Source organism: Rosa chinensis, chromosome 2 (genome assembly GCF_002994745.2).
Source record: "Rosa chinensis cultivar Old Blush chromosome 2, RchiOBHm-V2, whole genome shotgun sequence".
Taxonomy (NCBI): domain Eukaryota; kingdom Viridiplantae; phylum Streptophyta; class Magnoliopsida; order Rosales; family Rosaceae; genus Rosa; species Rosa chinensis.
In genome coordinates, this window is record NC_037089.1 from 34,246,763 (window position 1) to 34,318,198 (window position 71,436).

Here is a 71,436-nt window from a genome sequence, read left to right on the forward strand (position 1 = left end):
AAACTAGAGAATGGAAAAGAAATATGGAGAGGAAATGGAGAGACAAGGAGATGGAATGGATGAAGGAATCTGTGTAGAAAAATGGAAAGGAAATGGAGAGACAAAGAAGATGAGATGGATGAAGGAATGTGTTTTAGAGTGAGAGGAGAAGGTGTTTATATAGGGAAGAAAAAGAAGAGTGAAATGATGAGTGGAAGAAAAATAATGAAAGTGGAGTATGAAAGTGATTTGTAAAATATCGAAAAGAAAGAGAAATGATGAAATGAAAGCAAAGCATGAAGGTGCAGCAACATGGAAGTGATGATGATCTATTAAAGAGATTGTAGAAAAAATATATCCAAGGAAAAAGAGAAAAGCATCTAGCTTTCTTCATGTGGGTGGGAAACATGAATATGTGGTGTTGAGCTGTTTTCAGGTCAGTTTCTTCCCCTTTATTCCTTCAATTATTTCTCCAACAAGACTTCATTATATGCCTTCGACTTCTTCATATTAAATGTTCCACTATGAGTGTAGATCATCCTGACAAATTTTCAGAGCTTCAATCCATGTGGTTGGGCCGGAAATGCTGCTGGACCTCTTACAGGTCCAGTTTTCCGGTTTTGCTTCTGTAGAAAATTGGGTTGATTGTTTGAAGGCCTTCCACTCATATTTTTCTCTGGCACTCTTCATAAGAAATGATCCTTTGGGTGTCTAGAATGGATCTGGAAGGTTTCAGCTCATTTGAAGTTCATTTGGTCAGGCGGCCGCTCCTTCTTCTTTGCTTGGCTTGGTTTCTCCTAGTCGGAGTAGGAATATGTGTAAAATTGATCTTTTAGTACATTTCCATTTTTCTCCATCATTTCCAGGTAATTATGGACCTAACGCTCATTTCACCTTCATTTACTCCAATGTACCTAAAAATAGAAATTGAATTAAAAATCGATTCAGTTAAGGAATTAACTAAGCAAAATGTGAGGAATTAACTATTAAAATATCACATTAAAATGCTCCTATCACCTAGCAGAGCATATAAGGACCACCTTATGTCATCATTTTTGTAGACCAAATATCATTGTTTTGGGCCAAACCTTCACTCTAACCAACATGGGAATTGACAAAGGCATAATTTTCAACTTTGAGCCTTCTACAAATTTGCAAGTCCAAAACCACACTTCAACATTTTCCCAAGAGTTTTCTTCTCTTTTGCCGCTTTTCTTTCTTTCTTTCTTTTTTTTTTTTTTTTTTTTCAAGGCAAAATTTTTTCTTTTTTTCTTCTTTTTTTTTCTTGGATTTTCCCCACCCCACACTTGTCTTTCATCGTCACCCCTACATACTATGTCATGCTCTACTAAGTCCTTAAGACAAGGGTAGAGATATCCTGTACTAAGCTCATGGTAGGGTAGTGAGGGTGATGAAACAAAGGTTTTCAACGTAGGCTCAAAGGGGTTCATTCTAAGGAGTCCCACGACGGGCACAATTGGGGATACATGCTTGTTTGGCTATGGTGGTTACCCTAATGCCTTCTATCCTATCCAGGATTAGTGCATATTATGGCATACAAGTTTTGACAGTCACAACAGCCGAGTTCTAGTACTCTCTAGTCCATTAAAATCTATGGCACATGATCATTAGATTTCCAAAGAATGATGAGGTTTTGCAAATACAGCCACGAAATTCTAGAATTATCAATAAGCACTCGAAAAGAAAGTATTTTAGCACAAAAACTCACTTTGGGTCAAATGAATCAGACTTAATCCTAGCATGCTTAATGAACCAAGTTACAATCCTATCTCAAATTTTCATACAAGCATCACAATGTCGATTAACCACAGAATTCAATTAAGTCCTTTTTCGATTGTGAAAACCTTCAGCCATGAATTCGGAGACATGTTCATCCTAGACGTTAGGAGCATCCTAAGACTCAAACACACAAAAACACTCTAAAACCAACATTTTTTTTTTTTTTACAATTTAATTTAATTTCAACACTTAGGTACGGGAACAGGGAGTCTCGATGTGCAATGGGACTGAAACAGCTACCATTTTTCAAGACTATGTTTAATCCAATATACCTTAGTGTATCACAACATTAATTAAAAACACAATAAAAACACAATCCAACATCAACTATTTTTCATTTTTTTTTTATATACTAACTACTAAAAACACAATAAAACAATAATCCTTCCCCCATACTTAATTCATGCATTGTCCTCATGTATAACAAATATAAAGCATGCAAAGCATAAATCAAGCATAGAAGAGAAAGTTAACACAACGAAACCTAAAACAACTTAAAATTCATGAAAATAAAATAGAAGGAAGAGTTCAAGAAAGCAAATCTGCGTTTGATGACTCCTCCACAGATACAGTTGAAATGGGTTGCCTCCCATGCAGCGCTTAATGTTTAAAGTCTTTCAGCCTAGACTTGTACCTCCATTTACTCCTTTGGAGGAGCGGTATGTGGGCGAGTGGCAGCCCTTTTCCTGGTTTCAGCCTCCGGAGGAGAGTTCTCATGGTGTGATGCAGTAGTGTCCTTGCGAGGAAACCCAGGAGGATAACTCTGCAAGTTATTGACTTCCTGAGCAAGCTTGTTTATTGCAGTGTGACAGCGGATCAAAGAGCAGTTCATCTCAGAGATGTAATCGATCATGCAATTGACTCTCCAATCTGTCACCATAATACCATCGCGGAGAGAGGAGCGCAAATCATCAATCGAATCCGACAAGCTTTCCAGGGTGGCCATAGGGCGAGGAGCACGAGCAGCTGGTGAGGAAGAAGACTCTCCGGGATGCTATCTGGGAGAGCGACGAGGCAGAGGAGGGGGACTGCGGGTACGCTCACGGATAGGACGATGGTCCCATGGACGAGTAAGCCCAGCTCTAGTGGCCGCTTGACGACCTTCTTCTTCCAAAGAGAGAACACGGCGTTGATTGACGCCCCTGCGAGGGGTAACCTTGGTTCGAGCCATGAGGAAGTAGAAGGAATTTGAAACTGCACGCTTAGACAAACCTTAGTAAAATCTGGAGGAGACAAAAAAGGATGTATATGTAAAGCACAAAATAGGGTAGAAATCTCAACAGGCACACGGTTTTAACAAAGCTTCTCCGGGAAGGAGAAGAGTTATGACAGTTCACGGCCCAAGAAGCTCCCCCACATGTAAATATTCCTTTCTTTTCCTGGATTTATGGCATGCTTTCGGCTATAGCTTGTCTGTCACGGCTCCTCGAGATTCGTTTGATTCCCCCACTAGTCCTTTCTTTTCCTTGATTCACGGCAATTAAACCTGCTTTCGGCTGTAGCTTGTCTGTCACAGCTCCTCGAGATTCGTTTGGTTCCTCCACGTGTCCTCCACGCGCCAACATCTTTTCCGTGTTTTCGGGTGACTTTAATCCAACGCGTAGATTTAATCTTAGAGATCGTCCATCCAACGGTGGATATCTGCTCACTCATTCTATAAATAGGTGCATTCTGAGGGAGCGACTATTCACTCCAAAAGAAAATTCTTCCGAGTTCCAGCCTTTCTCTCTCAACCCTTCAGCCTTTCTTTCGAAACTCAAATCCTTTCTTCATCAACATGGAACCACGAACTCTGCAACTAATGGAGTTACAAACCCAGCAACAAATGGAATTACAAGCCCAGCAACCAACCGAGGAGGGAGGAAGCATCCAAGCAGCCGGGAGTAGTGCCAACACGCCTATCAGGCCGACCAATAACCGGTGGACTCCCACACCAGATCAACTAAGAATCCTCCAGGTGCTTTACTATGACAAGGTGCTTAAATGCCCAACTCCAGAGCAGATTCAAGAGATCTGCCTTAATCTGCAACAATATGGGCAGATCGAGGACAAGAACGTCTTCTTTTGGTTCCAGAACCTCAAGGCTCGTGAGAGGCAGAAGTTGAAGGAATTTCGGAACGTTCCGGTTGGTGGATCTCTCGATCTCAATTTTGGGTCCACTAGTTCTACTGATGATGGTAGATCCATTGATCTAAACTTTGGGTCACGTGTCGGCTATGGTGTTGATGGATCGATCATGGAACAACGAGGAGAATATCACCAGGAGATTGAAACCCTTCCACTATTCCCCATGCATGGTGAGGACATCTTTGGCAACATGAAGACTACTTCCGAGGGAGGTAGCGGTTATGGCGGTGGCTCTCGCATTTCCCTTGAGCTCAGCCTCAACTCCTACGGACATGCAGACATGGCTTAGTATAGAGTATTATTATTATTATTATTATTATTATTTTTTTTTTGTAAATAGTTTAATTTAATAAGGCTGAATGAATGCAGTTTTTTTTTTATTAATTTTTTTTTAAATTTTTTTTTATATAAAGGACTCAAAAATAAAAGACAAATATAAATATATATTGGACTCAAAATGAAAGACAAAAATATAAATCTCTTCCCCCACACTTAAATATTGCATTATCTTCAATGTAATCAATTAAAAGCATGCAATGAAATAAGTAAGCATAGATAGAAGACATTTACGAAAACAAATCCTAAAATAAAAACAATAGAGAAAAAAATGAAAAATAAAATGAAATAGGGAAAGAGAAAGCAAATCTGATTATATTCTGAATTGGGTTGCCTCCCAAGTAGCGCTTGTATTTTACGTCTTGCAGCCAGACGGTACCTACATTAAATAAAGTTAGTAACTAAAATTAACAAAGAAATACAAAATAAAAACAAGTATAACTATTAATTACAAACTACAAGTATTATTAACAAGTATATTGTACATAGGACACAAGTTAAGTAGACAAGTGAGTATAAAACGTGAAAAGTATTTTTACAAGTTTAAAGTGTGAAACAACAAAATAATTTACACGTATAGAGTATTCACAAGTATTTCTTTTGTTATAAACATTATTGATATCGAATCAAATTCCAAGCGGTAAATCAAGTGAACGTGCGGCCCAAGTATAGTCGCCTAGACACAAACTCCCTTTCAAATCGTTTGGGCAACCTTACTGAAATGGCCAGGTGGGGGAGGACGAACACGAGAGGAAAAATCCATTTTGGCATGAGCTACTCCCACATAGTGGTTTAGGCCCATTTGCAAGCACTTCTGGATTCAAAAACCCGTCATGAACGTTGTCCCCTTCCTAGACACCATTCCACATAGGCTATACTTACTAAGATGAAAAAGTTCATAAGTGTGAAGACAGTTCAACAAGTGTTAATAAAGGCCGCCCTCAACCTTAAGGGACCTGAGCTAGGTACCAATAAGGGGTTTAGGCCAATATTAATAAAAGAGACTTCACCTATTCCTCTCAATTTACAACCTACAATTAAAATTCGTGTTCAATAATATAAATAATATCCTAGTTAATTTAAACTAAGTTTCAAACAATTTATATACAATAAATGACACAATTTAGCAAGTGATTTTTCAATCCCGGCAACGGCGTCAAAAATTGATGCGCCTAAAGCAAGCGCATAATTTAACCCTGAAATATCGTTAGTAGTATAAGCAAATAGGGATCGTTCTATTCCGGGGATTGAGGGTACACCTGTCATTGTTAAACAATTAAACAATTAAAATTAAAACAAAGTATAATATTCACAAATATATTCACAACTATAAACATTATTTACGAAAAAAGGGGGGATTTTGTTTTTGGATTTTCGAAAATAAAACTAAGTTAACAAAATAATTAAAATGCAAAAACATAAAAATACAAATGGAGTGAGAGAACAAAGATCAAAAACCGAAACATATGATTAAAATTGATTCAAACCCTAATATTTTTCATCTAAGTCATGAGAGAGGAGTTGATCATGTGAAACATTCGAAAGCAAATGAATTCCCATTTTTTACTTTTCAATGCTAATTAACCTAAGCGAAAGCACCTAGATTAATCCTATCAAACATGCAATCAAGCCCTAGAAAGCTAGTCAATCATGACATGTTCAACGCATTAGACATAGAGAAAGGCTATCAACTCAAGTGTACAACTTAGTATGGAAAAGTCCACCTAATTGCAATCCTCTTTAATTAAATTCGGTCTTTGCACAAAACCTTTACTACTTTGATTCAAGTTTACACAAAACGAAAAGTCGATTTCATGTTCTTAAACCTAGCACCATTCATATCAAAACCTTAAGTGTTTGCAACCACATAAGATTAAAATACAAAAGTTATCTATAACGCAAATTTAATTAAACAAACCCACATAAGCAACCTTCGAATCACAATAATATGAATCTGAAAATTCTCAATTAATCATAAAATTCCAGAAATTAATATTCATTCAAACACATATGCCAACTAGAACAAAACCAACGAAATCAAAGCAAAGGTTACAAAGGAGAATCGGATTACACCGTGAGATGGAGATGAGATGAACGAATTGAGGATGTGGTCTCTTGAATCTCGAAAGCAAGCTTCAAGGATGGTGATGGAGGATGATGCTCACGACAATTCTTCTTCTCCCTTGGCCTTGCTTGAAATGTTGAATGCACTAGAGGATGGAGAGAAAATGGAAAGGAAATGGAGAGACAAAGAAGATGGAATGGATGAAGGAATTGGTTTAGGAAAATGGGAAGGAAATGGAGAGACAAAGAAGATGGAATGGATGAAGGAATTATGTGTAGAAATATGGAAAGGAAATGGAGAGACAAAGAAGATGGAATGGATGAAGGAATATGTTTTAGAATGAGAGGAGAAGGTGTTTATATAGGGAAGAAAAAGAAGAGTGAAATGATGAGTGGAAGAAAAATAATGAAAGTGGAGTATGAAAGTGATTTGTAGAATATGGAAAAGAAAGAGAAATGATGATTACACCCTAAAACATGGAATGTTTTTGGGTGATATTGATGGTGGATTAGTGTGAGAAATGATGGACAAAACATGATGATTACACCCTAAAACATGGAATGTTTTTGGGTGATGATGATGGTGGATGATAGGAGCATTTTAATGCAACGTTTTACTTGCTTTTCCCTACATTTCTTGCGTTAATTCCTTATTAAAACCCTGTTTAGGAAAGTTTTCATTCTTTGATTGGGAAAGTTCCTATTTGTAGAAAGTTTCTATTTTTATAGTTTCTATTTATCATTTTTAGTAAGTTTCCATTTTCGGTAGTTTCTATTTTTCAGTTTAGGAAAGTTTCTATTTTTCTTATTAGTTTCTATTTTCAGGACCTCCGAGCTAAAATATGGAAATGAACTCATAAATGGAAAGAGGAGCTTGCGAACACCAAGGGGAGCAAAGATGAAGGTACATTGGAGTAGAAAAATGGAAATGTACTAAAAGATCAATTTTACACATATTCCTACTCCGGCTAGGAGAAACCAAGCCAAGCAAAGAAGAAGGAGCGGCCGCCTGACCAAATGAACTTCAAATGAGCTGAAACCTTCCAGATACATTCTAGACACCCAAAGGATCATTTCTTATGAAGAGTGCCAGAGAAAAATATGAGTGGAAGACCTTCAAACAATCAGCCCAATTTTCTACAGAAGCAAAACCGGAAAACTGGACCTGTAAGAGGTCCAGCAGCATTTCCGGCCCAACCACATGGCAATAAATTCTGAAATTTTACCACAGTAATCTACACTCATGGTGGATAATTTCATATGAAGATGTCGAAGGCTAAAACTAAGTTCTTAGTGGAGATAAAAATTAAAGGAATAAAGGAGCAGAAAGTGCTCTCACCTAACAAATCCACCAAGTGTTTAAGTGCTCTCACCTAACAAATCCACCAAGTGTTTAAGTGCTCTCACCTAACAAATCCACCAAGTGTTTAAGTGCTCTCACCTAACAAATCCACCAAGTTTTTAAGTGCTCAAACCTAACCCATTATGATTTGTTTAAAGGCCAAATAGTGTTGCTTGGAAGCCTATAAATAGAGGCAAAAACAAAGACACAGACATTCCTTCATCCATTTCATCTTCTTTGTCTCTCCATTTCCTTTCCATTTTCCTTCTCCATTCTCTAGTTGCAAAGTTCTGCATTTTCAAGCAAGGAGAGGAAGAAGAAGAAGGAGCCGTGAAGATCATATCCTCCATCATCCACCTTGAAGGCTTGCTTCCAAGATTCAAGATCCAACCATCTAGCTCTCCATCTCCATCTCCACTCACGGTGTAATTCGTTCCTTTTCCTTGTAACCTTTTTGGTTTCCTTGTTTGATTTCGTATGAACTTGTTTCTAGTTAACAATAATGTTTAGGGCAAAGTTTAAGCCCAATTTCTATGTTTAAATAAAGTTTTCGAATTCTATAATTGTGATTCTAAGTCCCTTATGTGAGTTTGTTCGATTAAATTTGCTTTACAGAAAACTTTTATATGTTTATCTTATTTGGGTCGACACTTATAGGATTTGCATGTAATTGGTGCTAGGTTTAAGAACATGAAATCGACTTTTCGTTTTGTGTAACTTGAATCAAAAGTAGTAAAAGTTCTGGACAAGAATCGAATTTAATTGAAGAGGATTGCAATTAGGTGGACTTTTCCATAACTAAGTTGTACACTTGAGTTGATAGCCTTTCTCTATATCTAATGCGTTGAACATGTCATGATTGACTAGCTTTCACTATGCCAAAAAACGTATCAGACGACAGACAGAAACTGTTGTCTGATTTGGAGTGCCACCGTTGTAGACCGAGCCGTTGTCTGTTGAAAATTCAGACAACGGTGGAACACAGTTGTCTGAGAAACATACAGACAACGTTTATGTGTTAAATCTGTTGTGTGATACTCGGCAGATGGCTCGGCAGGTGGCTCGGCAGATGTCAGGCGCACCTGCGCGGCAGTTGTGGCGCTGCCTTCAGACAACAGTGCTAGTTTTGAAGCTGTTGTATGTTGAGCTTTTCAGACAACAGACTTTTATTTTATGTGTTGTCTGACTGATATTCAAACTTCAGTTTTTGGACTATATCTGTTGTCTGATTAACTTTGGGACAACATAATTCAATTTCTTCTGTTGTCTGATTAACTTTGCGACAACAGAGTTTAATTGCTTCTGTTGTGTGAGTGTAGATTAGAAGACAGTGATTTGTTAAAATCCGATGTATGATACAAATGATTGCAGTGTGACATGTCCCCATTTTTGGTCATTCAGACAACAGGCAGTTATCATTATATTTGTTCTGTTGTCTGATTATTTGAACATATCCCATTCCTGAATTAAATTGTGCATTTGATCCATTTACATACCAAATATAAACATTGCAAACCATCAAATATAAACATTGCAAACCACTAATCATTGAACCCAACATTTTAAACAAAAAAAGCATTCTAGTGCATGCCCATCTACTTGGGCCATCAAAAAGCTAATACATATATATCCATTGTTCCAAAACATGCAACACATGATGCATGACAATGAGCACAAAAAAAGATTCTTTCCTTAGCAAAAATGGACCAGCAACAAGCGCGCTACTTCATGGCTCATGCACATATGTGTTGACAACAAACTTCCCCCACTCATTTCGCACTTGATCAATATCCGCTTGGGTGCATTGGTTGCTGCCTCTCCTCTCCCACTGAAATCAGTTTATTATATCAAAAGGATTAGTTAATCATTTTGCGAATAACAAGGGGCATGATCAGGGAATAAAATTTGATCTCAAGTAAATAATCCATATAAAATTTAATGAAAAGCCAAATCAGTAAACATATATATAAACCTTGTACATTGAAGTAATGCTTGGTTTTCATAGGCATAGCTAGACTTTCGACAACATACAAATTCAAGTTCACAAACCATGAGTAAAAGGGTAATCAGATAAAAGAATTAGACTTAAAACAAATGAAAAGTTTACCCATACTTTGATTCGAAAGTATGAGAGATCAGCTTTTTCATTAGCAAAAACTGAAATTGGCATCAACTTAACATGTAAAGTCTCTTTACTGTAAGCAAACTCTTGTAGGAAAAAAAAGGGAAAATGACCAACTATGCACAGCTAACGACTTGGGTGTTGAGATCCGCCTATACACTTTTAACCCCTACAGGAAAACCCCATTAAGCATAAGATAATTGCTACTGATGAGAGGCAAAACAGCATAAAATTCTAGTATAATTTAGTAGCTCAAAAGTCTCACCATCAACTTGTAGCATTTTCTTGAAAGCCTTAACACAACCCTCACATTTCATATCTACCATGTACTCTGTCTGTTACCAACCAAAACCAACAGTTCAGATTTTCAGCAAGATCAGCAGACCCCCTTAATTTTCATAACTAAAAAACGCCAGCATAGATAACTGTTTCCTCTGAAATAAACATCAAATCTACTCCAGCCCAGGAAACTCATATCCTAATCAAAATTTCTCAATAGAAACAGATGCACTTTGATATAGTTAAACCAAAAGAAAGTAAATTCTTGAAGGTTGGAAGTTACCAATAGCTCTGGCAATACAACATCATTCTGCAGTTGAAAAACAATCAAATTTGCAGAATCAGTAAAGAAAAGTTGAGTACTTGAAGATTTACATTAAAAACCATCAATGAAATTTAAGTAAATTGACGAATCAGATTAAACCCATCAAAGAATGAATAGAAAACAAAGAAGGGTGTGAGAATTGCAGTGAGACCTGAAAGGAGGGCTTCCGTTCTGATGTGGGAGCGTTCATGTGGAGAGCTGAGGGAGAGTGGGTAAGGCTTGTAGCGAGGAACAGAAGATTTGGGTTTGGGGAGGAGGAGAGAAAGGAAAGCTTTGGAGTTTAGGGAATCGGAAATATTGAGAGGAAGAAGAGGCATGGGCAGCCAGTAATAGAGAGGCAGCTATGGCACTAGCCACGGACCTCAGAAATGCCATTTTACTTTGTTTTGTATTTGGTTTTCGAAACTGGAAAGATCGAAATAGTGATAGCAGTTTTAGAGAATCAATTATACTAACTCCATGCCAGCTCAAGTGGACCAGGCATGAGTGACATTATAACATATAAAGGTTAAGGATTCTATGAGAAGATAGTGAAAGTTTATTCAAGTAGCTGTGGCATGATAGAACAAAAAAACAAAATGTATATGTAAGAAGAATTACCGCTCCCAAACGTGCTTTGCCCTTCACAATGCAATAGGGGATCTCCATCTTTTTGCATAAAGCAGGGAGCCATACAACCAACTCAATTGGATCGACATCATGAGCGATAACCACAAGCTGGGCCTTGTTCTGCAAATAAATGCATTATAGAAAATGTCACTCAAACAGAATCAATAATAAGGAAATACAACATTAGGAGATAGCCACTATTCAGATTTGAGAGGACGAAAAACAAAGTCCAAAATGCCATGCGGAAATCTAAATATACCAAGATCTAAGAGATAAACAAGCAAAGCAGCATTTCTTAATTGAAAAGAAGCATCGATGCTTAAACTTGCCTGTATAAGATCTCCATGGTTAACCACTAAGGCACCTAGTACATAGGGTACGTCAATCCAGTTGTTCTGATGAAGGACTTGAAGACCACCAATATTATCTTGCTTGTGCCTATTGTTAATTCTGGTTGTGGACAAGCAGGATAGTAATGGCCTAAAACCAGAAGCCCCTCACTGCAATCTATATCATTCAAGTGAGTTAGTTTTAACCCAAGAGCCTCAGACAACAACTCAAACAATAGCTTCCCCAACTTCATTACTTGATTCGAGTATTCAACAAGGATTTCTCTGCAAATTGGAAACCCATAAAAGCATATGAGGCAGTCATATATACCATCTTGTTTTTCCTAAAACAATAGTACATAATATGTGTGTAGGGTATACACACGCTTGTTACTATTACATGTCTGCAATTATATTTTTCTAATTACCAATTCCTTTTGGTATATCGAATTGTAAATGGCTTGAAACTTGTTAAACAGAAGGTTTCTTTAAGCAGAATGGTAATTTCTTCAATACAACCTATTGGTAGGGACAAGGTTTTTGCAATTCAAGCCAACCGACTAGCTAGCCTATAGTAAAGTTGCTCACTCATTCATAGAAGAAACCAAGAGATTCTCTCTCTATTATTCGAAACATGATTCTTCATGTCCATGGCATTTTACCCTAAAACCCCTCCGATATCAGATAAGCAACTGAGCCAGTTCTGACACAGGTTAAGTACTAGCATCTACAAGGCCTTTAACACCTTCCTTTTTATCATCAAAAGCTTTTAGTTCAGGTTTTCTATCATCAGGCCACGGAGTACATGTATCACACTAGCAAAAGATTTATGACACCAGTAAAAATCCAAATAGCCACAGCCCCTCGCAACTAGTAATAATCTGCCAAACTCACCATCATCATATCATACATGTTCTCAACCTAAATAGCAATTGGATAAACATCCATACACAAAAATCTAAAAACAAAAGCAATGAAATGAATTGTATCTAACTTGCATCTTAATTTTTGATTGCAAAGCTTAGAATACCAGCACTACACCGCAAAGCCCAAAAGCCTAAACAGGTTCTGATTGTTCTGCATGCACAAAATAAAGAGTAAAAATCACAAGCAAATGAATCTCTGATATTGAACTAGTTCAAAGCTGAGCTGAAAGTTGAAATGAAGAATAATAATATTGAGAATTTCGATAGAAAATTCTATATCACCTCAAACATCCAAACCTTTAGCAATGGAATTGATATAAATCAAACTTTTCGTCTCCGAAAATTTGATAGCGGATGGTCAATGGAAACTCTGAATTGAAGATAGGAATCGTACCCTTTCCAGTGAGAGATGAGAGGGAGGGAGGGAGAGGGAGAGAGAGAGAGAGAGAGAGTAGCTTGGTCCGAATCGAACATAGATTGTGGGAGCAGATCTGAATTTCTATCTTCAACTAACAATATTCGATCTAAACCTTCAATCTTAAATTCGAACCATCCAGCACCAACATTTAAATCACCAACAAACACCATAAATCGAGAATCAAATTAAGGTTTGGATGGTACATACAAATGAAGGGAAGGAAGGCGAAGAACATGAGAAGGCCAGGGCGGCCCTTGAGGAGATCGTTGAGCGGAGCGTAGAGAACAGTGAAGAAGGAGATGGCGGTGGCGAGGAGGAGCTGATTCTCGCCTTTGCTGAGGCCGGGGTACAAGACCTCGCTGGACTCGATGTCGACCTCTTCAGGCCTGCCGGGGTACAAGGAGAAGTAGCCGGCTGTGGCGCCGACGAGAGGGAGGAGACGAGGTCAGGTCGGCTTGGGTCGGAGAATGGAGTCGGTGACTTGGAGCATGTCAGGTTGGAGAAGGAGGTTGGGGACTCGACACAGGTCAGCTTGAAGAACGATGAGCTCGACAAGATGAATGGGCTGCTGAAGTCAAATTGAGAGTTGTTATTAGCTAGGGTTCGAAAATTTTAGCGAAAGCGGAAAAAATAGTAAGTGTGGGGTGGGGGAGATGAAATAATTGGTCCCGCGCTTCTCAAACTTTAAAACTTAATCCCTCCGCGATTTTAAAAATTTTTCGAACGAAACTTTTCTCATCATTTAATTTGGTGACTGATGTCTATAATAACAATAGAAATCGGTTTTTTCACAAACTGATGTTAACATGTTTTTTAACATCAGGTGCAATCCTGACCGATTTAATAGTGGTGATGTCTAATGACATTATTCTAGTAGTGACACAAACCAACTCTAACCAGAACACAATATTTTAATCCCAGTTTCTACAGAAACCCAACTTTCAATTCTAGATATGTTTCAAGTCTAGAAACCCAACTTTCAATTTCTACAAAATTGCTAATGTAAGGAAATTTCGTTACCGAAATTGAATCTGAATGCAGAGAGTAAGCGGACGAAATAGGTGGAGGACCTTACGCGGGTGGAGGACCTTACGCAGTCGTTTCGCTCCTCCTTTTCCCAAACCCAAATCTTGTTGCTTGAGCGCCGCTGTTTTGATCTCATCGTCTTAGATGTCTCGGCCACGAACTCACTAGATTTGTTGGAGTTTTGAAGACCCAGCCTTCATTTCCATTGATGAGCTTCTTCTTCCCACTACGGAGAACCTGTAGAGCAAATAATCTCCTCTTTCAGTACACAAAACCCTCCTCTTACAGATCGAACCTGAAATCCTCCTTTACGAATGGAACCCCAATCTCAAGTCGAGAGAGTAGAGACAAGAGAATCTCCCGCATCTTAAAAACCGAAAATCGAAGATCGAAGAAAAGAGAGGTTAGGGTTTGCGACTCAGAGAATCGCAGAGAGAGAAGTGCAATGAGAGAGGGGAAGTGTGAATTTTTTTTTCTTTGTCCGAGTAGATCTAACCTAGTCGAGTGTTTTCAGAAGATGGTGTTTTGAGAAGATGGGCTTCCAGAAGAAGATGGATTCGATTCTTTAAGAGAAGAAGATGGATACGATTTTTTACATTGTATAATCAATCAGACAACGCATAAATGAATTTTGGTTGTCTGATAGTCTACACCTGAAATTTAGAGACCCAACAAGCAAGTCTCCCGCCTAGCTAGTGCGAATTACAAACTCAATTCTCCCGCCTAGGATTGCCATCTCACATTCACACAACAGAAATAGCACATTCTGTTGTAGGAGCTTACAAGCATTTCACCCAAAAATTGACCATTTTGGGGGTAATGACTCTCATTTTAAGGGACATCTATTTTTCTTCCAAACTTGCACAACACAAATAAAAAATGTGTTGTATGATAGTTTGTAATTTACTCTCATACAACGGATGCAACTATACTGTTGTACAAGTTGAGTCAAAATTTTGAACCAAATTTGAGCAAGGTGGGAGAGAATTTCTTTTTTCATTCAGACAACAGACAAATCCTTAAAACTGTTGTACAATAATCTTGGACCCAAAAAAATTGATGTACGACCTCCTTATACAACGCCAATCTCATTAAACCTGTTGTGTGAAGCAGTTTCAGTGATCACACAACGGAAATTTTTTTTCGTTGTCTAAAAAGTGTAGTGTGATACAGTTTTTGGCATAGTGTTTCTAGGGCTTGATTGCATGTTTGATAGGATTAATCTAGGTGCTTTCGCTTAGGTTAATTAGCATTGAAAAGTAAAATATGGGAAATCATTTGCTTTCGAATGTTTCACATGATCAACTCCTCTCTCATGACTTGGAAGAACAATTATAGGGTTTGAATCGAATTTGATTACATGGAATTGATTTTGATCTTTGTTCCTTGCGTTCCACCCTTGTATATATGTTTTTACGTTTTCTTTATTTTATTTATTTTAATTTTAATTTTAAGAATCCTAATCCCCCCCTTATTTGTGTTTACTTGTATATATTTATTCTTTATTTTATTTTTGTAAATAATACTTTATTATTTTAATTCTTTATTTGTTTATACAATTGTATATATTTATATTCTTTATTTTATTTTTGTAAATAATACTTTTCTTTATTTGTTTCACAATTACAAGTGTACCCTCAATCCCCGGAATAGAATGATCCCTATTTGCTTATACTACTAACGATATTTCAGGGTTAAATTATGCGCTTGCTTTTAGCGACATCAGTGGATTAGTGTGAGAAATGATGGAGAAAACATGATGATTACACCCTAAAACATGGAATGTTTTTGGGTGATGATGATGATGGATTTCCTACTCATTTACTTCAATTTTATCTCCACCGAAAGTTTAGATTCTGCCCAAGACTTCTTCATAACAAATATTCCCCCATGAATGTAGATTACCCTGGTAAAATTTCAGATCTTTTAGAAAGGTATTTTGGCCGGAAATGCTTCCAGAATACGTTCAGGTCCGACTTTCAGTTTTCGTCTTTTAGTCAGAACTTTGGACCGATCTTTTGAAGGCCTTCCACTTCTATCTGGATCTTGCACTCTTCATATGAAATGTTCCTTTGGGTGTCTAGAATGGATCTGGAAAGTTTCAGCTCATTTGAAGTTCATTTGGTCAGGCGGCCGCTCCTTCTTCCTTGCTTGGCTTGGTTTCTCCTAGCCGGAGTAGGAAAATGTGTAAAATTGACATTTTAGTACATTTCCATTTTTCTCCACCATTTATAGGTAAGTGTGGACCTAATGCTCATTTCACCATCATTTACTCCAATGTACCTAAGAAAATAGAAATTGAGTTAAAAATCGATTCGTTAAGGAATTAACTAAGCAAAATGTGAGGAATTAACTATTAAAATATCACATTAAAATGCTCCTATCAATTACCAAGCGTAATCAGCACCAACTAGGATCTGCTTCTTATTGTCGGAATGGCCAAAGCTAGTGTGACCTCCGGGGACACCGCAGGCCAGGATTTTGCCCAGGCAAAGCCTCAGGCCGAAACATGTCTTGACGCACCTTGCAAATACGATTTGTCAGGGAGGTCGAAAGCAGAGAACTGAAGTACATCAGTCTCACATCGGAAACAAAATGGTCTCTCTCTCTCTCTCTCTCTCTCTCTCTCTCTCTCTCTCTCTCTCTCTCCATTTATTACATATTTACTACTTACTTACTGCAACTCTATCAACATAAATACATTGAATTACTTAGGCATTAGAGGAGCAGAGATCGCCAACTGCGGTATCCCTCTTGATGCTAGTGTATTTTATTTGACAGGTTGTGGCATCGCTATCAACATAAATACATTGAAAGAGTCAAACTTCGAACCCATGTCCGTGATAACGAGATCAAACTCCCTCTAAATCCTGAGCATCAATTAACAGATTTTTACATGATTCCTTCTCCATATCACGTAACATGGAGAGTTTCATGATGAGTTCGTCAGTGAGCTGTGACCTGTTGGTAAGTTATAATTCGATCATGGTCCTTTCTTGATCCTCTTACACACACACAGCGACGACATTATGTATGTTTGGTGAATGCAAAAGTAGAATTTGAAAAATGAGAACAGCTAGAGTGGTTAAGACGTGATGCGATTATAGAAGAAATCGTTGGAGGACTTGTATATCTTCATGAAAATTCAAGGCTTAGACTATACATCGTGATTTGAAAGCTAGCAATATCTTGCTAGATGCCAATATGGATGCAAAAATTTCGATTTTGGAATGACAAGAATGTTTGGAGTTGATGATCAAACTCAAGGATTCACCAAAACAATTGTTGGTACGTACTTAGTAAGTCTTGATCTCTTTCAATACATACCAATTAATTGTTAGTCAATTATAAATCAATTATTAGTCTTGACTCTTTGAAATTCATATGTTGTTGGAACTATCTTGCACATGTAATTAGTGGCTACATGTCTCCAGAATATATAATGGAGGATTATATTCTGTAAAGTTTGACATTTTCAGCTTTGAAATACTCTTGCTAGAGATTTCTAACAAGAAGAAATAACTTTCTAGCGTTTCATTAGACAAATTGTCCACCGATGCTCCTCAATTATGTAAGCTGATAGGAGCATTTTAATGCGACGTTTTAACTGCATTTCCCTACATTTCTTACGTTATTTCCTTATTAAAACCCTGTTTAGGAAAGTTTCCATTCTTTGATTGGGAAAGTTCCTATTTGTAGAAAGTTTATATTTTTGTAGTTTCTATTTATCATTTTTAGTAAGTTTCCATTTTCAGTTTAGGAAAGTTGCCATTTTTCATTTTAGGAAAGTTTCTATTTTTCTTATTAGTTTCTATTTTAGGACCTTCAAGCAAGTGGAAAATCTTGAGGAGGAAAATCAAAGTTGCAACCAAGTGGAAAATCTTGAGGAGGAAAATCAAAGTTGCAACCAAGTGGAAAATCTTGAGGAGGAAAATCAAAGTTGCAAGCAAGTGGAAAATCTTGAGGAGGAAAATCAAAGTTGCAATCAAGTGGAAAATCTTGAGGAGGAAAATCAAAGTTGCAAGCAAGTGGAAAATCTTGAGGAGGAAAATCAAAGTTGCAACCAAGTTGAACAAGTGATAAACAAGTGGGAAGATATTTTTTACAAATTTGTCTAACATATCTAGCCTTTCATTTATGTTCATCTCCACCCTCCATTCATCATTTTTTGGGCTATAAATACACTTCTCCTCTCACTCTCAAAACACATTCCTTCATCCATTTCATCTTCTTGTCTCACCATTTCCTCTCCATTTTCCTTAGTCACCAATTCCTTCATCCATTTCATCTTCTTGTCTCACCATTTCCTCTCCATTTTCCTTAGTCACCAATTCCTTGATCCATCTCATCTTCTTTGTCTCTCCATTTCCTTTCCATTTTCCTTCTCCATTCTCTAGTTGCAAAGTTCTGCATTTTCAAGCAAGGAGAGGAAGAAGAAGAAGGAGCCGTGAAGATCATATCCTCCATCATCCACCTTGAAGGCTTGCTTCCAAGATTCAAGATCCAACTATCTAGCTCTCCATCTCCATCTCCACTCACGGTGTAATTCGTTCCTTTTCCTTGTAACCTTTTTGGTTTCCTTGTTTGATTTCGTATGAACTTGTTTCTAGTTAACAATAATGTTTAGGGCAAAGTTTAAGCCCAATTTCTATGTTTAAATAAAGTTTTCGAATTCCATAATTGTGATTCTAAGTTGCTTATGTGAGTTTGTTCGATTGAATTTGCTTGATAGAAAACTTTTATATGTTTATCTTATTTGGGTCGACACTCATAGGATTTGCATGTAATTGGTGCTAGGTTTAAGAACATGAAATCGACTTTTCGTTTTGTGTGAACTTGAATCAAAGTAGTAAAGGTTTTGCACAAAAATCGAATTCAATTGAAGAGGATTGCAATTAGGTGGACTTTTCCATAACTAAGTTGTACACTTGAGTTGATAACCTTTCTCTATGTCTAATGCGTTGAACATGTCATGATTGACTAGCTTTCTAGGGCTTGATTGCATGTTTGATAGGATTAATCTAGGTGCTTTCGCTTAGGTTAATTAGCATTGAAAAGTAAAATATGGGAAATCATTTGCTTTCGAATGTTTCACATGATCAACTCCTCTCTCATGACTTGGAAGAACAATTATAGGGTTTGAATCGAATTTGATTACATGGAATTGATTTTGATCTTTGTTCCTTGCATTCCAACCTTGTATATATGTTTTTACGTTTTCTTTATTTTATTTATTTTAATTTTAATTTTAAGAATCCTAAACCCCCCCTTATTTTTGTTCACTTGTATATATTTATTCTTTATTTTATTTTTGTAAATAATACTTTATTATTTTAATTCTTTATTTGTTTATACAATTGTATATATTTATATTCTTTATTTTATTTTTGTAAATAATACTTTTCTTTATTTGTTTCACAATTACAAGTGTACCCTCAATCCCCGGATAGAACGATCCCTACTTGCTTATACTACTATGATATTTTTAGGGTTAAATTATGCGCTCGCTTTGAGCGCGTCAATTTTTGGCGCCGTTGCCGGGGATTGAAAAATCACTTGCTAAATTGTGTCATTTATTGTATATATTTTTTGTATATAAATTGTTTAAAACTTAGTTTAAATTAACTAGAATATTATTTATATTATTGAACACGAATTTTAATTGTAGGTTGTAAATTGAGAGGAATAGGTGAAGTCTCTTTTGTTAATATTGGCCTAAACCCCTTATTGGTACCTAGCTCAGGTCCATTAAGGTTGAGGGCGGCTTTTATTAACACTTGTTGAACTGTCTTCACACTTATGAACTTTTTCATCTTAGTAAGTATAGCCTATGTGGAATGGTGTCTAGGAAGGGGACAACGTTCATGACGGGTTTTTGAATCCAGAAGTGCTTGCAAATGGGCATAAAGCACAATGTGGGAGTAGCTCATGCCAAAATGGATTTTTCCTCTCGTGTTCGTCCTCCCCCACCTGGCCATTTCAGTAAGGTTGCCCAAACGATTTGAAAGGGAGTTTGAGTCTAGGCGACTATACTTGGGCCGCACGTCCACTTGATTTACCGCTTGGAATTTGATTCGATATCAATAATGTTTATAACAAAAGAAATACTTGTGAATACTCTATACTTGTAAATTATTTTGTTGTTTCACACTTTAAACTTGTAAAAATACTTTTCACGTTTTATACTCACTTGAGTACTTAACTTGTGTCTTATGTACAATATACTTGTTAATTATACTTGTAGTTTGTAATTAATAGTTATACTTGTTTTTATTTTGTATTTCTTTATTAATTATAGTTACTAACTTTATTTAATGTAGGTACTGTCTGGCTGCAAGACGTAAAATACAAGCGCTACTTGAGAGGCAACCCAATTCAGAATATAATCAGATTTGCTTTCTCTTTCCCTATTTCTTTTTATTTTTCAATTTTTCTCTATTGTTTTTATTTTAGGATTTGTTTTCGTAAATGTCTTCTATCTATGCTTACTTATTTCATTGCATGCTTTTAATTGATTACATTGAAGATAATGCAATATTTAAGTGTGGGGGAAGAGATTTATATTTTTGTCTTTCATTTTGAGTCCTATATTTATATTTGCCTTTTATTTTTGAGTCCTTTATAAAAATAAAAAATAAAAAATAAAAAAAATAAAAACTGCATTCATTCAGTCTTATTAAATTCAGCTTTTTACAAACAAAAAAATTAAAAAAAAAATTAATAATAAATATAAAATAAAAATTTTTTTATACACTATACTAAACCATGTCTGCATCTCCGTAGGAGTTGAGGCTGAGCTCAAGGGAAATGCGAGAGCCACCGCCATAGCCGCTACCTCCCTCGGAAGTAGTCTTCATGTTGCCAAAGATGTCCTCACCATGCATGGGGAATAGTGGAAGGGTTTCAATCTCCTGGTGATCTCCTCCTCGTTGTTCCATGAAAGATTGTCCTCCTGTTGTGCCAAAGGAGGTAGTACTGGTATTAGTGTTGAATGGTGAGGAGGAATATGGGTCAACACCATAGCTGACACGTGACCCAAAGTTTAGATCAATGGATCTACCATCATCAGTAGAACTAGTGGATCCAAAATTGAGATCGAGAGATCCACCAATCGGAACGTTCCGAAATTCCTTCAACTTCTGCCTCTCACGAGCCTTGAGGTTCTGGAACCAAAAGAAGACGTTTTTGTCCTCGATCTGCCCATACTGTTTCAGATGAAGGCAGATCTCTTGAATCTGCTCTGGAGTTGGGTACTTAAAACCCTTATCATAGTAAAGGCCCTTGAGGATTCTTAGTTGAGGCGGTGTGGGAGCCCACCGGTTACTACTCTCGGCTGCTTGGATGCTTCCTCCCTCCTCGGTTGGTTGCTGGGCTTGTAATTCCATTTGTTGCTGGGTTTGTAACTCCATTAGTTGCAGAGTTCGTGGTTCCATGTTGATGAAGAAAGGATTTGAGTTTCGAAAGAAAGGCTAAAGGGTAGAGAGAGAAAGGCTGGAACTCAGAAGAATTTTCTTTTGGAGTGAACAGTCGCTCAGAATGCACCTATTTATAGAACGAGTGAGCAGATCTCCACCGTTGGATCGACGATCTCTGAGATTAAATCTACGCGTTGGATTAAAGTCACCCGCAAACACGGAAAAGCTGTTGCCGCGTGGAAGACACGTGGGGGAACCAAACGAATCTCGAGGAGCTGTGACAGACAAGCTACAGCAGAAAGCAGGTTTAATTGCCGTGAATCAAGGAAAAGAAGGACGCGTGGGGGAATCAAACGAATCTCGAGGAGCTATAGCCGAAAGTATGCCATAAATCCAGGAAAAGAAAGGAATATTTACACGTGGGGGAGTTTCTTGGGCCGTGAACTGTCATAACTCTTCTCCTTCCCGGAGAAGCTTTGTTAAAACTGTGTGCCTGTTGAGATTTCTACCCTATTTTGTGCTTCATATATACATCCTTTTTTGTCTCCTCCAGATTTTACTAAGGTTTGTCTAAACGTGCAGTTTCAAATTCCTTCTACTTCCTCATGCCTCGAACCAAGGTTACCCCTCGCAGGGGCGTCAATCAACGCCGTGTTCTCTCTTTGGAAGAAGAAGGTCGTCAAGCGGCCACTAGAGCTGGGCTTGCTCGTCCATGGGACCATCGTCCTATCCGTGAGCGTACCCGCAGTCCCCCTCCTCTGCCTCGTCGCTCTCCCAGACTGCATCCCGGAGAGTCTTCTTCCTCACCAGCTGCTCGTGCTCCTCGCCCTATGGCCACCCTGGAAAGCTTGTCGGATTCGATTGATGATTTGCGTTCCTCTCTCCGCGATGGTATTATAGTGACAGATTGGAGAGTCAATTGCATGATCGATTACATCTCTGAGATGAACTGCTCTTTGATCCGCTGTCACACTGCAATAAACAAGCTTGCTCAGGAAGTCAATAACTTGCAGAGTTATCCTCCTGGGTTTCCTCGCAAGGACACTACTGCATCACAACATGAGGACCCGCCTCCGAAGGCTGAAACCAGCAAGAGGGCTGCCACTCGCCCGCATACCGCTCCTCCAAAGGAGTAAATGGAAGTACAAGTCTAGGCTGAAAGACTTTAAACATTAAGCGCTGCATGGGAGGCAACCCATTTCAACTGTAGCTGTGGAGGAGCCATCAAACGCAGATTTGCTTTCTTGAACTCTTCCTTCTATTTTATTTTCATGAATTTTAGGTTGTTTTAGGTTTCGTTGTGTTAATTTTCTCTTCTATGCTTGATTTATGCTTTGCATGATTTATATTTGTTTATACATTGAGGACAATGCATGAGTTAAGTATTGGGGAAGGGTTATTGCTTTATTGTGTTTTTAGTAGTTAGTATATAAAAAAAAAAAAAAATAGTTGATGTTGGATTGTGTTTTTTGTGTTTTTAATTGATGTTGTGATACACTAAGGTATATTGGATTAAACATAGTCTTGAAAAAGGGTAGCTGTTTCAGTCCCATTGCACATCGAGACTCCCTGTTCCCGTACCTAAGTGTTGAAATTAAATTAAATTGTTGAAAAAGAAAAAAAAATTTACTTTTGTTTTTGTTTTTGAGTCTTAGGATGCCCTTTCAACTGTCTAAGATGATTCTATATCTCTGAAATCATGATTAAAAGAGGATCACAAAATTGAGATGATTTTTAAAATGGTATTCTTTGGTTAATTGAGATATATGAAAAATGCATGCATGTGTAGTGGATATGGATTTCGTAACCTTGGTACAGAATATGAGCATGTTAGGATGAATTTTGATTCATAAAAGCCCATGTGAGATATTTGAGCCATGTCCCTTTTTCTTGGAGTGATAATTGAAAAATATATTCTTAATTTCTTGGCGATGTTTTGATGATCTCATTACTCTTTCATTTGATTGATTGCTTGCCATAGATTAAGTTTGATGGACTAGAGAATGCTAGAATTCACTCTTGTGCTTGTTGAAACGTTATATCAATACATGGCCCTGATTCTGGAAGGGATAGAGGCAACCTAGGAATTATCACCATTGCCAAATAAGCATGTGTCCCTATTTGTGCCCGTCATGGGACTCCCTTAGATAAACCCCTTTGAGCTTACATTAAGCCTTTTCTTTCATCACCCTTAAATCCTTAACCCTGAACCTTAGTATAGCTACACTCCTACCCTTTGTTCTAAAAACTTAGTGGAGCTATATTTTGGGACTTTACACTATGCCAAAAAAGCCTTCAGACGACACACCTCAGACGACATAAGTTTTGTTTTATGTCGTCTGAGTTTTTCAGACGACATAATTTTTTTTTCTGTTGTCTGAATATACACTTAAACCATACTGGTTTAATTTGGAAAAATGGTGAGCATTCAGACGACACATTTGTGTAGTTGTAGAAGGTGGTGATTTCCTATCTCAAATTTGGAGAAATGGTGAGCATTCAGACGACACATTTGTGTAGTTGTAGAAAGTGGTGATTTCCTATCTCAAATTTGGAGGGAATATCAAAAGTTGACCGAGTCTTTTCCCTCTCAAATAGCCACGCCCTATTTGACTAGATTGTGACATTCAGACAACATTTAAATGTTGTCTAAATGTGGGGATTGTTTTAAAATTTCCCAAGTTATTTTGACTTGTGCTATTTGACATATATCCCTCGCAATTAAGTCACTTTCGATCTGTCCTTGCCTTGTCATCACATACTAGATCTCTCAGCTCGACCTAGAACGTTAACCCGGCCGCAAAAGCCCAAACACCAACCTCGCTCTCTCCGACCTGACCTCGTCCTTCAACGACCCGAGCCACCTTCAGCTCCTTCACCGACCCAGAACTGCCTCGATCGACGACGACCACGATCTCCTTCAGCGAGCTCCCCGACCTCGTCCTCCCCGACCTCATCCTTCAACGATCCGAGCCACCTTCAGCTCCTTCACAGACCCAGAACTGCCTCGATCGACGACGACCACGATCTCCTTCTTCGAGCTCCTCCGACCTCTTTGTACGACCTGAGCTCGTTCTCCGACCCGACCTCGTCCTTCAACGATCCGAGCCACCTTCAGCTCCTTCATCGACCCAGAACAGCGAACTCCTTCAGCGAGCTCATTCAATGACCTGACCACGAACTCATTCTCCTACCTGAGCTCCTCATTGTCCGACTTGAGCCGGCCCGAGGTCGTTCTCCGACCTGAGCTCCTTCTCTGACCATCGCCTCCTCCAGCTCATTCTCCAACCATCGCCTCCTCCAGCTCGTTCTCCAACCATCGCCTCCTCCAGCTCATTCTTCGACCTGAGCCGTATCGAGCTTGTTCTCCAACCCGAGCCGCCTCGAGGTCATTCTCTCTCTTCTCTTCACCAATACAATCACTAATTAATCTTTTCACCACGGAGGTAACATTTAAACTTAGTATCTTACGAATTTCAGATTGAATTGATCCTTTTTTGAGTTATTGGGTTATAAAAAGATTATTTAGGTTGTTGTTTGGTCTCTGGGGCTGGTTTTTTTAGATCCGAGATAAACAAATGATTCCAACGTTTGATTTGTGTTAATGGGTTTGTGATTGATCCACCAGAGCATTGTTGGAATCGAATTAATTGTTGGTGGGCTTGGTTGGGTTGGCTGTATATCTTTGGATGTATCTAGTTATCACCTTAGAGCAGGATCGGCTTGTGAGCTGTAGCCAACTTGTTTCTGGGTTTTCTCAGAATTCGATTTGCTTCCACTTGGTTGTTTGGTTAGCATGGTTTAATATAGCTTGAGAAATTTGATTTGGGTTTGTGAATTCTGATTTGTTTTTAGAATCCAAATGAATTTTGATTGCAGGAAATAAGCTAATACATGAATTTTGGGGTCAGTTCCGGGCTTAACTTTTGTTCTTTAAGCTGATGCTGTTTTTGAAGATTATGATTTCCGGGCTTAACTTTTGTTCTTTAAGCTGATGCTGTTTTTGAAGATTATGATTTCCGGTGCACTGGCTTCTGGCAAAGGAACTCAGTGTGAATTGATTGTCAAGAAGGTAACCATTTTCATAGGGATTGTAATTGGAGACTAGGGAACTAAGTAGTTTACATTTTCATTGCTAGGATTGATATATGCATCATTTATCTCTATCATATCTCGATTCTCACTCTCTCCATCATCTTCTGACTTTCTTCATCAACCTTAGTCTCTACTTCGGCTTTCACATCCAGATTAATGGAGCTCTGCAGCGACTAGTAGAGCTATTTTCGATTCGGATATTGGTAAGCAACTTAGGGTTTCAATCGTTTTTTAGTTTTGGGTTTCAACTGGGTTCAATCGATTTTAGTGTTTGATTTCGATTCGGTTTTTTTTGTTTCTATTTGGGGATGGGGCGATTGAATATCATTTTTCCTTTTATCCTCGATTCGGTGTTCCGATTACTGAAAACCCAAATCTCTCTCTCTCTCTCTCACTCATTCTCTCTCTCTGTGTCACCCTCCTTGACAGTAGACGGCGGCGGAACGGTGAAGGTTCATTGAATCTTGTCTTGGTGTTAGTTTTCTTTGGAATTTTGTTGAAACAGACGAAAAGAAAAGAAGAAGAAGAGGAGGAAGAAGAGAAGAAGAATAGGGAGACGGGAAGAAATTGATGCTCAATTCCAACAGAAATTGAGTAAACTGATCATCCTAGGTATTCTTTGATGGGTTTGAATTTGTTTGATTTATTTTTTTGTCTGTCTCTCATCTTTTCCATTATTATACATAACCGTTTTGGTTTTTCAACTCTTTCATTTCATTGTTATGTGCATTTCTGTTCGGTTAAGCACTTATTTGTTGGGTTTTTGTGAGAGAGTGTTGGGTTTGTGTCTGATTTGGTGTTTTTGTGAGAGAGTGTTGGGTTTGTGTCTGATTTGGGCGAGAAGGTGGAGGGTGATTTTGGAAGAAATGGAAGAGAAATTCACAGCTAAAGACTAAGGGGTGGGTAAGCTATTGATTCTGGACTCAAGTATTGGCTTTGATTTTGTATGTTGGATCCCTCCAACTTACTTATGAATGATCGTATTGTATGATTTGGTTTGTAAATAATCCGATTGATTTGTGGGGTAATCGTTTAGGTTGCATCGTTCTTTTTTGGGGGGAGGGATTGGTACTGGAGAAATTGTAACTTGAAGGGAAGAGTTGTCTTCTTTTGGTTCAATCTAGTGAAAATTTTAACTCATGGTGGTTATCAAAAGAAGAAGAAGAAAGAAAATTCTTGAGTGAGGGTGTTATATTTGCTGAATACTTGAGAAAGAGAGCGGTTTTTCCTTTAACTACCTTTCTTTTACTGGTACTGATTCATTGGAAGATCCAACTGGATCTTAGTTTTCTGATGGAAGATTTGTTATATTTGCTACAAATGGATGGAAAGTTCCAGCCTTGACATATTTTGTAGAATTTTGCTCTCTTGAATTTCTTAGGAAAAGTATATGACTGAAGGGTGAAGCTATGGAGTTCAATTTTTAGTTTAATCATATTTACTTGTTTTGCATTCTTGATATGGATTAAATATCTCTTAAAGATGGATAATGGATACCACTTGTTTCTCCAAGTTTAAATTATTTGTACTGTGCTGTTAACACTGGGGAAATGGCAGACTATATTGTTCCTTTCTTAACGGTGCAAATGCATTCTGATCTAAAACTGAGTTTCCAGTCCTTTGTGTCCCTGTAATTTGGGGATTTTCCATATTTGTGGATCATGTGAATGCACACAGTGATAGCTATGGTTGCATTATTATATATAAATCTTAACTGCTCACTATTTCTGCAATTCTTTTCCATATTAGGTATTGGGTTGTAGTAGTATAATATTTAACTGGTGTGAGTATGTCTCATTGGAGGCTTTACAGAGAATACGACCTTGGGTGAGATTTTTTGATTTTTTTTGGTTGGAAAATTGATATGGGTCTGTTATTGATTAGGGATAGCGAATTACGTTTGGAACTAACATAGAGAATTATTGGTAATGTTAGTAAGTGATGGGGCTTACTAAAACCAGATTCACTTTTTCTTTGTGCTTTGTCAACTCCGAAATGATTTTAATTTTGATGGTACAGGTATAAGGCAAGGACAACAACTGCTCTCAAAGTTCCAGAGTTTTAACTTGAGAGTGATCCTCTGTCTATTTATACTCAAATATGTAATAGTGCGTTGCTAAGGTACTTTCTTTTTCCTCAATATTTACTATTTCCAAAACTGGTTTTTTTTCTTTAACTTTTTCAAAGATTCATTTCTGTATAAGTAAGGTATGCTTGCAAGGAAAGACAAGATAGAAGGAAACTGTGTGGCCCTGCATCTGTGATACATATAACAATTAATAGTTTTCTGTATTATCTTGAGCTTAGTATTTTTCCTTCCCATTTGGTTTATGGTTAATGTTTTTCATCAAATCCCTTTAAAATGCTTTATCAATAATTATTGTCATAATTATTGTCAATAATTATCAAAAATTGTTTTCTGAAATCAAAATTGTGCATTTGAGAAAATAGTGTCAATATTTGAGATTGAACTTTCTCCTGTTCCGTCTGCTGCTGAATAATTAGCCCAGGTCTAGGTCTGTTTTCTAGGTTTGTTTAGTGTGTTTTTAACTTGAAAGTTTGCTCTGGTAAAATGGCTAGCTTCCTAAGCAGTTTACTAGCATTAGATGGCAGTCAAAATTGGCTATTCCATTATTTTTTGGTTTAAGACTGAGCTTATTATCTTAACGCTGCACCTACTTTGATTTGGCCTGTATTAACTTGCAAAAATACAGTTCACATCCGAACTGAAAGGCACATTTAATGAGGTTGCAAATGTCTTCCAAGACTGATTCTAGCTATGATAGAAGGGTACAGATAAATTTATAAAAGAAATCTCTTGTTGTATGCCTAATTTAGGTTTAATTTGTACTGGGGATGGTTTATTTTCAGTGCAAAAGTACAATTTAGCCATTTCTTAATTAATTTCCCAATCTTTTATCTCTTGATGTATGCCTAATTTAGGTTTAATTTGTTTAAATCTTGTTGTCTTGTATTTTTTTGGTTATAATCTTGTTGTCTTGTATGTTTAAGTATTTAACCTGCATATAGCCTTTATATATTTTGGCTATAACTAATTCTATATTTTCCCCCTCTTTTTTGCAGCGTTATGTTGACTTTGGATTACAGCTTATAGGCGCTGATCTTATGTCAATACTTGGCCTTTACAAATTTGTTCAGGTATAATGACTTTATGTGGATGTCATTTTTAGATGTGTAGCTAGCCCCATGTAGAAAATACTTGTGCACTTGCTAAGCCCATGAGATCCATGACTATGAAAAGGAACTGCCATAGTTCTTATGTTTTGTAACATGTTTCTTCTGTTTTGTTGGCCTTGATAGGGAAACTTGGTGGAACAAAAGGATTTGCGAAGGAAGGCTCACTGCTAGTACTAGTGTAGAGAAAAACAGAAGGCTTTTTTTCTGTAAATTTCTGGTGAGTTTTCAATGTTTGTGCTTTATACATTATGTAGTTAGCAACTATCTAATTATCCTTTTGTTCATATCTTTGCCTACACAAAATGATTATATGTTTACTGCTAGCTAGTTGAGTATAATCATAAGTTCATTTTTATTTCTTGATAGAATATTGTATTACTTTGTATAATAAAAGTTTGAGCATGGAATGAAATCTGATCATTAGAATTGTCATGGATCGATGTAATTGGTGCAGCTCTATGTGAATGAATTTGTACGTGTTAAGACCACTCTTAGTAGTACTAGTCTTAATGAGTATATTGTATAGTAAAAGTATAAGCAACGGTATCTTTGACATAGAGACAATATTTAAGTGTGTTTTGTTATATATGAAGGAACCTAAATATTTAAGATGGATAAGTCATGGATGCATGCTGATAGAAGGTCAAAGAAGTTTGAGCTAGGAGTAGCAGAGTTTCTCAAGTTGGCCGAGTCTAATGCCAATAACAAAAACAAGATTTCTTGTCCTTGCTTGAAATGTAGTAACACGAAGGGATTTTCTGTTGGAGTTATTAAGGATCATATATTTTGGAATGGTATTAATGAGAGTTATAAGCATTGGAGGTGGCATGGAGAACCTACTACATCTGCTATGAATGACAATAGAGTTGAATCTGAAACTGTAGATTGGGAACCTGGGATAGGGGAGAATGTTTGGGGCTTTGGAGAAAGTGAGGATGAGCAGATTTCCGAAGACTCTAATGAGTTTTTGAAGTATGTAGAGGATGGGGATCAACCTTTGTACCCAGGTTGTACGAAGACAACCAAGCTGAATGGTCTGATTCAGACCTTCAATTTGAAAGCAAAGCATGGAATGACCGATGCTTGCTATTCAGATATGCTTATCATGATTGGGGGTCTGCTTCCTGAAGGGAATCAGGTTCCTTTGTCTTTGTATGAAGCGAAAAAGACACTTAGTGCTTTAGGGATGGAGTATGAAAAAATTCATGCATGTCCTAATGACTGCATCTTGTATAGACAGCAGCATGCAGATGCTCTTATCTGCCCCAACTGTGGTGTTTCAAGGTGGAAATTGGGTAGGGATAAAACTGTGAAAGAAGGGATACCAGCAAAGGTTTTATGGTACTTTCAACCAATCCCAAGGTTCAAACGAATGTATCAATCGACCAACACAGCTAAGAATCTTACTTAGCATGAGTATGGTAGAAAGAAAGATGGAATGATGCGACACCCAGCTGATTCTCCTACTTGGGAATTACTTGACAAACAATATCCAGAATTCAGTAGCGACCCTAGAAACCTCATACTAGCCCTATCTTCTGATGGATTTAACCCGCATAGTTCTCTAAGCAGCAAGTATTCTTGTTAGCCAGTTATACTGGTCACATATAACCTTCCTCCATGGCTTTGTATGAAGAGGAAGTTTATGATGTTGACATTGTTAATATCGGGACCAAAGCAACCTGGTAATGATATCGACATCTACTTGCAGCCATTAATAGATGATCTGAAAGTATTGTGGGATGGGGTTGATGGAGTATACGATGCACTAAGAGGGGACTACTTCAAATTGAAAGCGGTCCTGCTGTGGACTATTAATGACTTTCCCGCATACGGGAACTTGTCTGGTAGCATTGTTAAAGGATACAATGCTTGTCCAATTTGCCTTGACCAGACTCAACCTTATAGGTTAAAAAGAGGTAAAAAAATGGCATTCATGAGGCATCGCAGGTTCCTACCTAGACATCATCCGTATAGGAAACAGGCTGTTGCTTTTGACAACACCGTAGAGGAGGACCTACCTCCTCTACCATTAACCGGAGAGGAGGTGTTTGCTAGAGTAGAGGGTCTGAATTGTGTGTGTGGGAAAAAGAAACGCTCTCCTCCTGCCAAGGTTGTTGAAGACCAAGGCAAACCTTGTTGGAAAAAGAAGTCTGTCTTCTTTGAACTAGAGTATTGGAAATATATTCCGGTACGACATAATCTCGATGTCATGCACATCGAGAAGAACTGTTGTGATGCCATCATTGGTACGCTGCTGAACATTCCAGGGAAGACAAAGGATGGGGTTGCAGCGCGTTTGGACATGGTGGAGATGGGTATTAGGTCTGGTTTGAACCCAGAAGTTGGTGCCAAAAGGGATAAATTACCTCTAGCTAGTTGGAACTTGATGCTTGGTGAAAAAAAAAAGTTTGTGGCTCTTTTTTTGAAATGACGGTTCCTGTTAGGTTTTCGTCAAATGTAAGGAATCTTGTCTCTATGGAGGATTTAAAACTTGCTGGTCTGAAATCGCATGACTGTCACACTATCATGCAGATTCTTCTTCCTGTTGCTTTACGTTCTGTTCTTGAGAAGCCGGTTAGGTATGCCATCATCCGCTTCTGCCTTTTCTTCAAGGCAATATGTGCTAAAGTGATCGATGTTTCGAAGCTGGAAAAAATGCAAGCAGACTTGGTTGTTACTGTTTGCTTATTGGAGAAGTACTTCCCGCCTTCATTTTTCGACATTATGATCCATCTAACTGTGCATCTCGTAAGAGAAGTTCAGCTTTGTGGTCCAGTATTTTTTCGGTGGATGTACCCCTTCGAGAGGTACATGAAAGTCTTTAAAGGGTGGGTTAGATGTCGAACGCATCCTGAGGGATGCATAGCAGAGTCATATATTGTCGAAGAGGCTGTTGAGTTTTGCACTGAACGTATGCTTACTGATGCTTCTACTGCTGGAATCCCTGAAAGTTCCAAACCACGAGCCCGTAATGCATCCAAACTGCTATCAGGCGCTACCATGATTTCTGTCTATGGCAAGGAGATGCATCAAGCACATCTGTGTATATTGCAGAATACCGAGGATGCAAGTCCTTATTTCATGTAAGTCATAAACTTTTAATTATCATCAGTTTTCCTACAGTCCATGAATTGATTCAATATTTTGTTACTTAAATTATTGAGTTTTGTGTGTTTGATATTCAGTGAACATCTGGAATTGTTGAAGCTTCTCAATCCAAGGTTTTCCAAAAATGAAAAGTGGCTGAAGGATAAACAAAACCAGACCTTTGCTGTCTGGTTAAAAGAGAGGGTATGTGATCATATACTTGATTGTTAATATATAAGTTGAAAAAAATAAGATTTCAACATTACGCTAATGTAATCTATTATTGATTTGAAGGTTTCAAATGAACTGCAGTTTCCGGACAATAATGTTTCGGAAACAATGAGGTGGATGTCAAGTGGACCGAATCATGTAGTGCCGACCTTTAGTGGATACCAGGTTAATGGTGTTGATTTCAATACTAAGGAGCGGGACAATGTGCGATCAGTGCAAAACAGTGGGGTTTTTTTGGTGGCTGATGCAATGCAAGTTTCTAGTGCAAAGGATAAAAATCCCAAAACTAATGATATGGACTTCTATGGTGTCATACAACAAATATGGGAGCTGGACTACTACAAGTTTAGGGTACCGTTGTTTAAATGTGATTGGGTTGAGAATGTTAGGGGCATTAAAGTAGATGAACTAGGGTTCACATTGGTAAATCTGAATAGGAAAGGTCATCTTAATGATGCTTTTGTCTTAGCTAGCCATGTTAAGCAAATATTTTACATTGAGGATCCCCTCGATGCTCAATGGTCAGTGGTAGTAAGGGTGCCAGATAGAGACTATCAAGGGGCTGATTCGGATGAGGAGTTAGAAGATATTGAAGTAGAACAACAGCCATTTGAAGCAACAATGCCATCCATCGAGACTTTTGATAATGTAGATGGTGATCAGCATAGCAATTATATGCGTCCTGGAGATGAAGCAATATGGGTGCAAAATGACTGCAATGAACGTGGCTGAGGGAAAAAAAACATTTAGTGAAAGTTGTTTGTTCGTGATTGATTTGTTTTAGAATGCCTATATATATGTACTGATGTGTTTGATGAAACATGTATATTAACACTTCTAATTATGTTAGTTATTTCATTGTCTTCTGTGTTGTTTAATTTTGAGTTGCATTGTGTTAGTAATTTCATTGCTTTATGTGTTTGTTATTTCATTGTTTTATGTGTTTTTGTTTCATTTGTTTATTCACATTAATTGTTAACATATAATATGGGGCTAACTGTGTTTATTGTGTATTGCAGGTCATGGCTCCATCTGCAAGCACATCGAAAGTTGCTAGATCTATAGCCTTAAGGATAAAGGCGGTGCAGATGAAACGTAGTAGAAAAACCGTATCTGAACCACCTATTACTTCTCCAAATCGTAAACCTGCTACCCCCAAGGAAGCTGAAGCAAGCCTGACAGAAGCCAACAAGGCTACCCTCCCTAGGAGAAGTCCGCGAAAACATAAAGCTACTCAGTCCAGCAAGGATGCATCCGCCAGGAGAAGTATGCCACCGCCTAAAGCAGGAAATTCCAAGAAGGCTGTGGCAGCAAAGAAGTCATCGTCCGGTCATAAGTCTGCAAAGAGCAAGTCATCAGAGGATTCTGATGATGATGATGATAACATCACTGGTGGATTGAGGTTGCTTAAGCGAGGGATGGTAACCATGAATAAAATTACTAGGCGACTGATTCGAGGAAAGAAGCTAAAGGTGAATTCTAATGCTGATGGGGAGCCAATTGGGAAGGCAGCTAAGGAGATGCAGTCATACATTGGGGTGTTGGCACGCACCAAGATCCCAATATCTATAAATGATTGGAGAAATGTGCCTTTGGATGAAAAAGACAAGATTTGGAATAGTATTCAGGTAAACAATCAGTCTATATATAAGTTGTTGCTAGCTGTTCACTGATTTACATTTCATTATTCTTATTTTTTTCAAAAAATAGTAATTAAAGCTATGATACTTTGTATTCGTTAATGTGTAGGATGCTTATGTGGTGCCAAAAGAATGGAAGAAATTGGTGATTACATCAGCCGGCCATAAATGGAGAGAGTTCAAGAGCAAACTAATGAACTGGTACATTATTCCCTATCTGGATTCTCCTGAACTTTTACAGTTCCCTCCAGATGATTATCGATCCATTGAGGTATCTGAATGGAATACGTTCGTGGCTGATAGAACTTCACAACAATTTCAGGTTTGTCTAATACCATACTTGGACAATGCAGTTGTGGAACAGTTTATGCATTATTAGTTAGTGTTTATGCAGATACTAAAATATAATGCATAATTCTATATATGCTTTATAGGTACTCCGTGAAAAGCAGAAAAAAAATAGGAAGGAGAATAAGTATCCTCATCGAATGTCACGGAAAGGATATGCTAACTTCCAAGAAGAACTGGTCAGTATTCGTCTTACAAATCTATTTACAATATATTTGTTATTCTTTTCGGTTTACACCAAACTGATCATGATGTCACACGTATCTATTCATATTTATAGGCTGAAAAAATACCGATTGAAGAATTGGATCGTGCTACGATGTGGATAAAGGCCCGGCAAGACAAGAGCGGCAACTTCAAAGGGCCAGCAGTGAAGAAGAAGGTCGAAAAAATTGTAAGTTCAGTTTTTTGTAATTGTTTTTTACTTGTTCTGCCTTTTTTTTTTCCAGGTTTTGTATCCTAAGGATAATTTTTGTGTGCTGTGATTGATGTCTATATCAGGAAGGTTTGAAGAGGAAAGTGTTTGAAGGAGAAATCAACCCTGAAGGAACAGATGATGTTCTGACTTTGGCGTTGGGAAATCCTGAGTATCCTGGTAGGGTACGTGGTGTTGGTGGCTTCGTCAACCCTTCGGCATATTTTCATCTACCTAAACGCCAAATGCTAAATGTAGAAGATAGTGTCAGGGTAAGTGTTAAGAAGATACTAGCAGAAGAGAAAGAAAATATCATTGCTCAGGAAAGAGCCAAATGGGAGTTGGAGATGGAGCAACAAATTGCTAGGGAAAGAGCCGCTTGGGAGGAAAGGTTTCAGAAGTTAGAAGCGATGGTTAATGGGAAAGAGATGCCAGCTGACTCACCCAAACCTGTGACACCGCTGAATGATTTAGGCTCTGGCCAAGGCAGCTGTTCAAGGCACCTTGAAAAGGCTGGTTTGAAAGCAATTGAAATTGAAGCTGCCAAAACTGCCAAGAAGAAGTTAGATTTAAGGGAGGACCAGCAGAAAGTAGTTGAGGAGAATGAAGTCTTTGTGGATGGGGAGCTGAACATCAAACTAACCTCGATTATTGAGGAGGAGGTTAGAAATGATTTAACTCCGAAAAAAAATGCAGTTGTGGAGCAAGTGCAAGTGCCTGTAATTAATCGCTACCCTAGCTTTACTTTCTTTTTCCTTACAATTAGTTTTCTTTTCTTTTTCTTTACAATTACATTTCATCAACCATATTGATGACATTGCTGCCTGAAATGTGACTAATGCTTACATATTTTTTGGTTTGAATTAGCAGGTTCAGTCCACCAATATTGTCCAGTCAGGGTGTAAACTTGCGATAGATTCATTGGACAACATAGTGGCTGAAGGAACGATCATTCAAGTGGATGTTGACTCCAGCAAGCAAACTATCCATGGTGTTCCATTGGCTGAGGAAAATGTCCGAGTATCGATCACCAAATCTATTGTTGCTAATGCTTTGCTACCAATTCCTATTAATGATGAGATTCTGTTTGTCCGCGATGCAATTGGTACATGCATTGCTTGGCCTAGAGACTGGGTTATACCCACTGCAGCTGATGCAAAGGTAATGTAGTTTGCTTAAATTCATTTTTAACCTTTTCATTCTTACCAAAATGACCATGTGAGCTGCTATATTACATGATATAGAAATACTAATCATGCAATGTTATTTTTTATATCAATTGCAGCGGGAAAAGATTAAGGTTGTGAGGAGGAAAAAGAAGGATATATATGATGATTTTTTTGATCATGATGATTTGGACAAGCTGCCACCCAATTTGCCTCCACCACTTGAGACGTTGGCCACATGGGCTAATGATAACTTGAAGGATGGGATCACCATCCACACAACCTTAGGCGAGGAATTATTTGGATATCTAAAAAAGGTCGCCATCTTCAGAAGGGATGTGTATGCCATGACCAACATGAAGGAGGTTTCTGCCGGCTGCATTGTGATGTATATGAGGTTTGTAATGCTTTTTAAATGAAGCTGTTAATTCAGTGTTATTGAATGATATTTTGAGACTTGTGGTTTTACAGCTTCCTTTATCAAGTGTTGAAGAAATCGAAGATGCTTGACATGATTGGCTTCGTAGATCCTGCTAATACTGGTATCATTGGCTGTGGAAATCCGACTGAACAGGCTCGTTCTTTGTCAGTTTCTTATGAAAGAGGGAAGCCTGGTCAGATTTTTTTGGTCCCCTATAATTCAGGGTACGAAAGCTTCATTCATGCATTTTTGTTTTTGTAAATATTGACTTCTGATCTCATAAATATAGCAATGCAAGTACCTAAATCAGATTCGTGTTGGTATTGATTATCATAAATTTGAATGCCAGCGGTCATTGGATGTTGACGGTGGCAAACCCCACTGAAGAAGTTGTGTATTTCATGGATCCGCTAAAGAGGCGACTCATCACCGGTGAATGGAGAACTATTGTGGACAAGTAAGTGCAGCTAGCTTGTTGGTTTTTTGTTGGTATTATGTACAAAACGGTTTAGTCCTCTTTTTTTTGGAGATATCGATTCTCAATTTATAAGTTGTTAGTTTCATCATAATTTTGTGTATTGTGTTGTTGTTGAAGCTCCATCAAAATATTCAATGCCCAAAAACATAGGAAAGGCCGAAAGACAGTTCAATGGAAAAACTGTGCAGTATGTGTTCCCCATCTAGCTAACTATTTATATTTGTATTTTTCCAGTTCAGGCGAGGTTTATTAGGTACTGAAAATATTTATTTGTTTCAGGGCATTCCGGAGCAGATGGGTGATAAGACTTGTGGTTATTGGATTATGCATTACATGAGGGATATAGTGGAGGACAAAAACCAAGAGTGGAGTGCTAAGGTAATCAGTAACTAATCTATTGTACTAGTGATTTATTGGATTAATCCATTGTGATGCATAACTAAGCTTCTGTCCTTGCAGTGGGAAAGAAAAGCAAATCACTATTACACAATGGAGAATGTTGATGCTGTCAGGGCAGAGTGGGCAAAGTATGTTATGAAGTTCAAAGATAACTAGTGCATGTGTAGGTTAACTAGTAGTTGAAGATATGTAGCACCAACTTTTGGACATGCAAAGTTGATATATATATAGGCCAGATTTTGATTGCAGTACTGCTAGCTATTTTGCTATATTGTTTAGTTGGTTGCCCACATTGTGTAGTGCTTTTGGTTTATTAGCAAGCAGTACTGCATGTATATATTTTGCTGGCTGCCCAGATTAGTAGATATGGGTCATTTAGAACTGATGCTAATCGATGATTAGGTTTGTGTACATGAGACGACAATGGTGGATTAATGGAAATTGCAATATGATTTTGGATGTGGATTTTATGGTTTCAGGAATAGCTAATTTTAATTTCCAGAATGCATGCATACCAATTGTACAGGGGACTACTAAAATGTGTCGTCACAAACTGCAAGCTACAACAAAAGCACACCAAAACGTGTGGTTGCAGCTGCATAGACACAACACAAAAACCAATAAGAAGTCTATTGTCTTTTTGACAATGAGACAACAGAAAACTGTAGTCTGAAAGGCAAAACAACAACATAAGTTAGTTGAAAGTATTGGCTAAAGTGTATAACAACAACAAATAAGTGTGATTGGATGTGATTACAGACAACATAAAACATATATTATTAGTGGTCCTTTTTACATTCAGACCACAAATATTTGTCGTCTAAATAATCTCAAACGACAGTAAATTGTCGTCGTAATGAGACTGACATAACAGAAAGAATATGATATCCATTGTCTAAACCATTTCCCAACATCACATATGTATAATTTCAAATCCTTTCACACAACACTTAAATGTCATACAAACCTAGCCTAGAACGACACTTAATTGTCCTCTGATGCTCCTTACAACCACATATAATTATCGTTTAAAGTAAATTAGCACAACCTTTAATTGTTGTTGTATGAGATAAGAGACTACATACGAGGTTTCATATTTCTTATTTAAGGGCATTCAGACCACACAAATAAGTCTTGCAAATATGCTTCACACAATAACATTTAAAAAATTCTGTGGTTGTTTTGTCTATCAGACAATACAAAACGGTTGTTTGAATGCTTTTAAAGATACAGATCACAATGTTCCCAAAATGCAAAACTCATCAGACAACACAAGATTTTTAGTTTTTTATGTCATCTGATTTTTCAGACGACAGAACACTTATGTCGTCTGATGCCCCCAAGAGACGACACCGTACTAGACGACACATTTTTGTTCGTTCAGACGACAGAACAGTTGTGTCGTCTGAAGGCCCTTTTGGCATAGTGTTACTTGAGGATTTGGCATTGAGAAAGAAGATTGAGAAGAGGTGAAAGTTCAAGTGTGGGGGTAGACTTGTCCATGAAAAAAAAAAAATTGTGAAAGCCGTGAAAAATGAAAAGAAAAGAAAAAAATTGTGTACGGCTAGAAAAGAAAAGAAAGAAAAATGTTTATGGATTTTAGTCCCCCATACTTAGTGATTTTGGAGTTTACTTTGAACTGAAGGCCCACTACAGAAAAATTTGGCCTTTGTCCATTCCACTATAGTTCTAGGGAAGTTTACAATGAAGATTTGGCCCAACATGAAGACATTAGGCCCTTTTATGTTACCTCTAGGGAAAGTGACGTTTTTGCAATGCCTTGGTGGATTTCTTGAGGTCTCTACATCTACATGTGCTCTGCTAGGTTTTTAGGACACTTTGATAAATCCTTACCTTTCATTTCTTTAAACCTTGAGCCTTAGCCCCATTACAACCTTTGAGAAGACCTTCTTGATCCTTAAGATGGGACAGCCCTTGATGTGGAGATGAGTTACAAGAGTTGAACCTATGGCTTGGGTCCATCCGTGCAAGTAATTGATATCCTTCATGAGATCTTTTCAAAAAAAATTATATTCACAAAGTGCTTTTCGTTTCTTATATATGTGAGCTATTTGATTGCCTCAAAATATTTTCTCTCACATATAATTGAGTGATTATAAGCTTTTAAGCATTGTCTTGAATTCTGAGAGAAGAAAGAGTGGATATACCTTGTGAGGATATGAATCATACTTGTTCGAAGCATGCTTAACAGAAACCATCACCATTATTACAACCAAGTCCTACTTTTGTATGTGTGGATTATATGTTTTAATTAACTCTTGAATATCTACATATTGATTCTTGGTTGAGTGCTAATCTTGATGTTGTGAAAGTAGAAGATTTCTGAGACAAAAAGTTGAAGGGCAATAGAGTCATTGTTTTTGTAGAGTCTTTAATTTTCGTTGAGTCTTAGTGTGTGTCTTAGTGTGATTTTGCTAAGGGACTAGCAAAAGCTAAGTGTGGGGGAATTTGATAGGAGCATTTTAATGCGACGTTTTAACTGCATTTCCCTACATTTCTTACGTTATTTCCTTATTAAAACCCTGTTTAGGAAAGTTTCCATTCTTTGATTGGGAAAGTTCCTATTTGTAGAAAGTTTATATTTTTGTAGTTTCTATTTATCATTTTTAGTAAGTTTCCATTTTCAGTTTAGGAAAGTTGCCATTTTTCATTTTAGGAAAGTTTCTATTTTTCTTATTAGTTTCTATTTTTAGGACCTTCAAGCAAGTGGAAAATCTTGAGGAGGAAAATCAAAGTTGCAACCAAGTGGAAAATCTTGAGGAGGAAAATCAAAGTTGCAATCAAGTGGAAAATCTTGAGGAGGAAAATCAAAGTTGCAACCAAGTGGAAAATCTTGAGGAGGAAAATCAAAGTTGCAAGCAAGTGGAAAATCTTGAGGAGGAAAATCAAAGTTGCAATCAAGTGGAAAATCTTGAGGAGGAAAATCAAAGTTGCAAGCAAGTGGAAAATCTTGAGGAGGAAAATCAAAGTTGCAACCAAGTTGAACAAGTGATAAACAAGTGGGAAGATATTTTTTACAAATTTGTCTAACATATCTAGCCTTTCATTTATGTTCATCTCCACCCTCCATTCATCATTTTTTGGGCTATAAATACACTTCTCCTCTCACTCTCAAAACACATTCCTTCATCCATTTCATCTTCTTGTCTCACCATTTCCTCTCCATTTTCCTTAGTCACCAATTCCTTCATCCATTTCATCTTCTTGTCTCACCATTTCCTCTCCATTTTCCTTAGTCACCAATTCCTTCATCCATCTCATCTTCTTGTCTCACCATTTCCTCTCCATTTTCCTTAGTCACCAATTCCTTCATCCATCTCATCTTCTTTGTCTCTCCATTTCCTTTCCATTTTCCTTCTCCATTCTCTAGTTGCAAAGTTCTGCATTTTCAAGCAAGGAGAGGAAGAAGAAGAAGGAGCCGTGAAGATCATATCCTCCATCATCCACCTTGAAGGCTTGCTTCCAAGATTCAAGATCCAACCATCTAGCTCTCCATCTCCATCTCCACTCACGGTGTAATTCGTTCCTTTTCCTTGTAACCTTTTTGGTTTCCTTGTTTGATTTCGTATGAACTTGTTTCTAGTTAACAATAATGTTTAGGGCAAAGTTTAAGCCCAATTTCTATGTTTAAATAAAGTTTTCGAATTCCATAATTGTGATTCTAAGTTGCTTATGTGAGTTTGTTCGATTGAATTTGCTTGATAGAAAACTTTTATATGTTTATCTTATTTGGGTCGACACTCATAGGATTTGCATGTAATTGGTGCTAGGTTTAAGAACATGAAATCGACTTTTCGTTTTGTGTGAACTTGAATCAAAGTAGTAAAGGTTTTGGACAAAAATCGAATTCAATTGAAGAGGATTGCAATTAGGTGGACTTTTCCATAACTAAGTTGTACACTTGAGTTGATAACCTTTCTCTATGTCTAATGCGTTGAACATGTCATGATTGACTAGCTTTCTAGGGCTTGATTGCATATTTGATAGGATTAATCTAGGTGCTTTCGCTTAGGTTAATTAGCATTGAAAAGTAAAATATGGGAAATCATTTGCTTTCGAATGTTTCACATGATCAACTCCTCTCTCATGACTTGGAAGAACAATTATAGGGTTTGAATCGAATTTGATTACATGGAATTGATTTTGATCTTTGTTCCTTGCATTCCAACCTTGTATATATGTTTTTACGTTTTCTTTATTTTATTTATTTTAATTTTAATTTTAAGAATCCTAAACCCCCCCCCCCTTATTTTTGTTCACTTGTATATATTTATTCTTTATTTTATTTTTGTAAATAATACTTTATTATTTTAATTCTTTATTTGTTTATACAATTGTATATATTTATATTCTTTATTTTATTTTTGTAAATAATAATTTTCTTTATTTGTTTCACAATTACAAGTGTACCCTCAATCCCCGGATAAAACGATCCCTACTTGCTTATACTACTATGATATTTTTAGGGTTAAATTATGCGCTCGCTTTGAGCGCGTCATAAGCCTCTACTATACGTTTTACTTTAATTAATTAGATTATACATTCTGTGAACTCTGACGTCTTCGATCAGCTTTGGAATACTCTTGCTAGAGTTTCTAACAAGAAGAAATAACTTTCTAGTATTTCATTATACAAATTGTCCACCGACGCTCCTCAATTATGCAAGCATCTACTATACGTTATACTTTAATTAATTATATAATACAATAATTGCTACATTGCTCAGATTAAGATTTGATGGATGCATGCAGGCTTGGCAATTATAGAATGAATGTAAAGTGTTAGAATTGATGGCGATTTTCACTTCCTTCGCCTCAATCTCCATGTCTTCTTCTTCTTTCTTCAGTTACATATATATATTTTAAGCCTTTATTGATTGTTGTTTTTCTCTTACAACATTCATATCTGGATAAAGAAATAGATTAGCGTATGACATTTAAGTATGAAAGACCAGTAAAATTCATAATTTTAGGATATGAATTGTCTGTATCATAGAGCCAAACATGATTTTGATCATTGAATCACATTTTATTGAATTTCTTGTGCTTTTGACTTCATATGCATTAATTTGAAAAATTACGACCGATGGTTTTGAGTATTTTCTCTTGGAGAATTCTTGAGTACCTTGGTGTTTGTCATACCCTCATTTTGTTAAATATTTTGGACCATTGAATTAGTAATATATGCAATGATTCAAAATATTTAACAAATTGATAACTTGTTTAGCCCTTAGCCTTTCTAATTTTGTTTTTGTTTTTCCCTTTAGGGTTAAGTTGGAACAAGAAGAAGCAAATTTTTTACACCAGGCAATAATTATGCTACTCATTCCAATAAGCAAAAATGTTAACACAAACTAGTAATTGAATTGAAAATAATAATAAAAACCTGATAAGAAGCTAGCTTTCCACACATTTCGATTGGACTTACAACTCCAGACACTGTGCACCGTGCCTTCTTTCTCAATCCCGCAGCGAAAGCATATATCATCAATACGTCTCCGTTTTAGGTTTGCACAGCTCCTTCCTTCCATTGAAGGCCACCGTCATCCCATTTGTATGTCGCCGGAGAAGAAGCCACACTGCACGGTTGCCGCTGACAGTTGTCTTTAACTCCAGTCATGAGAGCTGATATGTAAATTTTCTTTCCTTTATTTTGTTTTACTTTTTGTCAACTATTCTGCTACAACCCAGGTGTAACCCAGTTCTGGTAGAGCAAGTGTGAGTGTTGCTGGAGAGTAGCTTCTGCTGGTTTTCCGGCAACGGTGGCTGTCTTCCACGGGATCTTTTGTGCTCATTATACATTAAGTAATATTCTATGGGGTTCCCCAGAGCACGCCTCGTCAGAGTTCAAAGTTTGATGCTACTGCCACTTGGTTTTGTCTAGGCACGCCTCTAGTGGGTTTCACCGTTTCTGTCCTTTTTTATTTATTTTTGGTGGCTCTCCATGACGGTCTGCCCTTGGAGCTTCCTTGGTCCCCTTTCAGATGCACGGCCCCCAACCTCACCTTCTGTTCAGAAGATCCAAAAGCCAAAAACATTTGCTTCTGTTCTTGCGGGCGCCGACGAGAATAATTTTACCATAAGTCAGCTTCCATCTCCTATGATTCGAGGTGACACTGTGTTTGTCAAGATTAACGAGACGATCTACCAGGAGCAACTCAAGGCTTGTCGCACCAATCTTATTGGGCGTCTTCTTCTTCGGAAGGGTACCATTCCCCTGAAAACCGAATTGCTAAAAGCTTCTCTGGATTCCTTATGGCAGCCATTGGGTCCATGGAGACTAGTTCCCATTGGCAAAGGATACTATGACCTCCATTTTAATTCTGAAGAGGACCTACGCAAGGCTTGGGGTGGTGGCACCTGCACTCTAGACTCTGGAATCTTTAGGTTGTCGCAATGGCAGCCGGACTTTAAGCCTGGGGATGTTTTTCCTCAAACCCATGCTCATATATGGATAAGAATATCTGGTCTTAGTCAAGAGTACTGGCATCAGCAACACATCATGGAAATTGCACGGGGTATTGGCATTCCATTACAGATTGATGCGGCAACAAAGGAGCAACGTTTTGGGTACTTGATAGGAGCATTTTAATGCAGTATTTTAATAGTTAATTCCTCACATTTTGCTTAGTTATTCCTTAACGAATCGATTTTTAACTTAATTTCTATTTTTAGGTACATTGGAGTAGATGAAGAAGAAATGAGTGTTACGTCCTTAATTACCTAGAAATGATGGAGAAGAATGAAAATGCACTAAAAAGTCAACCTTGAATATTTTCTTACTCCGGCTAGGAGAATCAGAGCCAAGCAAGGAAGAATGAGCGGCCACCTGACCAAATGAACTCGAAATGAGCTGAAACTCTCCAGATCCATTCTAGACACCCAAAGCATCATTTCTTATGAAGAGTGCCAGAGAAAAATATGAGTGGAAGGCCTTCAAACAATCAGCCCAATTTTCTACAGAAGCAAAACTGGAAAACTGGACCTGTAAGAGGTCCAGCAGCATTTCCGGCCCAACCACATGGAATAAAGCTCTGAAAATTTGTGAGGATGATATACACTCATAGTGGAACATTTTTTATGAAGAAGCCGAAGGCTCATTCTGAAGTTTTGATGGAGAAATAATTGAAGGAATAAAGGGGAAGAAACTGACCTGAAAACAGCTCAACACCACATATTCATGTTTCCCACCCATATGAAGAAAGCATTTCTTTTTCCTTGGATACAATTTTTCTACCCTAAAAGATCATCATCACTTCCACATTTCTTCACCTTCATGCTTTGCTTTCATCATTACCTCATCTTTTACATATTTTACAAACCACTCTCATACTCCACTTTCATTATTTTTCTTCATCTCATCATTTCACTCTTCTTTTTCTTCCCTATTTAAACACCTTCTCCTCTCACTCTCAATCACCAATTCCTTCATCCATCTCATCTTCTTTGTCTCTCCATTTCCTTTCCATTTTTCCACACATTCCTTCATCCATTTCATCTCCTTGTCTCACCATTTCCTCTCCATTTTCCTTAGTTTTCATTTTCCCACCAATTCCTTCATCCATCTCATCTTCTTTATCTCACCATTTCCTTTCCATTTTCCTTAGTCACCATTACCAATTCCTTCATCCATCTCATCTTCTTTGTCTCTCCATTTCCTTTCCATTTTTCCACACATTCCTTCATCCATTTCATCTCCTTGTCTCACCATTTCCTCTCCATTTTCCTTAGTTTTCATTTTCCCACCAATTCCTTCATCCATCTCATCTTCTTTATCTCACCATTTCCTTTCCATTTTCCTTAGTCACCATTACCAATTCCTTCATCCATCTCATCTTCTTTGTCTCTCCATTTCCTTTCCATTTTCCCACACATTCTCTAGTTGCAAAGTTCTGCGTTTTCAAGCAAGGAGAGGAAGAAGAAGAAGGAGCCGTGAAGATCATATCCTCCATCATCCACCTTGAAGGCTTGCTTCCAAGATTCAAGATCCAACCATCTAGCTCTCCATCTCCATCTCCACTCACGGTGTAATTCTATCTTTTTCCTTGTAATAATCTTTTGGTTTCCTTGTTTGATTTCGTATGAACTTGTTTCTACTTAACAATAATGTTTAGGGCAAAGTTTAAGCCCAATTTCTATGTTTAAATAAAGTTTTAATTCGAATTCTATAATTGTGATTCTAAGTTGCTTATGTGAGTTTGTTCGATTAAATTTGCTTTACAGAAAACTTTTATATGTTTATCTTATTTGGGTCGACACTTATAGGATTTGCATGTAATTGGTGCTAGGTTTAAGAACATGAAATCGACTTTTCGTTTTGTGTAACTTGAATCAAAAGTAGTAAAGGTTCTGGACAAGAATCGAATTTAATTGAAGAGGATTGCAATTAGGTGGACTTTTCCATAACTAAGTTGTACACTTGAGTTGATAGCCTTTCTCTATGTGTAATGCATTAAACATGACATGATTGACTAGCTTTCTAGGGCTTGATTGCATGTTTGATAGGATTGATCTAGGTGCTTTCGCTTAGGTTAATTAGCATTGAAAAGTAAAATATGGGAAATCATTTGCTTTCGAATGTTTCACATGATCAACTCCTCTCTTATGACTTGGAAGAACAATTATAGGGTTTGAATCGAATTTGATTACATGGAATTGATTTTGATCTTTGTTCCTTGCGTTCCACCCTTGTATATATGTTTTCACGTTTTCTTTATTTTATTTATTTTAATTTTAATTTTAAGAATCCTAAACCCCCCCTTATTTGTGTTTACTTGTATATATTTATTCTTTATTTTATTTTTGTAAATAATACTTTATTATTTTAATTCTTTATTTGTTTATACAATTATATATATTTATATTCTTTATTTTATTTTTGTAAATAATACTTTTCTTTATTTGTTTCACAATTACAAGTGTACCCTCAATCCCCGGAATAGAACGATCCCTATTTGCTTATACTACTAACGATATTTTCAGGGTTAAATTGTGCGCTTGCTAAAAGCGACATCAATTTTTGGCGCCGTTGCCGGGGATTGAAAAATCACTTGTTAAATTGTGTCATTTATTGTATATATTTGTTGTATATAAATTGTTTAAAACTTAGTTTAAATATTATTTATATTATTGAACACGAATTTTAATTGTAGGTTGTAAATTGAGGGGAATAGGTGAAGTCTCTTTTGTTAATATTGGCCTAAACCCTTTATTGGTACCTAGCTCAGGTCCCTTAAGGTTGAGGGCGGCCTTTATTAACACTTGTTGAACTGTCTTCACACTTATGACCTTTCTCATCTTAGTAAGAAAGCCTATGTGAAATGGTGTCTAGGAAGGGGACAACGTTCATGACGGGTTTTTGAATCCAGAAGTGCTTGCAAATGGGCCTAAACCACTATGTGGGAGTAGCTCATGCCAAAATGGATTTTTCCTCTCGTGTTCGTCCTCCCCCACCTGGCCATTTCAGTAAGGTTGCCCAAACGATTTGAAAGGGAGTTTGTGTCTAGGCGACTATACTTGGGCCGCACGTCCACTTGATTTACCGCTTGGAATTTGATTCGATATCAATAATGTTTATAATAAAAGAAATACTTGTGAATACTCTATACGTGTAAATTATTTTGTTGTTTCACACTTTAAACTTGTAAAAATACTTTTCACGTTTTATAGTCACTTGTATACTTAACTTGTGTCTTATGTACAATATACTTGTTAATTTTACTTGTAGTTTGTAATTAATAGTTATACTTGTTTTTATTTTGTATTTCTTTGTTAATTATAGTTACTAACTTTATTTAATGTAGGTATCGTCTGGCTGCAAGACGTAAAATACAAGCGCTACTTGGGAGGCAACCCAATTCAGAATATAATCAGATTTGCTTTCTCTTTCCCTATTTCTTTTTATTTTTCATTTTTTCTCTATTGTTTTTATTTTAGGATTTGTTTTCGTAAATGTCTTCTATCTATGCTTACTTATTTCATTGCATGCTTTTAATTGATTACATTGAGGATAATGCAATATTTAAGTGTGGGGGAAGGGATTTATATTTTTGTCTTTCATTTTGAGTCCTATATATATTTTTGTCTTTTATTTTTGAGTCCTTTATAAAAAAATAAAAATAAATATAAAAAAACTGCATTTTTTTAGTCTTTTTAAATTCAGCTATTTACAAAAAAAAAAATTTAAAAATTTAAAAAAAAAAATATATATATATATAATTAAAAAAAAACAAAAAAAACAAAATTTATACACTATACTAAGCCATGTCTGCATCTTCGTAGGACTTTGCTTCAAGAACAACAGAACCATACCAAGGACATTGCTGAGCTTAAGAAGCAGATGGGACAAGTGGTGGACTTCATGACCAAGTTTCATGAAACTGGTAGGCTTCCGAGCAACACAATTCCAAACCCAAAGGGAGGCTTTGAAGGCTCCACCAACTAAGGACAAGAGGAAACCACGTCTAGGCTGAGAAGACGTTAAAACCAAGCGCTACTTGGGAGGCAACCCATGCAAATCAGATTTGCTTTCTTTATCCTTATCTTTTTTTTTTTTTTTTGCTTATTTGCTTTAGTAGTTATTTCATCCCTATATGCTTAAGTGTTTCATTGCATGCTTATTCTTGATTACATTGAGGACAATGCAATATTTAAGTGTGGGGAAGGGATTTACACTTTTATCTTGAGTCATATATATTGAAAAATACAAAAAAAATTCGAAAAATGTCAAAAATTTAAAAAAAATTTGGTTACTTTTGTTTTTGTTTTTGAGTCTTAGGATGCTCCTAACGTCTAGGATGAACATGTCTCCGAATTCATGGCTGAAGGTTTTCACAATCAAAATAGGACTTAATTGAATTCTGTGGTTAATCGACATTGTGATGCTTGTATGAAGATTTGAGATATGATTGTAACTTGGTTCATTAAGCATGCTAGGATTAAGTCTGATTCATTTCACCCAAGTGAGCTGTTGAGCTAAAATACTTTCTTTTTGAGTGCTTACTGATAATTTCAGAATTTCATGGCTGTATTTGCAAAACCTCATCTTTCTTTGAAAATCCAATGATCATGTGCCATAGATTTTAATGGACTAGAGAGTACTAGAACTCGGCTGTTGTGACTGTCAAAACTTGTATGCCATAATATGCACTGATCCTGGATAGGATAGAAGGCATTAGGGTAACCACCATAGCCAAACAAGCATGTGTCCCCAATTGTGCCCGTCGTGGGACTCCTTAGAATGAACCCCTTTGAGCCTACGTTGAAAACCTTTGTTTCATCACCCTCACTACCCTACCATAAGCTTAGTATAGGATATCTCTACCCTTGTCTTAAGGACTTAGTAGAGCATGACATAGTATGTAGGGGTGACGATGAAAGACAAGTGTGGGGTGGGGAAAATCCAAGAAAAAAAAAAAAAAAAAAAAATTTTGCCTTGAAAAAAAAAAAAAAAAAGAAAGAAAAGCGGCAAAAGAGAAGAAAAATTGAAAGGAAAACTCTTGGGAAATTGTTGAAGTGTGGTTTTGGACTTTCAAATTTGTAGAAGGCTCAAAATTGAAAATTATGCCTTTGTCCATTCCCATGTTGGTTAGAGTGAAGGTTTGGCCCAAAACAATGATATTTGGTCTACAAAAATGATGACATAAGGTGGTCCTTATATGCTCTGCTAGGTCCTTAGGATTTTTTTTTGTATCCTTAATCTTCATTTCGAAAACCCTAGCTTAGCCCCATTACAACCTGTTTTAAGTGCTGACTTGATCCTTGAAATGGGCAGTCTTTGGTTAGTGGAGTCAGTTACGCAGTCGAGCTTATGGTTTAGGTCCATTTGTGCACTTAGTCATTTCATGAGGTCTTTAAAAATTCTTCACAAAATGTGTTTATTGATGAAATATGCAAGCTGTTTGTTGCCTTACAATTTGTTCTCTTGCATATACTTGAGTGTGAAGCTTTTAAGCATAGCCATTTCTGAGAGAAAAATCGAGAGTATGCCCTGTGAGTTTGGATTGGACTTGTTCGAAACATGCTATCATTCACTGTATAACTTAAGTTCTCCATATCCTGCTTAGTCATATGAATGTCACAGGTTTATTAACCATGGAATTATCTTTGTAATTTTGATTAAGTGTTTAACATGAAAGCCATGAGTTTGGAGTCTCTGAGACAACAGTTAGGAGCAATAGAGTCATTTACTTGCTTTTTGTCAAGTCTTTGTTCTGTTTTGGATTTTTTTTGTTTTGTTTTGCTAAGGGACTAGCAAAAGCTAAGTGTGGGGGAATTTGATAGGAGCATTTTAATGCAGTATTTTAATAGTTAATTCCTCACATTTTGCTTAGTTATTCCTTAACGAATCGATTTTTAACTTAATTTCTATTTTTAGGTACATTGGAGTAGATGAAGAAGAAATGAGTGTTACGTCCTTAATTACCTAGAAATGATGGAGAAGAATGAAAATGCACTAAAAAGTCAACCTTGAATATTTTCTTACTCCGGCTAGGAGAATCAGAGCCAAGCAAGGAAGAATGAGCGGCCACCTGACCAAATGAACTCGAAATGAGCTGAAACTCTCCAGATCCATTCTAGACACCCAAAGCATCATTTCTTATGAAGAGTGCCAGAGAAAAATATGAGTGGAAGGCCTTCAAACAATCAGCCCAATTTTCTACAGAAGCAAAACTGGAAAACTGGACCTGTAAGAGGTCCAGCAGCATTTCCGGCCCAACCACATGGAATAAAGCTCTGAAAATTTGTGAGGATGATATACACTCATAGTGGAACATTTTTTATGAAGAAGCCGAAGGCTCATTCTGAAGTTTTGATGGAGAAATAATTGAAGGAATAAAGGGGAAGAAACTGACCTGAAAACAGCTCAACACCACATATTCATGTTTCCCACCCATATGAAGAAAGCATTTCTTTTTCCTTGGATACAATTTTTCTACCCTAAAAGATCATCATCACTTCCACATTTCTTCACCTTCATGCTTTGCTTTCATCATTACCTCATCTTTTACATATTTTACAAACCACTCTCATACTCCACTTTCATTATTTTTCTTCATCTCATCATTTCACTCTTCTTTTTCTTCCCTATTTAAACACCTTCTCCTCTCACTCTCAATCACCAATTCCTTCATCCATCTCATCTTCTTTGTCTCTCCATTTCCTTTCCATTTTTCCACACATTCCTTCATCCATTTCATCTCCTTGTCTCACCATTTCCTCTCCATTTTCCTTAGTTTTCATTTTCCCACCAATTCCTTCATCCATCTCATCTTCTTTATCTCACCATTTCCTTTCCATTTTCCTTAGTCACCATTACCAATTCCTTCATCCATCTCATCTTCTTTGTCTCTCCATTTCCTTTCCATTTTTCCACACATTCCTTCATCCATTTCATCTCCTTGTCTCACCATTTCCTCTCCATTTTCCTTAGTTTTCATTTTCCCACCAATTCCTTCATCCATCTCATCTTCTTTATCTCACCATTTCCTTTCCATTTTCCTTAGTCACCATTACCAATTCCTTCATCCATCTCATCTTCTTTGTCTCTCCATTTCCTTTCCATTTTCCCACACATTCTCTAGTTGCAAAGTTCTGCGTTTTCAAGCAAGGAGAGGAAGAAGAAGAAGGAGCCGTGAAGATCATATCCTCCATCATCCACCTTGAAGGCTTGCTTCCAAGATTCAAGATCCAACCATCTAGCTCTCCATCTCCATCTCCACTCACGGTGTAATTCTATCTTTTTCCTTGTAATAATCTTTTGGTTTCCTTGTTTGATTTCGTATGAACTTGTTTCTACTTAACAATAATGTTTAGGGCAAAGTTTAAGCCCAATTTCTATGTTTAAATAAAGTTTTAATTCGAATTCTATAATTGTGATTCTAAGTTGCTTATGTGAGTTTGTTCGATTAAATTTGCTTTACAGAAAACTTTTATATGTTTATCTTATTTGGGTCGACACTTATAGGATTTGCATGTAATTGGTGCTAGGTTTAAGAACATGAAATCGACTTTTCGTTTTGTGTAACTTGAATCAAAAGTAGTAAAGGTTCTGGACAAGAATCGAATTTAATTGAAGAGGATTGCAATTAGGTGGACTTTTCCATAACTAAGTTGTACACTTGAGTTGATAGCCTTTCTCTATGTGTAATGCATTAAACATGACATGATTGACTAGCTTTCTAGGGCTTGATTGCATGTTTGATAGGATTGATCTAGGTGCTTTCGCTTAGGTTAATTAGCATTGAAAAGTAAAATATGGGAAATCATTTGCTTTCGAATGTTTCACATGATCAACTCCTCTCTTATGACTTGGAAGAACAATTATAGGGTTTGAATCGAATTTGATTACATGGAATTGATTTTGATCTTTGTTCCTTGCGTTCCACCCTTGTATATATGTTTTCACGTTTTCTTTATTTTATTTATTTTAATTTTAATTTTAAGAATCCTAAACCCCCCTTATTTGTGTTTACTTGTATATATTTATTCTTTATTTTATTTTGTAAATAATACTTTATTATTTTAATTCTTTATTTGTTTATACAATTATATATATTTATATTCTTTATTTTATTTTTGTAAATAATACTTTTCTTTATTTGTTTCACAATTACAAGTGTACCCTCAATCCCCGGAATAGAACGATCCCTATTTGCTTATACTACTAACGATATTTTCAGGGTTAAATTGTGCGCTTGCTAAAAGCGACATCAGTACTATGCTCGGGTATTAGTGGACATTGTTCTACTTGGTTCTCTCCCTTCATCAATTATGGTGGAAAGAGAGCATCATTGCTTTCCTGTTGGAATTGTTTATGAGAATTTGCCTCCTCGATGCAACCATTGTGGTCTTATTGGCCATCAGACAACAAATTGTAGGCAGTTGAAGTCAAAAGAACAATCAACAGAGCCTCAGAAAAATCATAACGTCATCCGTCAAGAATATCGGCCAAAGCAGAAGGTTTCCAATTTTCATGCAGTTCCTACCAGTAAGGCTGCTTCTTCTGACCCTCAGAAAAGAGTTGGGGATGGTACTGAAACGAGGGAGGTTGCGGATACTGTAACAAGGGAGGTTATGGAGGGAGTTGAGTCTCCACCCGAAATGCCGCAATTGGCATCCATTTCAGTAACTGATGCTGTTACTGCTGAGCTTCTTACGGCTAACAAAGATATTCATGCTCTGAACAATGTTAGTGCCTCAGTTGTCGTGAACAATGCTAGTATCCCAGCTGCTACCCAAGACAGAGTTGTTGTCCTTGTGGGTAACGTTCTTGAAGAGGCTGCTTCAGAAATCATGGAGGAGCTTGCAGAGAGGGTGATGACTGAATCTGTTATTGAAGAGCGTAATGATGATAACCATGTCTCGGATGCTTCACCCTCTCGCTCTTGGCATGACATTGTTCAAGAGGAGATTAATAGTGATGATGGGATTCATATTGAGTCGGGTGATGCTAATGAATCATCTTATCCTCCTGGATATGGTCCAGACAGCTCACGGGCTGCAGCTGAGGTTGATGCAGTGACTCGCTCCATGGTAGGGCGGGACTTTGAGGGTTTCAGCCCAGTTATTACTAAGTCCCAAAAGAAAAAGCTTCAACGACAGAAGAAAGTTGGTGTTTCTTCTCGTACTGAACCATACCCAGCACGGGTACGTCAAAAGTCTGTACGTCTCCAATGAAGTTACTTTACTGGAATATTCGGGGCATTGGTAACAGTGACTCACGCTCTGAATTATCTAACATCTGTCGTATTCATACTCCGGACTTGGTCTGTATCTCTGAACCTATGGTTTCTTTTGCTTCTGTACCTGTGTCTTATTGGGTTTCGTTAAATCTTAGCTTGATTTCTTTTAATTCCCGGGTTGAGTCAGCCCCGAATATTTGGCTGCTTGGCAAGGGACATATTGACTACTCTGTGATTTCTTTGTCAGCTCAACAAGTTACAATCCAAGCTACCTTTGAAGGGCTGTTGTCCCAGTTTACTTTGGTGTATGCTGCTACAACGGCTTTAGGCCGTAAATCCCTATGGCAGGAGCTGCTGGCTCTTCGTCAAACTACTACTGTACCTTGGATGGTAATCGGTGATTTTAATTCTATTTTAGGAGCCCATGAGTCCATAGGAGGAGGTTTGCCTAATCGCATTTCTTGTGAGGATTTTCGCAGTGTCACAGAATTATGTGGTCTTACTCACTTGGACACTGCAGGTTCATTTTTCACTTGGTCAAGAACTTGGTTCAATGGTCGGTTGGAACGCAGGCTTGACCAGTCTTTATGTGATGATAAGTGGTTAAGCTCTTGGTCTTTCTCTTCTTGTACAGCTCTGCCAAGGGTGGTGTCTGATCATAATTGTCTCATCTTTTCAGCTACCAACATACTTTCGGATGGTCCCAAGCCTTTTCGTTTTCAGTCTATGTGGACCCTTCATCACACTTTTAAAGAGCTTGTGGCAAATTATTGGAAACATGCTGATGTTTGTGGTTGTCCTATGTTTGTTACAGTGCAAAAATTAAAAGCTTTAAAGGCTTCCTTACGGATGTGGAATAAACAAGTCTTTGGGGATGTTCATCTTAATCTTCACGGTGCTCGTCTTGCTCTTTCTGATATTCAACAGGAAATTGCCACATCTGGTATTACTTTACAACTGTCTGAGATGGAGGTTGCTGCTAAACAAGCTGTTCTGGAAGCTATGCGGCATCAGGAGTACTTTTGGAGGGATCGTGCCCGTGTCAAGTGGTTAACTGAAGGTGATAGGTGCACTTCATTTTTTCATGCTTATGCTCAGGTTAAGCGTACTAGATCTCGCATTAATACTTTAATGGATGGGGATGACGTACTCACTGATTCAGCTGCTGTCTCTAGTCACATAGTGCAATTCTACAGGTCTTTGTACAATTCTAGTGCTTCTAGTGTCAGTTCATTCACTATTTGCGAGGTTATTCCTTCCTTGGTTTCTGATGATGAAAATATCTCTTTAACAAAATTGCCTTCCATGGAAGAAATTCGGGATGCAGTCTTCTCTATGGACCCGTCAAGTGCGCCTGGGCCGGATGGTTTTCCAGGTTTCTTCATTCAGCACTGTTGGGATATTGTTGGGGAGGATGTTGTTGCTTTTGTGCAATATTTCTTTCGTCATAACTGGTTGCTTCCCAATATGAATTCAAATTTTATAGTTCTTATTCCTAAGGTTGATGGAGCTAACACAATTTCTCAATATCGGCCAATTGCTTTAGCTAATTTTCTTTTTAAGATTATTCCGAAGGTTCTAGCAATGCGGCTGGCTCCAATTGTTTCTCCGATTATTTCTCCTAAACAATCGGCTTTCATTAAGGGTCGCCGAATCTCCGACTGCATTGGTATGGTCTCTGAAGGGTTCAATCTTCTTGAGAAAAAGATACGTGGTGGGAATGTTGGGATAAAGGTTGATATTGCTAAAGCTTTTGACACTCTCAGTTGGCCTTTTCTTTTCCAAGTGCTTCATGAGTTTGGTTTCTCTCAGTCTTTTGTGGATTGGGTTCGAACAATATTACACTCTGCTCGGCTTTCTGTGCTTATTAATGGGTCTCCCCATGGTTTTTTCTCTTGTGATCGTGGTGTTCGTCAGGGCGATCCTCTGTCTCCTATTCTTTTTTGTTTAGCGGAAGAGGTTTTTAGTAGAAACATGCCAACTTGTTTCCTGCCGGACGTATTCGTTCTATTTCTACTCCAAGGGGTTGCTCTCCAATTTCTCATGTCCTCTATGCAGATGACCTATTTATTTTTTGCAGAGGTGATGGCTCTTCTCTTCGTTGTCTCCATCAGTTTCTTACTCTTTACGGTGATGCATCTGGGCAACTAATTAATAAGAACAAGAGCACTTTCTACTTGGGTACTCCTTATCTGCATCGTCAGCGTTACTTCAAGCGGTTATTGGGGTTCAAGAGAGGTGTGACCCCATTCACCTATTTGGGAGTACCAATTTTTCGTGGTAAGCCTCGACGTATTCATCTCCAAGCCTTGGCGGATAAGGCTAAATCTAAGCTTGCTGGTTGGAAAGGAAAGCTTTTATCTATGGCAGGCAGGGTACAACTTGTTCAATCAGTGTTTCAAAGCATGCTTCTTCATACTTTCACAGTGTACATTTGGCCTTCCTCTCTTATAAAGCATTTGGCTGTCTGTGCTCCGAATTTTATCTGGTCTGGAGACCTGGCGATACGAAAGTGATAGGAGCATTTTAATGCGGTATTTTAATAGTTAATTCCTCACATTTTGCTTAGTTAATTCCTTAACGAATCGATTTTTAACTCAATTTCTATTTTTTAGGTACATTGGAGTAGATGATGATGAAATGAGCTGTTTGGCCCTAAAATGAGCATTTTGGCCTGAGAAAGCGTGTCTTGGAGAAATTGAGCCAATGAGAAAGCGAGCTAGACAAGAAATGAGGAGTGGCAGACTAACCATCCGAACTTCAAATGAGTTGAAACTTTCCAGATTCATTCTAGAAAGCCCAAGGATCATTTCTTATGAAGGGTGCCAGAGCAAACTATGAGTGGAAGGCCTTCAAACAATCAACCCAATTTTCTACAGAAGCAAAACTGGAAAACTGGACCTGTAAGAGGTCCAGCAGCATTTCCGGCCCAACCACATGGCAATACATTCTGAAATTTTACCACAGTAATCTACATTCATGGGGGAATATTTGTTATGAAGAAGTCTTGGGCAGAATCTAAACTTTCGGTGGAGATAAAATTGAAGTAAATGAGTAGGAAATCCATCATCATCATCACCCAAAAACATTCCATGTTTTAGGGTGTAATCATCATGTTTTCTCCATCATTTCTCACACTAATCCACCATCATCATCACCCAAAAACATTCCATGTTTTAGGGTGTAATCATCATGTTTTCTCCATCATTTCTCACACTAATCCACCATCATCATCACCCAAAAACATTCCATGTTTTAGGGTGTAATCATCATGTTTTCTCCATCATTACTCACACTAATTTACTCCATCTTTTCCAATTTCACTCTTCTTTCTCTTCCCTATATAAACACCTTCTCCTCTCACTCTAAAACACATTCCTTCATCCATCTCGTCTTCTTTGTCTCTCCATTTCCTTTCCATTTTCCTATACACACATTCCTTCATCCATTTCATCTTCTTGTCTCACCATTTCCTCTCCATTTTCCTTAGTCACCAATTCCTTCATCCATTTCATCTTCTTGTCTCACCATTTCCTCTCCATTTTCCTTAGTCACCAATTCCTTCATCCATTTCATCTTCTTTGTCTCTCCATTTCCTTTCCATTTTCCTTCTCCATTCTCTAGTTGCAAAGTTCTGCATTTTCAAGCAAGGAGAGGAAGAAGAAGAAGGAGCCGTGAAGATCATATCCTCCATCATCCACCTTGAAGGCTTGCTTCCAAGATTCAAGATCCAACCATCTAGCTCTCCATCTCCATCTCCCCTCACGGTGTAATTCATTCTTTTTCCTTGTAATGATCTTTTGTTTTCCTTGTTTGAATTCATATGAACTTGTTTCTAGTTAACAATAATGTTTAGGGTAAAGTTTAAACCCAACTTCTATGTTTAAATAAAGTTTTCGAATTCCATAATTGTGATTCTAAGTTGCTTATATGAGTTTGTTCGATTGAATTTGCTTGATAGAAAACTTTTATATGTTTATCTTATTTGGGTCGACACTTATAGGATTTGCATGTAATTGGTGCTAGGTTTAAGAACATGAAATCGAATTTTCGTTTTGTGTAAACTTGAATCAAAGTAGTAAAGGTTTTGGACAAAAATCGAATTCAATTGAAGAGGATTGCAATTAGGTGAACTTATTCATACTAAGTTGTACACTTGAGTTGATAGCCTTTCTCTATGTGTAATGCGTTAAACATGACATGATTGACTAGCTTTCTAGGGTTTGATTGCATGTTTGATAGGATTAATCTAGGTGCTTTCGCTTAGGTTAATTAGCATTGAAAAGTAAAATATGGGAAATCATTTGCTTTCGAATGTTTCACATGATCAACTCCTCTCTCATGACTTGGAAGAACAATTATAGGGTTTGAATCGAATTTGATTACATGGAATTGATTTTGATCTTTGTTCCTTGCGTTCCACCCTTGTATATATGTTTTTACGTTTTCTTTATTTTATTTATTTTAATTTTAATTTTAAGAATCCTAATCCCCCCTTATTTGTGTTTACTTGTATATATTTATTCTTTATTTTATTTTTGTAAATAATACTTTATTATTTTAATTCTTTATTTGTTTATACAATTGTATATATTTATATTCTTTATTTATTTTTGTAAATAATACTTTTCTTTATTTGTTTCACAATTACAAGTGTACCCTCAATCCCCGGATAGAACGATCCCTATTTGCTTATACTACTAACGATATTTTCAGGGTTAAATTATGCGCTTCCCAAAGGCGCATCAATTTTTGGCGCCGTTGCCGGGGATTGAAAAATCACTTGTTAAATTGTGTCATTTATTGTATATATTTGTTGTATATAAATTGTTTGAAACTTAGTTTAAATTTTTATTTATATTATTGAACACGAATTTTAATTGTAGGTTGTAAATTGAGAGGAATAGGTGAAGTCTCTTTTGTTAATATTGGCCTAAACCCCTTATTGGTACCTAGCTCAGGTCCCTTAAGGTTGAGGGCGGCCTTTATTAACACTTGTTGAACTGTCTTCACACTTATGAACTTTTTCATCTTAGTAAGAAAGCCTATGTGAAATGGTGTCTAGGAAGGGGACAACGTTCATGACGGGTTTTTGAATCCAGAAGTGCTTGCAAATGGGCCTAAACCACTATGTGGGAGTAGCTCATGTCAAAATAGATTTTTCCTCTCGTGTTCGTCCTCCCCCACTTGGCCATTTCAGTAAGGTTGCCCAAACGATTTGAAAGGGAGTTTGTGTCTAGGCGACTATACTTGGGCCGCACGTTCACTTGATTTACCGCTTGGAATTTGATTCGATATCAATAATGTTTATAACAAAAGAAGTACTTGTGAATACTCTATACGTGTAAATTATTTTGTTGTTTCACACTTTAAACTTGTAAAAATACTTTTCACGTTTTATACTCACTTGTATACTTAACTTGTGTCTTATGTACAATATACTTGTTAATTATACTTGTAGTTTGTAATTAATAGTTATACTTGTTTTTATTTTGTATAGTTACTAACTTTATTTAATGTAGGTACCGTCTGGCTGCAAGACGTAAAATACAAGCGCTACTTGGGAGGCAACCCAATTCAGATTATAATCAGATTTGCTTTCTCTTTCCCTATTTCTTTTTATTTTTCAATTTTTCTCTTTAGTTTTTATTTTAGGATTTGTTTTCGTAAATGTCTTCTATCTATGCTTACTTATTTCATTGCATGCTTTTAATTTTTTTTTTTTTTTTGGTGAAACTGGAGAACTAAGCAAAGGCAAAGCCCTTCTTAGTTCCAGAATATATTAAACTAAAAAGAATACAAGGGAGGGGAAACTAGGCCAACCTCCGAGACCAAAAAGAACTATGCAAGCAAATTAACGAAAACGAAACTTTGGAAGCCCTAAACGATCGCTATTACAATGTGCTTGAATAAAGGATGGCGCCGAGTTCCACCACATTAAACCAGGGGAGGTAGAACCAAAATTTGCCAAAGCATCTGCCACTTCATTACCCTCTCGAAATATATGCGAAGATTTGAATTGCATTTGAGACATTCGGTGCAAACAATTACCCCATTCTATACGAAGCTTCCAAGGGACCAAATGAGGAGAGCGAATGAAGTCAATTACCCCATTGCATGCTTTTAATTGATTACATTGAAGATAATGCAATATTTAAGTGTGGGGGAAGGGATTTATATTTTTGTCTTTCATTTTGAGTCCAGTATATATTTATATTTGTCTTTTATTTTTGAGTCCTTTATATATAAAAAAATTAAAAAAAAAATTTAAAAAACTGCATTCATTCAGTCTTATTAAATTCAGCTATTTACAAAAAAATAAAAAAAATAAAAAAAATAATAATAATAAAAATACTCTATATTAAGCTATGTCTGCATTTCCGTAGGAGTTGAGGCTGAGCTCAAGGGAAATGCGAGAGCCACCGCCATAACCGCTACCTCCCTCGGAAGTAGTCTTCATGTTGCCAAAGATGTCCTCACCATGCATGGGGAATAGTGGAAGGGTTTCAATCTCCTGGTGATATTCTCCTCGTTGTTTCATGATCGATCCATCAACACCATAGCCGACACGTGACCCAAAATTTAGATCAATGGATCTGTCAGTACTAGTAGAACCAGTGGAACCAAAGTTTAGATCAATGGACCTACCATCATCAGTAGAACTAGTGGATCCAAAATTGAGATCGAGAGAGCCACCAACCCGAACGTTCCGAAATTCCTTCAACTTCTGCCTCTCACGAGCCTTGAGGTTCTGGAACCAAAAGAAGACGTTCTTGTCCTCGATCTGCCCATACTGTTTTAGATGAAGGCAGATCTCTTGAATCTGCTCTGGAGTTGGGTACTTAAAACCCTTATCATAGTAAAGGCCCTTGAGGATTCTTAGTTGAGGCGGTGTGGGAGCCCACCGGTTACTACTCCCGGCTGCTTGGATGCTTCCTCCCTCCTCGGTTGGTTGCTGGGCTTGTAATTCCATTTGTTGCTGGGTTTGTAACTCCATTAGTTGCAGAGTTCGTGGTTCCATGTTGATGAAGAAAGGATTTGAGTTTCGAAAGAAAGGCTGAAAGGTTGAGAGAGAAAGGTTGGAACTCGGAAGAATTTTCTTTTGGAGTGAACAGTCGCTCAGAATGCACCTATTTATAGAACGAGTGAGCAGATCTCCACCGTTGGATCGACGATCTCTGAGATTAAATCTACGCTTTGGATTAAAGTCACCCGAAAACACGGAAAAGCTGTTGGCTCGTGAAGGACACGTGGGGGAACCAAACTGATCTCGAGGAGCTGTGACAGACAAGCTACAGCCGAAAGCAGGTTTAATTGCCGTGAATCAAGGATAAGAAAGGACGCGTGGGGGAATCAAACGAATCTCGAGGATCCGTGACAGACAAACTATAGCCGAAAGCATGCCATAAATCCAGGAAAAGAAAGGAATATTTACACGTGGGGGAGTTTCTTGGGCCGTGAGCTGTCATAACTCTTCTCCTTCCCGGAGAAGCTTTGTTAAAACCGTGTGCCTGTTGAGATTTCTACCCTATTTTGTGCTTTACATATACATCCTTTTTTGTCTCCTCCATATTTTACTAAGGTTTGTCTAAGCGTGCAGTTTCAAATTCCTTCTACTTCCTCATGGCTCGAACCAAGGTTACCCCTCGCAGGGGCGTCAATCAACGCCGTGTTCTCTCTTTGGAAGAAGAAGGTCGTCAAGCGGCCACTAGAGCTGGGCTTACTCGTCCATGGGACCATCGTCCTATCCGTGAGCGTACCCGCAGTCCCCCTCCTCTGCCTCGTCGCTGTCCCAGACTACATCCCGGAGAGTCTTCTTCCTCACCAGCTGCTCGTGCTCCTCGGCCTTTGGCCACCCTGGAAAGCTTGTCGGATTCGATTGATGATTTGCGTTCCTCTCTCCGCGATGGTATTATGGTTACAGATTGGAGAGTCAATTGCATGATCGATTACATCTCTGAGATGAACTGCTCTTTGATCCGCTGTCACACTGCAATAAACAAGCTTGCTCAGGAAGTCAATAACTTGTAGAGTTATCCTCCTGGGTTTCCTCGCAAGTACGCTACTGCATCACAACATGAGGACCCGCCTCCGAAGGCTGAAACCAGCAAGAGGGCTGCCACTCGCCCGCATACCGCTCCTCCAAAGGAGTAAATGGAGGTACAAGTCTAGGCTGAAAGACTTTAAACATTAAGCGCTGCATGGGAGGCAACCCATTTCAACTGTAGCTGTGGAGGAGACATCAAACGCATATTTGCTTTCTTGAACTCTTCCTTCTATTTTATTTTCATGAATTTTAAGTTGTTTTAGGTTTCGTTGTGTGAACTTTCTCTTCTATGCTTGATTTATGCTTTGCATGATTTATATTTGTTTATACATTGAGGACAATGCATGAATTAAGTATGGGGGAAGGGTTATTGCTTTATTGTGTTTTTAGTAGTTAGTATATAAAAAAAAATGAAAAATAGTTGATGTTGGATTGTGTTTTTTGTGTTTTTAGTTGATGTTGCGATACACTAAGGTATATTGGATTAAACATAGTCTTGAAAAAGGGTAGCTGTTTCAGTCCCATTGCACATCGAGACTCCCTGTTCCCGTACCTAAGTGTTGAAATTAATTTAAATTGTAAAAAAAAAAAAAAATGTTGGTTTTAGAGTGTTTTTGTTTGTTTGAGTCTTAGGATGCTCCTAACGTCTAGGATGAACATGTCTCCGAATTCATGGCTGAAGGTTTTCACAATCAAAATAGGACTTAATTGAATTCTGTGGTTAATCGACATTGTGATGCTTGTATGAAGATTTGAGATAGGATTGTAACTTGGTTCATTAAGCATGCTAGGATTAAGTCTGATTCATTTGACCCTAAGTGAGTTGTTGAGCTAAAATACTTTCTTTTTGAGTGCTTACTGATAAATTCAGAATTTCATGGCTGTATTTGCAAAACCTCATCATTCTTTGATCATATGCCATAGATTTTAATGGACTAGAGAGTACTAGAACTCGGTTGTTGTGACTGTCAAAACTTGTATGCCATAATATGCACTGATCTTGGAAAGGATAGAAGGCATTAGGGTAACCACCATAGCCAAACAAGCTTGCGTCCCCAATAGTGCCCGTCGTGGGACTCCTTAGAATGAACCCCTTTGAGCCTACGTTGAAAACCTTTGTTTCATCACCTTCACTACCCTACCATGAGCTTAGTACAGGATATCTCTACCCTTGTGCTAGGGACTTAGTAGAGCATTACATAGTATGTAGGGGTGACGATGAAAGACAAGTGTGGGGTGGGGAAAATCCAAGAAGAAAAAAAAAAAAAAATTTGCCTTGAAAAAAAAAAAGACAGAAAGAAAGAAAAGCGGCAAAAGAGAAGAAAAATTGAAAAGAAAACTCTTGGGAAAATGTTGAAGTGTGGTTTTGGACTTGCAAATTTGTAGAAGGCTCAAAGTTGAAAATTATGCCTTTGTCCATTCCCATGTTTGTTAGAGTGAAACTGGGCCCAAAACAATGATATTTGGCCCATAAAAATGGTGACATAAGGTGGTCCTTATATGCTCTGCTAGGTCCTTAGGATTTTTTGTATCCTTAATCTTCATTTCGAAAACCCTAGCTTAGCCCCATTACAACCTGTTTTAAGTGCTCACTTGATCCTTGAGATGGGCAATCTTTGGTTAGTGGAGTCAGTTACGCAGTCGAGCTTATGGTTTAGGTCCATTTGTGCACTTAGTCATTTCATGAGGTCTTTAAAAAATTCTTCACAAAATGCTTTTATTGATGAAATATGCAAGCTGTTTGTTGCCTTACAATTTGTTCTCTTGCATATACTTGAGTGTGAAGCTTTTAAGCATAGCCATTTCTGAGAGAAAAATCGAGAGTATGCCCTTTGAGTTTAGATTGGACTTGTTCGAAACATGCTATCATTCACTGTATAACTTAAGTTCTCCATATCTTGCTTAGTCATATGAATGTCACAGGTTTATTAACCATGGAATTATCTTTGTGATTTTGATTAAGTGTTTAATGTGAAAGCCATGAGTTTGGAGTCTCTGAGACAACAGTTAGGAGCAATAGAGTCATTTACTTGCTTTTTGTCAAGTCTTTGTTCTGTTTTGGATTTTTTTTGTTTTGTTTTGCTAAGGGACTAGCAAAAGCTAAGTGTGGGGTAATTTGATAGGAGCATTTTAATGCGGTATTTTAATAGTTAATTCCTCACATTTTGCTTAGTTAATTCCTTAACGAATCGATTTTTAACTCAATTTCTATTTTTTAGGTACATTGGAGTAGATGATGATGAAATGAGCTGTTTGGCCCTAAAATGAGCATTTTGGCCTGAGAAAGCGTGTCTTGGAGAAATTGAGCCAATGAGAAAGCGAGCTAGACAAGAAATGAGGAGTGGCAGACTAACCATCCGAACTTCAAATGAGTTGAAACTTTCCAGATTCATTCTAGAAAGCCCAAGGATCATTTCTTATGAAGGGTGCCAGAGCAAACTATGAGTGGAAGGCCTTCAAACAATCAACCCAATTTTCTACAGAAGCAAAACTGGAAAACTGGACCTGTAAGAGGTCCAGCAGCATTTCAGGCCCAACCACATGGCAATACATTCTGAAATTTTACCACAGTAATCTACATTCATGGGGGAATATTTGTTATGAAGAAGTCTTGGGCAGAATCTAAACTTTCAGTGGAGATAAAATTGAAGTAAATGAGTAGGAAATCCATCATCATCATCACCCAAAAACATTCCATGTTTTAGGGTGTAATCATCATGTTTTCTCCATCATTTCTCACACTAATCCACCATCATCATCACCCAAAAACATTCCATGTTTTAGGGTGTAATCATCATGTTTTCTCCATCATTTCTCACACTAATCCACCATCATCATCACCCAAAAACATTCCATGTTTTAGGGTGTAATCATCATGTTTTCTCCATCATTACTCACACTAATTTACTCCATCTTTTCCAATTTCACTCTTCTTTCTCTTCCCTATATAAACACCTTCTCCTCTCACTCTAAAACACATTCCTTCATCCATCTCATCTTCTTTGTCTCTCCATTTCCTTTCCATTTTCCTATACACACATTCCTTCATCCATTTCATCTTCTTGTCTCACCATTTCCTCTCCATTTTCCTTAGTCACCAATTCCTTCATCCATTTCATCTTCTTGTCTCACCATTTCCTCTCCATTTTCCTTAGTCACCAATTCCTTCATCCATTTCATCTTCTTTGTCTCTCCATTTCCTTTCCATTTTCCTTCTCCATTCTCTAGTTGCAAAGTTCTGCATTTTCAAGCAAGGAGAGGAAGAAGAAGAAGGAGCCGTGAAGATCATATCCTCCATCATCCACCTTGAAGGCTTGCTTCCAAGATTCAAGATCCAACCATCTAGCTCTCCATCTCCATCTCCCCTCACGGTGTAATTCATTCTTTTTCCTTGTAATGATCTTTTGTTTTCCTTGTTTGAATTCATATGAACTTGTTTCTAGTTAACAATAATGTTTAGGGTAAAGTTTAAACCCAACTTCTATGTTTAAATAAAGTTTTCGAATTCCATAATTGTGATTCTAAGTTGCTTATATGAGTTTGTTCGATTGAATTTGCTTGATAGAAAACTTTTATATGTTTATCTTATTTGGGTCGACACTTATAGGATTTGCATGTAATTGGTGCTAGGTTTAAGAACATGAAATCGAATTTTCGTTTTGTGTAAACTTGAATCAAAGTAGTAAAGGTTTTGGACAAAAATCGAATTCAATTGAAGAGGATTGCAATTAGGTGAACTTATTCATACTAAGTTGTACACTTGAGTTGATAGCCTTTCTCTATGTGTAATGCGTTAAACATGACATGATTGACTAGCTTTCTAGGGTTTGATTGCATGTTTGATAGGATTAATCTAGGTGCTTTCGCTTAGGTTAATTAGCATTGAAAAGTAAAATATGGGAAATCATTTGCTTTCGAATGTTTCACATGATCAACTCCTCTCTCATGACTTGGAAGAACAATTATAGGGTTTGAATCGAATTTGATTACATGGAATTGATTTTGATCTTTGTTCCTTGCGTTCCACCCTTGTATATATGTTTTTACGTTTTCTTTATTTTATTTATTTTAATTTTAATTTTAAGAATCCTAATCCCCCCTTATTTGTGTTTACTTGTATATATTTATTCTTTATTTTATTTTTGTAAATAATACTTTATTATTTTAATTCTTTATTTGTTTATACAATTGTATATATTTATATTCTTTATTTATTTTTGTAAATAATACTTTTCTTTATTTGTTTCACAATTACAAGTGTACCCTCAATCCCCGGATAGAACGATCCCTATTTGCTTATACTACTAACGATATTTTCAGGGTTAAATTATGCGCTTCCCAAAGGCGCATCAGAAAGATGGTTACTGTATCTTGGAGTCAGGTTTGTACTCCTAAGATTGAGGGGGGGCTCGGCTTACGGGACCCTAAGGCTCTTAACCAAGCAGCGCTTCTTCGGTTTAGTTGGGGAACTCTCACCTCAGCCTCTCCCTGGGGTCTCTTTGCTCGGCGCCGCTTTTTTATTTCGCGGTTTATGAGATTAAAGTTTTTTACTTCTTCAATCTGGCATGGTTTGAAAGTTTCTCTCCCTTTAATATATCAGAACTCCAGATGGCTTATTGGCAATGGTTCTATGGTGAATTTCTGGTCGGATAAATGGTTGGATGTTCCAATCTTAGAGGAGTTGTAACATGTTTCACTTTCTCCACAACTGCATGCTCTTGTCTCTGACTTTATTGCTAACCAGCAATGGTCCTTGCCAGCTCGGTTTTACTCTCTGTATCCACATATTGCACAAAAGATCCACAACATTACTCTCCCCCTCCAAGCTGAAAGTGATTGTCTCATTTGGGAACACTCCAGTTCTGGGGTCCCTTCTTTCTCTGATGGTTATGAGTTGGTTCGTCAGAAGTTCAATTAAAAAAGTTGGGCTACTAGCATTTGGAATTCTTTTATTCCTCCCCGGTATTCCTTATTAGCTTGGAGGATTTTCTATGATAGGTTACCCACTGATTTGCAGCTCCAGTGTCATGGGGTTACCCTTGTTTCGAAATGTCCCTTATGCTCTTTGGGGTGTGTGGAAGATTCAGTGCATCTCTTCTTCAATTGCTCATTTGCTCAACATATTTGGCAGTGGTTAGCTTGTTGTTTTGGCACTTCATTGCCTTCTCAAGGGTCTCTTGACGACTTCTGGAATGCTTTTATTGGTAAGAGATTCTCTTCTCAATTAGCTAATGTTTGGTTAGCAACGGGTCTTTTTACTCTGATGCAGATTTGGAAGGTGCGGAACAAGCTGGTCTTTGATAATAAGCAGCCCTCTCTCTGGCGTGTTCTTTGTTCAATTAAATCTTGGGTTCGTTTTGCGGCACCCTACTTTCCAGGTAGTTCGAAAGGATTACTGGATGTAAATATTCTTAAGGAATTTGGAGTTCTGCCCATTATTCATCAGGTGCGCATCCCTCGTATGGTTAGGTGGCTTTCTCCGACTCATTCCTGGATTAAGCTCAACACTGATGGCCTTGCTAAAGGGAATCCTGGGGCGGCGGCATGTGGTGGCATATTTAGAATTTCTGGTGGGCGTTATATTGGAGGCTACTGTCAGAACTTGGGTTTCCAGAATGCTTTTTATTCGGAGTTAATGGCAGTGATTATTGGAGTGGAGTTTGCTTATCAGTTTGGTTGGCATACTCTCTGGTTAGAGTGTGATTCTATGGGTGTGATTGAAGGGTTGAGGTCTTCTACCTACAAGCCCCCTTGGCCTCTGCGTGTTCATTGGCACAATTACTTAGCTCGTCTTAATTCGATGCAATTTTATTGCAGTCATATTCATAGGGAAGGCAATTCAGTGGCAGATTGCTTGGCGAATTTGGGATTGGCCTTTCCTTCTCTTTGCTGGCTCCCTACGCCTCCAATGGAGATTTTTTCTAAGCTTCGTAATGATGCCTTAGGAGTCCTCCATTATCGTTGATTTGGTTGGATTTTTCTCTTTTGTTTTCTTTTTGTGGGAGAGGTTTTGGTCTAGTCCCTCTTTCCCCTTTTGTAATTTTTCTCTTTTTCTTTAATTAAATCCGGGCGTGGGGCTGAGCCTCCCAGTTAGGCTGGGTTCCAAACCCCTTCAAAAAAAAAAAAAAAAAAAAGAATTGAAAATAATAAAGCCAATTAATGTTTGATTATCAATTGACAATTGACAATTAAAAGAACCTTTTATCCTAAGTTCACCGAATTACTATTAGTTAAATAGTCTATATTACTAATTAATTTTATTATTAGTGAATTAATGTTTGATTAATGCTTGTTATTAATGGAAAATTAGACAATTGAAAATTACGTTTTTTTCTTTATTAAAAACAAAACCTTCTAACCTAAGTTCTCAAAATTAGTATTAGTTAAGTAGTCTTTATTACCAATTAATTATATCATTAGTAGTTTCCTTAACAAAATGTAATCCTTTTTACATGCATTTTATGACAACCACAACAATTAGTGTAAAAATAAATAATACTTGTTTTAAATGTAGTCAAATGAGAACCTACTTTAGGACTTATTTACTCAAATGAGAATCTACTTTACTCTAATGAGAACCTATTACAATTACCCCTTTTACGACTTAATTACTCAAATGAGAACCTACTTTACTCTAACGAAGACCTTATTTACTTTAATGAGGATTTTTTTTTTCTAATTACCACATGTGTCCTCAAAGTTGTTACATAAGTCCTTAGAATAGTAAATATTATATAAAATAGAACATGTATGAGAAATGTTAATGTCCATAGCTTTACCCATCCTAATTTGTGTAATAAAGTTCTCCCTTGCGTAATGAAAGTAATATATTGTGTAATGTCCATCGTCAAATTAGTAATTACTTTTAATCGACGTAATCATAATTTACCACAAATTCCAACAATTGATGAAAAAACAAAATTTTTTATTCTAATTATAATAATTACTCCACCTAAACTAATGTACTAATTTATAGACAATTTAACAAGTATGACAACAAATTTGTTGTCAGAGTGGTAAATCTTTATGTTTTTATCATTAATGAAATGATTAGTACAATGACTACACATTTTACCACAATCACAACAATTGATGTAAAAGCGGTAACTTTTGTCCTATTTATAGTAATTACTCAATTTAAACTAATGTACTAATTTATGGACAATTTAACAAGTGCAACAACAAATTTGTTGTCAAAGTGGTAAATCTTTATATTTTTATCATTAATGGAATAATTACTCAATGACTACATATTTTACCATAACTCGCAACTATTGTGTAAAAGCGGTAACTTTTGTTCTGATTGTAGTAATTACTTCAAAAAGACATAAACTATACCATTTACAAGATTACCAACTATTTTACAATTCCGACAACATTTGTGTTGTGAACATGGTAAAATTAAAATTAGACCAAAAAATATGTAACAACTCAGTATTGTAAGGAGCTTCTCCACTTGATAATCAAGGTTCTAAATTTGATAAAAGTTGTCCAAATATGATATTTACATATTTGACCACTCAATTACAATAACCACAACAACTGTTGTCATAAGTCGTAATTGTAGTTCAGCTATGTGTAATTTATTATTTTGACAATACTTGTTGCATGATTTTTAACAATGTTACATATCAAGAAAGAGTGTGTTGTTAATATGGTAAATTTTATTTTTAAAAATGACACATGTCGATATTTAATTGGGTAACCTGTTGACCAGTTCAGTAGGTTTCCACTATATTAATTTACTAAAAGTAAAAAAAAAAAATAAGAGTATGGCATACATCAAGGTACCTGATGCGCTCAAGGGAGCGCGCAATTTAACCCTGAAATGTCGTTAGTAGTATAAGTAAATAGGGATCGTTCTATCCGGGGATTGAGGGTACACTTGTAATTGTGAAACAAATAAAGAAAAGTATTATTTACAAAAATAAAATAAAGAATATAAATATATACAATTGTATAAACAAATAAAGAATTAAAATAATAAAGTATTATTTACAAAAATAAAATAAAGAATAAATATATACAAGTAAACACAAATAAGGGGGGGATTAGGATTCTTAAAATTAAAATTAAAATAAATAAAATAAAGAAAACGTAAAAACATATATACAAGGGTGGAACGCAAGGAACAAAGATCAAAATCAATTCCATGTAATCAAATTCGATTCAAACCCTATAATTGTTCTTCCAAGTCATGAGAGAGGAGTTGATCATGTGAAACATTCGAAAGCAAATGAATTCCCATTTTTTACTTTTCAATGCTAATTAACCTAAGCGAAAGCACCTAGATTAATCCTATCAAACATGCAATCAAGCCCTAGAAAGCTAGTCAATCATGACATGTTCAACGCATTAGACATAGAGAAAGGCTATCAACTCAAGTGTACAACTTAGTTATGGAAAAGTCCACCTAATTGCAATCCTCTTCAATTAAATTCGATTCTTGTCCAGAACCTTTACTACTTTTGATTCAAGTTACACAAAACGAAAAGTCGATTTCATGTTCTTAAACCTAGCACCAATTACATGCAAATCCTATAAGTGTCGACCCAAATAAGATAAACATATAAAAGTTTTCTATCAAGCAAATTCAATCGAACAAACTCACATAAGCAACTTAGAATCACAATTATGGAATTCGAAAACTTTATTTAAACATAGAAGTTGGGTTTAAACTTTACCCTAAACATTATTGTTAACTAGAAACAAGTTCATATGAATTCAAACAAGGAAAACAAAAGATCATTACAAGGAAAAAGAATGAATTACACCGTGAGGGGAGATGGAGATGGAGAGCTAGATGGTTGGATCTTGAATCTTGGAAGCAAGCCTTCAAGGTGGATGATGGAGGATATGATCTTCACGGCTCCTTCTTCTTCTTCTTCCTCTCCTTGCTTGAAAACGCAGAACTTTGCAACTAGAGAATGGAGAGGAAAATGGAAAGGAAATGGAGAGACAAAGAAGATGAGATGGATGAAGGAATTGGTATGTGGGAAAATGGAAAGGAAATGGAGAGACAAAGAAGATGAGATGGATGAAGGAATTGGTATTTTGAGAGTGAGAGGAGAAGTGTATTTATAGCCCAAAAAATGATGAATGGAGGGTGGAGATGAACATAAATGAAGGGCTAGATATGTTAGACAAATTTGTAAAAAATATCTTCCCACTTGTTTATCACTTGTTCAACTTGAATTGATTTTCCTCCTCAAGATTTTCCACTTGGTTGCAACTTTGATTTTCCTCCTCAAGATTTTCCACTTGCTTGCAACTTTGATTTTCCTCCTCAAGATTTTCCACTTGGTTGTAACTTTGATTTTCCTCCTCAAGATTTTCCACTTGGTTGCAACTTTGATTTTCCTCCTCAAGATTTTCCACTTGCTTGCAACTTTGATTTTCCTCCTCAAGATTTTCCACTTGCTTGCAACTTTGATTTTCCTCCTCAAGATTTTCCACTTGGTTGCAACTTTGATTTTCCTCCTAAAAATAGAAACTAATAAGAAAAATAGAAACTTTCCTAAAATGAAAAATGGCAACTACCGAAAATGGAAACTTACTAAAAATGATAAATAGAAACTATAAAAATAGAAACTTTCTACAAATAGGAACTTTCCCAATCAAAGAATGAAAACTTTCCTAAACAGGGTTTTAATAAGGAACTAACGCAAGAAATGTAGGGAAAAGCAAGTAAAACGTCGCATTAAAATGCTCCTATCAAATTCCCCCACACTTAGCTTTTGCTAGTCCCTTAGCAAAATAACACTAAGACACACACTAAGACTCAACGAAAATTAAAGACTCTACAAAAACAATGACTCTATTGCCCTTCAACTTTTTGTCTCAGAAATCTCCTACTTTCACAACATCAAGATTAGCACTCAACCAAGAATCAATATGTAGATATTCAAGAGTTAATTAAAACATATAATCCACACATACACAAGTAGGAATTGGTTGTGACAATGGTGATGGTTTCTGTTAAGCATGCTTCGAACAAGTATGATTCATATCCTCACAAGGTATATCCACTCTTTCTTCTCTCAGAATTCAAGACAATGCTTAAAAGCTTATAATCACTCAATTATATGTGAGAGAAAATATTTTGAGGCAATCAAATAGCTCACATATATAAGAAACGAAAAGCACTTTGTGAATATAATTTTTTTTTTTGAAAAGATCTCATGAAGGATATCAACTACTTGCACGGATGGACCCAAGCCATAGGTTCAACTCTTGTAACTCATCTCCACAAATCAAAGGCTGTCCCATCTTAAGGATCAAGAATGTCTTATTTAGGGTTGTAATGGGGCCAAGGCTCAAGGTTTTAAGAAATGAAGGGTAAGGATTTATCAAAGTGTCCTAAAAACCTAGCAGAGCACATGTAGATGTAGAGACCTCAAGAAATCCACCAAGGCATATCAAAACGTCACATCCCATAGAGGTTTTATGAAAAGGCCTAATGTCTTCATGTTGGGCCAAATCTTCACTCTAAACTTCCCTCGAACTAGTGAATTGGACAAAGACCAAATTTTGCAATAGTGGGTCTTCAATTCAAAACAAACTCCAAACTCACCAAGTATGGAGGACTAAAATCCATATACATTTTTTTCTTTTCTTTCTTTTAATTTTCTAGCCGTACACATTTTTTTTTTTTTCCATTTCTTTTTCACGGCTTTCACATAATTTTTTTTTTCTCATGGACAAGTCTACCCCCACACTTGAACTTTCACCTCTTCTCAATCTTCTTTCTCAATGCCAAATCCTCAAGTAAAGTCCCAAAATATAGCTCCGCTAAGTTTTTAGAACAAAGGGTAGGAGTGTAGCTATACTAAGGTTCTGGGTTAAGGATTTAAGGGTGATGAAAGAAAATGCTTAATGTAAGCTCAAAGGGGTTTATCTAAGGGAGTCCCACGACGGGCACAAATAGGGACACATGCTTATTTGGCAATGGTGATAATTCCTAGGTTGCCTCTATCCTTTCCAGAATCAGGGCCATGTATTGATATAACGTTTCAACAAGCACAAGAGTGAATTCTAGCATTCTCTAGTCCATTAAACTTAATCTATGGCAAGCAATCAATCAAGATGAAAGAATAATGAGATCATCA

General features: G+C 37.1%; 5 protein-coding genes across 9 annotated transcripts; 4 read left to right on the forward strand and 1 right to left on the reverse strand.

Annotated features, from left to right (window-relative positions):
* Positions 1–9,922: 9,922 nt before the first annotated feature.
* LOC112184183 (60S ribosomal protein L7a-like) lies at positions 9,923–12,224 on the reverse strand. Its single transcript, XM_024322455.1, has 6 exons — positions 12,207–12,224; positions 12,044–12,127; positions 10,975–11,103; positions 10,333–10,359; positions 10,036–10,105; positions 9,923–9,939 (listed from the first exon to the last, which is right to left on the reverse strand). The coding sequence occupies exons 1-6, from the start codon at positions 12,222–12,224 to the stop codon at positions 9,923–9,925; spliced, it is 345 nt and encodes a 114-aa protein (XP_024178223.1).
* An 11,359-nt stretch (positions 12,225–23,583) lies between these two features.
* LOC112190519 lies at positions 23,584–37,036 on the forward strand. 5 transcript variants are annotated; one of them, XM_040514082.1, is made up of 19 exons: positions 23,584–24,543; positions 24,726–25,169; positions 25,320–25,395; positions 25,622–25,804; positions 27,212–27,313; positions 28,277–28,351; positions 28,514–28,607; positions 32,731–33,339; positions 33,461–33,673; positions 33,786–33,878; positions 33,980–34,093; positions 34,201–34,833; positions 34,982–35,275; positions 35,400–35,677; positions 35,752–35,925; positions 36,051–36,158; positions 36,297–36,366; positions 36,459–36,557; positions 36,639–37,036. In XM_040514082.1, the coding sequence occupies exons 8-19, from the start codon at positions 32,734–32,736 to the stop codon at positions 36,732–36,734; spliced, it is 2,778 nt and encodes a 925-aa protein (XP_040370016.1). In that variant the 5' UTR covers positions 23,584–24,543; positions 24,726–25,169; positions 25,320–25,395; positions 25,622–25,804; positions 27,212–27,313; positions 28,277–28,351; positions 28,514–28,607; positions 32,731–32,733; the 3' UTR covers positions 36,735–37,036. The 5 variants fall into 5 exon arrangements, with proteins under 5 accessions (XP_040370016.1, XP_024185720.1, XP_040370017.1 ...); XM_024329952.2 differs by having other exon boundaries at positions 23,584–25,169; XM_040514083.1 differs by having other exon boundaries at positions 23,584–25,169; positions 25,625–25,804.
* On the forward strand, positions 29,001–29,801 carry LOC112184184. The gene has a single exon (XM_024322456.1). It carries the CDS (start codon positions 29,001–29,003, stop codon positions 29,799–29,801), a length of 801 nt encoding a protein of 266 aa, XP_024178224.1.
* On the forward strand, positions 30,335–32,474 carry LOC121051541. The gene is made up of 3 exons (XM_040514084.1): positions 30,335–31,476; positions 31,579–31,684; positions 31,775–32,474. Exons 1-3 carry the CDS (start codon positions 30,821–30,823, stop codon positions 32,441–32,443), a joined length of 1,431 nt encoding a protein of 476 aa, XP_040370018.1. The 5' UTR covers positions 30,335–30,820; the 3' UTR covers positions 32,444–32,474.
* A 3,972-nt stretch (positions 37,037–41,008) lies between the features above and the next one.
* LOC112184444 lies at positions 41,009–43,337 on the forward strand. The gene is made up of 2 exons (XM_024322706.2): positions 41,009–43,168; positions 43,274–43,337. The coding sequence occupies exons 1-2, from the start codon at positions 42,543–42,545 to the stop codon at positions 43,323–43,325; spliced, it is 678 nt and encodes a 225-aa protein (XP_024178474.1). The 5' UTR covers positions 41,009–42,542; the 3' UTR covers positions 43,326–43,337.
* Positions 43,338–71,436: the final 28,099 nt, after the last annotated feature.

What these genes read in the sequence shown, in the direction of transcription:
- LOC112184183 (XM_024322455.1), bottom strand. An exon ending in GCAAAGCACGTTTGGGAGCG is followed by an intron (nt 10,360 to 10,974) that starts GTAATTCTTCTT and finishes TTTCAACTGCAG; the next exon opens with AATGATGTTGTATTGCCAGA. An exon ending in TTGTATTGCCAGAGCTATTG is followed by an intron (nt 10,106 to 10,332) that starts GTAACTTCCAAC and finishes GGTTGGTAACAG; the next exon opens with ACAGAGTACATGGTAGATAT.
- LOC112184184 (XM_024322456.1), top strand. Translation starts at nt 29,001, where the DNA reads ATGGATAAGTCATGGATGCATGCTGATAGAAGGTCAAAGAAGTTTGAG.
- LOC121051541 (XM_040514084.1), top strand. Translation starts at nt 30,821, where the DNA reads ATGACGGTTCCTGTTAGGTTTTCGTCAAATGTAAGGAATCTTGTCTCT. An exon ending in GATGCAAGTCCTTATTTCAT is followed by an intron (nt 31,477 to 31,578) that starts GTAAGTCATAAA and finishes TTTGATATTCAG; the next exon opens with TGAACATCTGGAATTGTTGA. An exon ending in CTGTCTGGTTAAAAGAGAGG is followed by an intron (nt 31,685 to 31,774) that starts GTATGTGATCAT and finishes ATTGATTTGAAG; the next exon opens with GTTTCAAATGAACTGCAGTT.
- LOC112190519 (XM_024329952.2), top strand. Translation starts at nt 32,734, where the DNA reads ATGGCTCCATCTGCAAGCACATCGAAAGTTGCTAGATCTATAGCCTTA. An exon ending in CTAACTTCCAAGAAGAACTG is followed by an intron (nt 33,879 to 33,979) that starts GTCAGTATTCGT and finishes TCATATTTATAG; the next exon opens with GCTGAAAAAATACCGATTGA. An exon ending in ACCAAGAGTGGAGTGCTAAG is followed by an intron (nt 36,558 to 36,638) that starts GTAATCAGTAAC and finishes CTGTCCTTGCAG; the next exon opens with TGGGAAAGAAAAGCAAATCA.
- LOC112184444 (XM_024322706.2), top strand. Translation starts at nt 42,543, where the DNA reads ATGACGGTCTGCCCTTGGAGCTTCCTTGGTCCCCTTTCAGATGCACGG. An exon ending in ACAAAGGAGCAACGTTTTGG is followed by an intron (nt 43,169 to 43,273) that starts GTACTTGATAGG and finishes TTCTATTTTTAG; the next exon opens with GTACATTGGAGTAGATGAAG.